The 72,089-nt window shown below is 41.9% G+C and overlaps 1 long non-coding RNA gene and 1 other non-coding gene across 3 annotated transcripts; one reads left to right on the top strand and one right to left on the bottom strand.

Annotated features, from left to right (window-relative positions):
* The first annotated feature begins 38,700 nt into the window (after nt 1-38,700).
* Nucleotides 38,701-67,271, top strand: LOC140483951 (uncharacterized). 2 transcript variants are annotated; one of them, XR_011962075.1, is made up of 4 exons: nt 38,701-39,328; nt 39,469-39,575; nt 59,684-59,753; nt 61,956-67,271. It is a non-coding gene; the product is annotated as an uncharacterized lncRNA (long non-coding RNA). The 2 variants fall into 2 exon arrangements; XR_011962074.1 differs by having other exon boundaries at nt 38,711-39,575.
* Nucleotides 67,272-68,917: 1,646 nt separating this feature from the next.
* On the bottom strand, nt 68,918-68,990 carry trnav-cac (transfer RNA valine (anticodon CAC)). The gene has a single exon. It is a non-coding gene; the product is annotated as a tRNA-Val (tRNA).
* Between the last annotated feature and the right edge of the window lie 3,099 nt (nt 68,991-72,089).

The following is a 72,089-nucleotide window of genomic DNA, read 5'->3' as shown; positions in this document are numbered from 1 at the left end:
CTGTGAGAAGACTTGTAGCTCGGGTGCTCATTGTTGTGGTTCTGTTCGCCGAGCTGGGAATTTGTGTTGCAGACGTTTCGACCCCTGTCTAGTTGACATCCTCAGTGCTTGGGAGCCTCCTGTGAAGCGCTTCTGTGATGTTTCTGCAGTGTGTTGTGGCCCTTTTGAATAGTGTCTTGATGCAACTTCTTTTGTGTGTGTTGGGGTGGTTGCTTTCGTAGTTCAGGATTTGGTCTGTGTGTGTGGCTTTCCTGTAAACCTTTGTGGTGAATTCTCCGTTCGGTGTTCTCTGTACCGTCACGTCGAGGAATGGAAGTTGGTTGTCCTTTTCTTCCTCTCTCGTGAATCGGATTCCTGTGAGTGTGGCGTTGATGATCCGGTGCAATTTCAACAACAGATGACTAAGGGAAAGACAACGGAACGAGGACATTCCGCAACCCAAAGGACTAGCCACACTACCATACATAAAAAACATTTCTGAACTGACAGCCAGACTACTGCGACCACGAGGACTCATAACAGCACACAAAGCAACAGGCACTCTCAGACAACTCACCAGGACGAAGGACCCGATACCCAGCATGAGCAAAACCAATGTAGTGTACAAAACCCCATGCAAGGACTGCACAAAACACTACATAGGACAAACAGGAAGACAGCTAAAGATCCGCATCCATGAACACCAACTCGCCACGAAACCACACGATCAGCTATCCTTAGTGGCCACACACGCAGATGACAAGCAACATGAATTCGACTGGGACAACACTACTATTATAGGACAAACCAAACAGAGAGCAGCCAGGGAATTCCTAGAGGAATGGCACTCATCCACAGATTCAAACAATAAGCACATCGACCTGGACCCAATATACCGACCACTGCAGCGGACAGTTGGAACTGACAACCGGAAGCGGCAGATTCAAATCACTATAAATGCCGGAGGATAAATCACAGAAGCGCTTCACAGGAGGCACCCAAGCACTGAGGATATCACCTAGACAGGGGACAAAACGTCTGCAACATAAATTCCCAGCTCGGCGAACAGAACCACAACAATATAATGTGTTTATTCAACACAAAATACTGGGACTAAAAAGAAGCGTTTCAGCACATACCAAAACATGAAAAATACAAAGAGACAAGTCTGTTAAAATTCACTTACGATGTGGAGCTATATGAATTGAAATGTGAATTACAAAACCACGGACGAGGTATTCAAGCTTTATTGGTCATTATCTGACCCACAGCTGAGGTACTGATTTCCCCCAGTCAGTGATCCCCCTCACTGAGACTCTCTCGCCCTGTCTCACACATTGTCTAGAGGGACTACAAGTTCCTGTTGGCCCAGAATATTTAAATTAATTCACCTTCTCCCTGGAACCAATCTATTGTTATTTTGGAAGTTGTTCAGCAGTCAGCAACCCGGTTCTGTGAAATTTTTGGCGATAAATGATCTGGCTGGGATGACAGCATAGTGCTCACAGGGTACGGCACCAGACAAAGGGCTTGCAGTCTGTGGGAATTTCTAAATAAAATTTCTGTATGTTTGTCCTCATGCTGTCTTCTGATCTAACTTCACACTCGTCTGACACCCCTTGATCTCACTCACTCTGTCGCTCCATTTTCCCTCCATTCCTTTTATCTCTCTTCACTTCCTTTTTCTCTGTTAATTTTTCACTCTCTCACGCACACACACACACACACACACACACACAGTTCTCTCTGTTTTCAAATTGTGATGTTGGAGAGCTCATCGTTGTACAATTGGCTAAACGGCTTCATTCAGTGCTCTACTAATTCTGAAGCTCTCTGAACCACGATGAAGACTTCAGCACAATAAAGACATCAGGTGCCTGGAGAGACAAGCTGGTTCTGCGAAGGACACAGTGCAGAATCATCCTTTATCTCTTCCTGTTGCCTGTTATGCAGTGGCCTTGAAATATCTGTTCAAACAAAATAGATTGAAATTCGTGCAGGCGGGAGGACTATCACCAGATGATTATGCTGTCAGGATTTAACAAGCAGTTCCCACATACAAAATGTGGTTTCCCTGGTAGAAGCTCCTCCCAATTGACACGGCCTAGCTCTGCCTGATGCTCACGTAATTTGCCTTCCGCCAATTCAGTAGCTTCACACAAGGTCCTGACTTATCCATGTTCGTAACTATCTTAAATCTGAAGGAGCTGTGACCACTGTTTCTAAAATTATGTCCCACTGAAAGGTCAGTGACCTGGCCAGGATCATTAGCCAATACGAGATCCAGTATGGCTCTTCCTCTGGTTGGACAATCCACATACTGCTGCAGTTAATAAATTCTGCCCCGTCGAAGCCTCTTGCTCCAAGGGACTCCTCGTCATTACTGGAGATATTAAAGTCACTCACTATGACCACTCTGTTTTTAATACACCTTTCCTTCATCGACGTACATATCTGTTCCTCAATCCCTCCGTGGCTGTTGCGGGGGATTATAGTAACGCAGTGCTTGCAGCCATCTTATTTTTGAGCTTTAACCATATTGCTGCAGTGGATAGTCCCTCCTGTATGTCCTCTTCAAGTACAGATGTGGCATTCTCCCGATTATTAAAACACCTAGTCCACCTCTTTTACCTTCCTCTCCATCTCGCATAAAACAATGAAACCCTGGAATGTTAAATGGCCAGTCCTTTCCCTCTCTCAACCAAGTCTCTGTAAAGCTGCAACATCATAGTCCCATGCACGGATTCAGGCTGTCAGTTCATCGGTCTTAACCATAATAATTCTTCCATTGAAATAAATACACTTCAGCCCAACTCCATCAGATCCTGACCTGATACTTGGTTTGAGTTTCCCTGATGTAAATTCTCCTCGTCTATTCTCTGGTAATAGGAGATTAGAAAAGACTGTCAGTAAAGCAGAAAATATTGCAAACAGACAATTTCTGTTTCCTCCATTGTCCCTTCTATCTGTACATTTCATCACACACTGTCCAATTCCAATAAACTGCTGGATAATTATTATGCTTCAAACAACAGTCTCCAGCCTCTCAATGCACATTCTTCAACTCTCTCTGGACCCATTGGATTGACAGTTTTCTGATCCCTCTCTCAAACAAATCTCTGTAATATTTATATCATAGTTATATCTACTCATTCAAACTCCAAGCTCATCTGTCTTGCCTGTCATACTGCTCACATTAAAATCAGCATACTCCGACTGCCAGTCCCATTGTGTTCACTCCCCTCTGCCAGTTTGTTGTTGGTCTGAGCTGTACTGGGATTAGTCTCGAACTACTCTTCAGTCATGTGCTTCTGGACGTACTGCTCTGGCTCCCCCCCTACACCCCACCCCCCCCCCCCCACCACCACACGAGTTTAAACCCTCCTGAGTGACAATAACAAACCTGCCTGCCAGGAGATTGCTGCCGGTTCATGTCCATCCCTTCCTTCTTGTGTATTTCATACTGACCCAGGAGTCCCAATGACCCACATATCGGAGATTGCTGCCAGTTCAGATGCATCCAGTCCTTCTTGTGTATATCCTACCGATCCGGGAATCCCAATGATCCACATATTGCAAGTGCTGCCTATCCTACCAGCTGTTTGGCCAGGTTTTTCACTATACTGCCTTCCTATTCCTAACTTCACTGGCACATGGCATAATCTCGTCTCTTCAACATTCAAAAATCCTTTCAGCATAACTCCGGCACGATCTTTACTTTGAAATGGATAGACTTGACAATAAAAACTTAGTGTGATCTCATTAACTATGAAAGTAGAGCCCAACGAATCAGTCGCAATGACCATAGGATCTAATATCTATCACCTTCACCAAACCTGTGTGACAAGTTATACATATGGAGTATATATTTGTAGATGGACGTGGATAAACAGAAATTAATCCAAAAGTCCTGAAAATGTCACAACAGATGGCTGTCATTCAGCCTGTTTACTCTGCTTTTCTGTTCAATTGGATTTTAGCTATTCTGTTCCTTTTAATGGCTGGGGCTTTAACCCGGATCCCCAGCGTGTCAGAAAGTGCCCAGTGTCTTTGTGCGCTCCTTGCGTAGGGAGCATCCAGTGCCAGGCGATGGGGTGTGGGGAACCCCGGAATGGCTCGGTGAAAGGATGCATGCAATAACGGATGGACTCAGGGCTCGAGAGAGACGGAGTAGGTAATCAGAGACATGCACTCACATCAGTAGCTGGGCAAGATTCCCATGTACTCGGGGAGCCCGAGCACCAGTGCCACTTTTACGATAAACCCGTCATATTTGCAGCAATTCTCCATCAAATACAAGTATAATATACTGCAGATGGTGGAAACCTGAAACAAACATAGAAACATACTGTGAAGAGAGAAACGAGTTAATTCTCCCAATGCAGACACGGGGAGATTGTAAAAAACTCTACAAAAACAGGGTCCAGAGATTGGAATTATTCTTATTTGAATGAAAATAGTCTTATCAGTGATAGGCAACATGGTTTTGTGCAGAGAAGGTCATGTCTTACCAAATCAATAGATTTCTTTGAGGAAGTGACAAAGTTGATTGATGAAGGAGGCAATGTAGATGTCATGTACGTGGACTTCAGGAAGGCGTTTGGTATATTTCCCCATGGTCGAGGTATGTCGAAAGTGAAGTCACATGATGCACGAGCTGGTGGATAAAGAACTGGCTGGGCAACAGGAGGCAGAGAGTAGTAAGGGGAGGGAGTTTCTCAAAATGGAGAACTGTGACCAGTGATTTATTTTAAGATGTTTCTGGAAAGATACATGAATGGGCTGGGAACAAAGGGATAGAGATCCTTAGAAAATAGGCGACAGGTTTAGATAGAGGATTTGGATCGGCGCAGGCTCGGACCACCGAATGGCCTGTTTCTGTGCTGGAATGTTCTTTGTTATAAGATTAGCAATGACCCATCAGACCCCAGTAATGGTCTCCTCCAACCTCTTCCCTCAGACTAAAAGGTACAAAAGCTTGAAAACACTGAGCAGCTGGTTCAGGAACAGCTTCTTCCTGACTGTTATTAGACTGATGAGTGGACTCCCTAATCTCAGATAATGCTGATCTTGTTCCTGCTGATCTCGCCTCGCACACGCCCTATGCATTGTAACCTGCATGGCTCTCAAACATATTTTATAGCCATTGTTCTGTACATCATTGTTTACTAAGCTTTGTCTGCATTTCTTGGTAAAGGTCAAAGTAAATCCTCACTTCCCTTCCCCCAGTTACTACAGTGCTCACTTCCACCTGTCTCTGGTCCACAGCCCAAGAACCTCCCATTCACCACCCCCAGCACACTGTGACCCCATCCCCACTCCCTGTGTGCTTTGTATCTCACTATTTCTCTCACACTGTCTGTTTCCTAGTATTTTCCTTTTATCTGTCTTCTGTTTCTTTCCCATAACTTACTATCTCCCCTTCTCCCTGTTCTTGTGAATGTTTGTTTCTTGTTTTGTTTCCTTTCTCTGTTTTACTGACTGCCCTTCTGTTTGCCTCGCTGTGTTCTCTCTCTCCTTCTACATGTCCATCTCTTTCTCTCTCGTTGTGATGGTGATGGCTTCTCTATTCTTTTGAAGCATGTGATGGCTCTTTGGTTGGATGTTGGCAATACAATAAATTCAATTATGTTTTGGTATCTTAAACATAATTTCAATTTATTGGTTAAATTTCAATTGTTGTCAAAACAGCAACCAGAATTTAGATATCCATTTAACAACCAATTGTTACATCTAAATATTTTGGAACTGCCTTCTCCCAATGCTCTGCACACTGGCAAATGAAAGCATTCTATTCACGTGTATAATAGTGTGACGGTAACTGCTCTTCCCAGGACCATAAGAAACTACAGACGGTTTTGTGCACAGCCCATACAATCATGGAGGACAACCTTCCATCCATTTATACTTCCCATTGTCAGCGAAAGTCTGGCAACATCAAATATCTCTCCCAAACTGGTAATGATCTCCCACAACCTCTTCCAAAAGGGAGGAGATACAGAGACTTGAAAACATGGACCAGCATGCTCAGGAACACCTTCTTCCCTACCGTAATTAGACTGACGAATTGAAATCTCTAACTTTTCAAATAATATTAATCTTGCTAAATTCGATCTTGAATCGCACTGCTCCTGTGTTGCTGTCACCTTGTGTGCCTCACTCTGTGTAAGTGCCCTGTGAGGCTCAAGGTCTTCTCAAGGGCGATCAAAACAGTGAACTAATACTGGCCCACCCAGCGATACCTATATCCCATTAATAAATATAAGAACATGACGACACTCAGGGAACACAGACAGGTGGGATCAAATTGCTTTAAACATGATCTTAGATAGAGATTTCCCTCGGTATCTGAAATTAGAGTGTTCCTACAAAGCCTTTCATAAGCTGATATGGCATAAAGTGAGGTATCATTAATTTATGTGGGGAAAATTTACTTTTCTTGTTAAAAGTGAAAATCCTCTTCGGATTTCTTTTGATTAGTGAAAACAGGACGTAATGGAGGTTTTTCGGAAAGGGAAATGGCAAAATGCGAATTTTTTAAAAGCGGGGGACACGTGTAGCAGCATGGGCGTGATATTCAGGAAGATGTGAAAAGTTAAAAATAAATGAGGTGATTCTCACATTTTATTTCCACCCCAGCTGATCATCATTCCCTTTGTTTGCTCTTTGTCTTCTATCTCTCTCTTTCTCTATCGATTCAACTCACTCCTCCTGCCCTTCAAAGCTGACTTCCCTGTCACCAGCATTGTTCACACTATTTTCCAGCTGCTTTCAGTTCAGAAAAGCTTCCCAGCACATTCTGATCTTTTCGTTGCATTATTTATGCGATTTCAGATCTCCAGCATCTTTCAAATTTGTTTAACCTTCAAATTTGTTATTCCATGGGAAGTCGGCATCTCTGCCCAGGGCAACATTTGTTAAGCATCACTAATTGTCCTGACTCTGACGACATTCCACAAGCCAATAGAAAGTCAAGCACATTGATATGGGTCTGAAGTCACACTTAACCCAGAACGGGTAGTAACATTAGATTTCTTTACCGAAGGTCATCAGTGAAACAGAAAAATGTTCAGACAAAATGTGGTTTTATAGTTGTTTTTCGTGAAATTCACTTTTATTCCAATTCTTATCATTTTTATTTAGTTCTGCCATCATACCCGGAATCTCTGCCCCTCCACAAAATAAAGAAACACAGTCAGGATGTTGTTACTGTGCTTATCTCTCCTTCAAGGGAACAAACCCCAGCTAACAGACTGTCACTGGGCACAATTGCCCTGAACTTAGACAGGAAGTGTGGACTTCTCTGAATGGTCCTCTCACTGCTCTAATAAAGAAACGTTGGACCTTCCATATAGAATATGCTTCAGTAATTAATTTATACAAATTGACAAACATCTTAATGCAGTTTTATTTGCTGTAAAGCAATCATTTTTCACCTTTTTTCCCCTCAGCCCAAAACCAAAAGTGAACTTATTAATTATGACTTATGAATTAATAAGTCAGATTTACCTAGTGGATAGGGCGGAATGGGGATAGTGGCTGTGGAGACTGCATGGGGAGTACAATGATATTCCCCAGTCATCATCACTCTTAACGTCAGATACAATTAAATATAGTTCACAACAAGGAACGAGCCAACGCTTGGGATATGTAATGCTCAATGACAATGTGAACTGAAACGGATAATTTTAAATGTGACAAAGTGAACTATATTTTATATACACACCATTTAATTATTGGGAATACAGATTGAGTAGGGTCACCGCATCTGAAGCATTAACATTGATTTCTCTTCACAGATACAGCCAGACCTGCTGAGCTTTCCCTCCAACGTCTGTTTTTGTTTGAGATTGATCATGTTGTTCATATCTGGCAGGATGCTTACAATTAAAAGCAGATGCTAATAACAAAATGTACAGGGGTGTGGTGACAATACAAGAGAATGACAGTGGAAATATCGCTCATTCCAAACTGGAAAAGACAATGGGCTGAGTTTTCACCACCTTTGCTGTAATAATTCTATGTTATGCATTGAAAGCTTTTGGAGATTGGGGAGACAAGCTTGTTCAATGAAGGACACAAGTGTTCCATCATCAAAAATCTATTGCTATTATTTCATGAAGTTCAGCTGCCTCTAAAATGTATTGTCAAACAAAATAGATTTCCTGAGATTTACAAGATGTTGAGATTTTCTTTTTACTTTCGATCTTAAAGAAGAGACAGATTTCGGCTGTAATTCAGGTATCACAGACACACCAACAGTAATAGAAACATGAAAGTACCACATTGTCCAAACATTACCAAGGTCAACATGTAGACCTGTCAAGAAACATGCAATAATGTGATAATGGAAACATGAAATGCAAACAGAAAATGCTGGATAAACAAAAAACGTGAGGATGTGTCTGCAGAGAGCAGCACAATTAACATATGTAATATGATGTGACACTGCTCTGAAAAGTCCTATTAGAATCAAAGCTTAATTTTTTGCATCTCTGTTCAGATGTTGCCAGATTTACTGAGTTTCCCTCCAGCTCTTTTGATTTCTTTCTTCTTTCTGAACTGTGACAAAGTGTCTGATCTGAATGATAGCAGCAAAGCTGTTATCTTAGTTGAATCTCGAGTAATTTGTTATTGATTTTAAGTGAGAAATTACAAAGTTCCTATGTTTGACAGGGCTCTAAATATCGATGACGTATTGCATTGTGAGACCTTGCGATGAAAATGTTGAAACAAAACTGAAGTTGCTGTAAACGCTCAGCAGGTCTGGCATCATCTGTGCAAAGAAATCAGAGTTAACGTTTCAGGTCCAGTGCCCCTTCCTCAGAACTGATAGTAACACGGAAAATGTTGGTTTATATGCAGAAGAGACTGGATAGCTCTTAATGGAGACTGTTAGTAGCTAACAATAGGGTGTGAGTAATGGAAGGCTATGTGACAACTCGGCCTGGTGTATGGATAGGGGGCTCGGACTTTGGGGATTTCAGGCCCAAAAATTATTGAACTTGATTTTGAGTCTAAAGGACTGCAGAGTCCGCACATGGAAAATGAGGTGTAGTTCTTTTAGCTTGCGTTGAATTTGCCTGGAACACTGCAGCAAGCCTGACACAGCGATATTGGTCAGGGAACAGGATGGGCTGTTAAACTGGCAGGCAACTGAAAGCTCAGAGTCATCTGCAGCGGTCCAACTTGGATGTTCTGTGAAGCGGTCACCCAGTCTACCCTTCATTTCCCCAATGTAGAGGAGACCACATTGTGAGCAGCGCATGAGGTAGACTGGATTGTGGGAAATGTTGGTAAGGTGCTGCTTCACCTCGAAGGTACAGTTGGGCCCTTTGATACTGATGAGGAGGGAGGTAAATGGGCGGCACGGTGGCACAGTGGCTAGCACTGCTGCCTCACAGCACCAGAGACCCGGGTTCAATTCCCACCTCAGGCGACTGACTGTGTGGAGTTTGCACGTTCTCCCCGTGTCTGCGTGGGTTTCCTCCGGGTGCTCCGGTTTCCTCCCACAGTCCAATGATGTGCAGGTCAGGTGAATTGGCCATGCTAAATTGCCCGTAGTGTTAGGGTAGATATAGATGTGGATGTAGATGTAGATGTAGATAGCTTCGGCGGGGTGGTGTGGACTTGATTGGCCGAAGGCCCTGTTTCCACACTGTAAGTAATCTAATCTAAATGAGAATGTGTCATACCTCCGGCAGGGGAAAGTGAGGTGGACCTGTGGTGGGAGTGAATAAAGAGTAGACCAGTGTATCCTGGAGGGAATAATCCCTCTAGAAGGTGGACAAGGAAGGAGAGGTGAATATGTGCAGGTGGGGCATCTCGCTGGAGGTGGGGGAAATGTGGGCTGATGATCCTCTGCATGTGAATGCGGCTGGGATAGTAGGCAAGTGCAAGGGAAACTCCGTTGCGAGAGGGTAGGGGAGGGGCAGGCTAGAAGTGCAGGAGATGGATCAGACTCAGTTGAGGACCCTGTTGACAACAGTGATGGGGAATCCCTTGATTGAGGAAGAAGGTGGACATTTGAAAGGCTTCCTTATTGAATTTAGTATCAGCAGAAGCAATGCGGTGGAGACGGAGGAACTGGGGGAATGGAATTGACTCTATGCAGGAAACCAGGTGTGAGGTTGAATACTCCAGGAACCTGTGGGAGTCAGTGGGTTAATACTGGATATCAGTTGCCTGGCTATCCCCAGAAATGGAAGCAAAAATGTTGAGGAAAGGAAGTAAGGAGCCAGAGATCGACCAGGTGAAAGTGATGGAGAGTTTCAAATTCCAAGTGAAATCGGTGAACTTTTCCAATTCCGGACAAGAGAGAGATGCAGCAGCGATGATATCATCTATGTATCGGACGAAGATTTGTGGATGGGTGCTGGAGTAGAACAGGAACAGGGAATGGTCGATGTCCCCCAAGAAGAAACAGGCATAACTGGGGCCCAAGTGTGTATCCGTACACTTCCGCCGTGTAGCAGGAGTAGGCTGAAGCAATGGGTCTGCCTGGGCTGTTCTGTTTGTGAACTTTTGAGAGGAGATAGAAGCGAGCTCTGCTATCAGAGGATTATCAACTCGGGGGCAGTTAGGGGCGTGGGGCGAGTGGGGCAGAAATCTCCAGATGAAATGTGGTCAGTTATCATAGTTGATACAATTGCCTGATGTGCCATGGTAGGGTCATGGTCTAGGGGGAGATTAGAGGCAGTACCTGAGAGTGGGCGTTCAACCTTTGCAATGTCGAGGTCAGTCCACCAGACTATAGCAGCACCACCCTTGTCAGCACAGGCTGAATAACACAGTCAGAGTTGGACCTAAGCACATGGAGTATAGGCTGTTCGGACATTGATAGTATGGATTTGGTGAGGCAAGTGCAGAGAAAGTACGACAACCAATGTCAAGTTGAGATTTCTCAACGAACTGATTTCGTTCAGGTAAAGGCCAGAGGGAGGAGTCCAGGTGGAGGGAGAGTGTTGGAGCTGGGTAACGGCGTATTTGGAACAGGGAGAGGAATATTGCTGAAAGAAATGGGCACTGAGGCGAACGCAGCGGAAGAGCTCAACTAAATGTCATGCCTAAAATTCCTTAAAGTGGGGGCACAGAGAGGTAATGTTCAGATATTTGCTGAGTACAGAACATTCAGCATCAGAGAGTGGAAGTTAAGGAGGGACGGTGAATAAACGATAGGAGGTGGAGCTGGGGGAGGGCATGGAGTCAGTGGGCAGGTATGAGAGGGGAGGAAGGTTCCAGAGGGTCAAGGGCATCTCTCCCTTGTTGCAAATTGTGTGCCCAGTGCATCTGTTTAGCATGACGAATGAGCCAGTGAATAAATTAGAATTGTAGAGTGGTGCAGTCTTTAGACAATATAATGCGATTCTGCTGGACAGAGAAAACGTTGATCTCAGTGGTACTGATAGCGCACGATCAGACCTCAGAAAGTAAATGATTGAATATAATTGGGAAGGTATACTTATTGTAACATCCTGATTTCAATGGAGTGACACTCAAGCAGCAAGGTCTTATTTTTTTCGGAGACTTTAGACCAAACTTTAAAATATAATAAGTCTTGATGTTATTAACAAGAAAAAATTATCAATGGTTTTGGAAGGCACTAGCAAGGGCAGAGTTTATTTGGCATTCCCAATAGCTCTGGGGAAGGTGTTATTGTTTAGTGAGGAAATTACCAGCGCAAAATTTCCTGCGATTCCCAGTGACCACAGTTTACTCAGGATCTCTGATGTCACAGGAGTCAAATACTACTTTAATGCAATGCAAGTTACTCTGATCTCACCTCAACTGATATTGGAAGATCAGTTAAATGAATAAAGAATAAAAGGCCAGTACACAGCCTGTTAGAACAATGTGCTCACTCTACTCACAATGTTTAAGGTAAAACTGATGCATGGATTTCTGACTGTGAGGAGAGGTTTGTCCTATTTGTGATGAGGCTGTTTGGTTAAGCGCTGTGACAGAGAGACAGAAAGACACTCAACTCTGTACCATGGGGAACAAAACCACCCTGTTTACGGTGCATCAGACAGTGACAGAAACAACTATTGTCAGTTCCTATTGGACATTGATCATCTCAATCTCATCATTCACTGATGCTCAATAGCAGCCCAGAAGCCAGCAGCTCCCATCATCCCAGTTGGAAAGCAAAATGGGGAAGGAATGGCCAGAGAAAGTGGGAGTAACTGGGGAATTGGTGTAACTTACAGTGGGAGTGGCAGAAGAAGAGTGTGAAGGGAGATCATCAGTGGAAGAGAATGTAGCAGCAGGAGGGGCAGTGCAAGGGAAGTAGGACTGTAAGAAAAGAGTAAGACAGAGGAGGAAGAAAGGCAGATGAAGTTTTAGGGACAGGGAAAAGCTTGCTTTTGAGGAAGTGAGTTTGGATGAGAAAACATCACTGTACAAGAAAATCGGGATCTGGTTTCCATTCAAAATTAAGAAAGGATTTCTTGTACTTTCTCTTCTATCACTTGATTCTTGTTCAGGTTGTACATGTACTATATATTTCTATATCTCCATCAAGTACAGACGACATGTTTCTTTCTCCCCTACGGTGGTGTTTCAATATTTTTGATTTTATTTTTACAGTATATATTTCCTTCCAATTCAAGGTGGATGTGAGAATATGATTTGATCTTCTGCAGTTTGCCCATAATATAGAATTTATTTGAATATTTATCCTCATCACACTCGCTGATTAAAACAAACAATGAATGAGTGCATGTCCATCCTGCAGATGAAAAATTTCTTCAGCTCTGGCTATTGCAGGGAATGTTACAAAGAACAGTGCCACGCAAAATGCTAATGTTCTAACGCAAAATGCCAAATCCTAGTTTATCCTAAATTATTTACAATGTTTATAAACAAAACATGCAGAGGGGCGGAGTGTAAAAGGTGAATTCAACTCTGTGTCGAAAATGTTAATAGTGGATCCCTCATAAAATGCGTTAACTACATCACTCATAAATTCACCAAAATAGGAAAAGCAAGAGACTGTAATTGTCCAATAATCATCTAAATAACATCTGGCGAACAGGAAGGAAATCACTGGTTGTTTGTGATATTCAGAAATGACGATTGTGAGAATGTGGAGGTGGGGAGCAGTGAAATGATGATCAATGTTGTGGATGACACAAAGATGGGCTGGGGGTGGGTCACAGTCAGGAGGGAAGGGTTAGGCTACAGAAGGATAGAAACAGATTATTCAGATAGCCAGAGCAATGGCCTGATGAAACTTAACACCGATAATTTGGGAAGATGCAAGTCAGAAGTAACAAGACAAGTGAGTACTGAAAAGTAAGTATGAAAGAGGAGGGCTAAATTTGCTCCTTTTTTCTTTGCAGCAGAGAAAGTTAAGGAGGGAATATGGTACAGGTGTACAAGAGCAAATGGGGTATGGAGGGGATGAACAGACAACAGCTGTTTTCCTTCGTCAAAGGATCAAAAACAAAGAGACACACTTTTAAAGTGAATGTCAGGGGATTGAGAGAGGATTTGTGGAATGTGTTTCGAACTGAGAGGATGGTATGAATCTGGAATGCTTTGTCTCGATGGGTGGTTGAGGCAGGTAACCTCACAAACGGTTAAAATGTCTTTGGATATGCACTTGCTGGCACAGACGTGATAGGCCTGTTTTTCATTGCATGACTCTTTGCAGTGGCAGCCATGAACACTCTGGTATATTCTGAAACAATTAACAATGGCAGTTGCTGCTTTGTTCCTTTGACTGTACTCAGTAAGTGGCTATATTAGAAACCAGCATCATCTCATGCATCTTCAGCACTCACTCAACCAAATGCAGCCGAGGCCATCTCTGGGACCATCCAGTGGAATTCATATTCTCAGTGGATGCTGTCCAACAACAACACTGACACTATTCTAGCTGTATGCAACCATTAGTAAAGCGACAGCCATAATATGAAGACAGCTTTTCCTCCATTATAATACAGACCTCTAGCAATAAGGGTGTTCTTTATCTGAAGCATAATAAATTCTTTCCCAGGTATTCACTTTTACAAGCAGCAAGTTTTCCTGTGTTTTGCTGCCAGTTGTTTATCATGGAATTTCCCAGCCCAACCTCTTTCCCATTTAACATTTTCTTGTGCACTGTCTCCCTGATCCCACACACCTCACTCCCTCACATCCCCCACACTCTCCATCCTTACTTGTTAATCTCTGAAAAACCTGCACCTCCTCTCTATAATTTATTCCAACTCCCAACTCACTATTTTGATTCCTTCTCTCGGCATGGTCATTAGACTGGCCGTGCCTGATGTCCTATTCACCTAACCTTCTATTCAGGTCCTGATCTTCTGCTTTGGTTCTCACTCTCCTGGTTTATTCAAATCCATCTGACTTGTACTAGAAAACATCCCCACAAGGATGATGGTGCTTGTACAGTTAAGATACAATCTGTCTTTTTTGTACAGGTCCCCACCTGTCCTGGAAGAGATCCCAATGATACAACAATCTGGAACTCTCACCCCTGAACTAGATTTTTAACAACATGTTAAGCTTTAGTGTCTTCCTCATCCTTCCCTCTTTTCCACATGGCACGGGGAGTAATCCAGGGATTACAGAGGAATATTCTTTCTCTTTCTCGCTCGCTGTCTCTCTCTCTCTATCATATACACACACACATTCAAACATACACAGAAAGACACTATGTTACTTTGCAAAAGAATGCAAATAACCTTAAAATAATCGGAATGACAAGTGGAATGAAGTATTTAGTTAAAGGGAGGATGAGAGAAATTGTGCTTCTTCTGGATATCAGTTTGCTCGCTGAGTTGGAGAGTTCATTTTCAGATGGTTCATCACTGTACTAGGGAACATTATCAGTGAGCCTTCGGTGAAGTGCTGGTATTATGTCCCATTTGCTATTTATGTGTTTAGGTTTCCTTGAGTCAGTGATGTAATTTCCAGTATTGGTGATTTTATGTCCAGTTCTTTTTGTCAGAGAGTGTTCGATGGAATCAAAATCGATATGTTTGTTGATAGAGTTCAGGTTGGAATGCTATTTTTCTAGGAATTCTTGTGCGTGTCTCTGTTTGCCTTGTCCTCGATGGATATGCAGACCCAGTCTAAATCATGTACTTCCTCATCTATAAGTAAGGATACTAGTGATAGTGGGTCATGTCTTTTTCTTCTGGCCAGTTGTTGTTCATGTATCCAGGTGGCTAGTTTTCTGACTGTTTTTCCGATGTAGTGCTTGTAACAGTTCTTGCAAGGATTATTTTTGCTTGAGCAGAACAGACAAATATGTGAACTTATTGCAGTGCTCAAAAGTATGAAAAAACGTTGTAGAGTAAAACAGGAATACTCTGTTTCCGTTAGTTGGCATTACAGCATCAAGGAGTTCTAATTTCAAGCTTGTCAGCAAAAGAGCCAGGAATGAGATAAGGAAACACTTCTTTATTGAGAGAGTTGTTAGGATTTGGAATGGAACTGCCTGGGAGAGTTGTGGATGAACATTAAAAAATAGAACTGGATATGCATTTGGAAATATGAATTTAACAGGCTGCAGAGATAGGGCTGGCAAATGGGAGGGGCTTGGGAGACATTCCTGGAGCTGATGCACACACAGTGGCCAATGGCCTCCTCCTGTACTTTAAGGTTTTGCACTCTATCATGTGTCTGATGTGAATAAAAGTCAGGATCCGATTATTTCCCATTGTAAATACTCACGAATATCTGATTATTTAGTGCAGCATAAGCATTTAAAATGCAACTACTGCAAGGTCAGCTTCATTAAATAATCTAATTATTACTCAGAATATGAATATTTGAAATGTTGAATTCCAATTACGAAAACAAATCTGTCATTGCTTTGGCACAAATCTCTTTGAAAAGGTTTGACTTTTCACTTACACGATAATATGCTCATCGTTTTTGTTCACTGTCTGCATTTCAAATTAAATGACATTCTTTCTAAAAGTTAAACGTTTTCAATTTGTCGTTCACTAAAATTTGATAGCACAAATCATTTAGTTAGTTTAATATTCACAGAGCATTTTGAACTATAGCCATTTCTAATTCGCTGACAAATAGCTGAAGCTTGTACATTTTAGTGAGAAATTGAACTGATTGATTATATATAAATATATAAGAATGCTAATTCTATTTGATTATTCAATCGTTTGCTCACCCTGAACATGTAATCACTCAGAAGCCAACCACTTTCAAAATGTTGGAGTGACAATGCATTGTTTTGAATCCTGACATTGTGTGTGTAATTCTGATCACCAAAAAAGTTACATCCATGTTGTTTGTTTGATACAAAATAAAATGTACATTCTTTATTTCTGTGTTAGAAAATCTTGACAGGAGTTTATAGTTTTGTTCCATAAATATAGAATCAGCCTAATTCTTTTCAGAGATTATAGTTCATTTGAATAATCATAGTTGACGTCTTATTTTTGCGCAATTCACGAAACATAGCAAATATCTGATTAATACATGGGTCACCCAACAGATTGTATCTGAAGAAAACGGCAGCAAATGACAAGTCAAGAATTACGTTAATAACTGAACTTGACGGAGCCTGTCTGGTGTAGGACACGTCACATATTGCACTGGCATTCAGGTGAATGGAACAATGAACAACATAACTGGAAGTGTTGGGCTAACGCCCCACCCCAGCTTCCTGATCTTCCACATATCACTCCCTCACACATTCAACAATTGAAAAGAATCCAGAGGCTGGGTGAAACATAATACACAGAACAGTAGAGCTTAGTGCAAACCCTTCAAGCCTTCTTGTCCTGCCGAACTTTTATCCTACTCGAAGTTCAGACTAACTGACATACCCTTCATTGTACTATCATTCATGTGTCTATCCAATAGTCACTTAAATATCCGTAATGCAGCTGACTCCACTAACGCTGCTGGCAGTGCATTCCAAGCACCCACCACTCTCTGTTTAAAGAACCTACCTCTGACATCTCCTCAAACCTTCTTCTAATCATACTAAACTTATGCCCGCTCGAGATAGCCATTTCCACCCTGCGAAAAAGTCTCTGGCTATGAACTCTGCCTATATCTCTCATCATCTTATACACGTCTATGAAGTCAACTCCCATTCTTTATTGCTCCAAGGAGGAAAGCCCTCGCTCCCTCAACGCTTCTTTGTAAGACATGCCATCTAGTCTCGTAAGCATCCTGGTAAATCTCCCCGGCACCCTCTCCGAAGTCTCAACATCTTTGCAGTAATGAGGCGACTAGAACTGAATGCAATATTCCAAGTGTAATCCCAAGAGAGATTCTTGGTGCTGCAGCGTAACCTTGAGGCTCTTAAACGCAATCCCTGGCTAATTTAAACACCAGACATCTTAACAACCTTATCAGCTTGGGTGACAACATTGAGCATCCTATGATATGGACCACACGATCCCTATGGTCCTCCAGTCTACCAATAATCCTGCCTTTAAACCTGTATGCTGCATTCGACCTTAAAAAATGAATCGCTTTACACTTATCCAAGTTGAACTCCATCTTCCATTTACCAGCCAATCTTGTCAATGTCCAATTACAACCTAAGACAGCCCTTAACAATATCCTTAACTCTAACATCTTTATTACATTGTAAAACTTACTAAAGCACCCTTTCACTTTATCATCCAAGTCATTTGTAAAAATCACAAAGAACAGCAGTCCCAGAACCGATTCCTGAAGAACGCTACTGGTCACCAACCTCCAGGATGAATCCTTTCCATGTTCTACCACCATCAGTCTTCTACAGGTCAGACAATTTGTATCCACACACACAGGTTTCCGTTTCCTTGTACCCCATGCCTCCTTACTTTCTGAATGAGCCGATCTTATGGTAACTTTATCAACCACCTTGCTAAAATCCATGTACATCACATCCACTGCTCTACCTTCATCAATGTGGTTGATCCCATCCTGAAAGAATTCAATAAGTTCCTTGAGGCATGATTGTCCCTCAAAACGCCATGCTGACTATCTCTAATCAAACTATCACTTTCCAAGTAATCATAAATTCTGTTTCTCAGAATCCTCTCCAATACTTTTCCCAATACAGAAGTAAGACTGACTGGCCAGTATTTCGCAGGATTATCCCTATTACCTTTCCTGAACAAGGGAATAACTTTTGCCACCCTCCAATCATCAGGCAATACTTCAGTGGACAGTGGGGACGCAAGGATCATCTCCAAAGGCGCAGCAATCTCTTCCCTCACTTCCTCTGGTAACCTCGGGTGCCTCCTGCCTGGTCCAGGGGACTTATGTATCCTTATGTTTGTACTTCAATCAGTCTGTACTCACCTTACTTTGTCTACCCCCTGTCCAAACAACTGATTGACTGCTTTCCATTTCAGGGCTATATACAGTGCTGCCCTCCTGAGCAAGTACAGTTCCAAATTTCCCATGGAATGGAAAAAATGTGAATGCACCAATGTCTTCCTGATGAAGGGACTCTGCTCAAAGTTTTCACTCTCCTGCTCCTCGGATGCTGCCTGACTCGCTGTGCTTTACCAGCACCATACTTTTCGACTCTGATCTCCAGCATCTGCAGTCCTCACTTTTTCCATTACTGAGGGCTGACCCCTCTACACACGAAGCAAAGTAAGGTATTTGGAGCTGACTGTTCAGTTCTGGAACATTGCATTTGATTAACACATAAATTAAAAAAGAAATTACAATTCAACAATTATTCATTCAGTCCCAGAGTTACAGTTTTAGTTCATGGAAAGGCAGTTTGATAACAAACAATAAATGACTGAAGAACTGCGAGGTACAGAGTATTCCGTGTGCTATATTCCAGGCTGGATGTCCTTTACCTTAATGTTGGGAATATTATCAGACTGATAAGCGAATGAGATGACATTTTTGCAGTGTGACATTTTTGCCATCACAGAGATGTGTTTGAGGGTGGTCAGGGCTGACAACTCAATATTCTATGGTACAAGAACTATGGACAGCACAGGAGAAGGGTAAAAGAGAAGGTGGCGTTGCCTTATTAATTATGGAGTCAATGACTGCATTTAGCTAGCATCATATCTTGGAAGGGTATTCAAATGACGCTTTGTGGGTTGAGGTTAGGATCAAAACGATGACAAATGCACTGCTGGGGATATATTACCGACTCTCAGATAAAAGAAAATACAGCAGCAGATATATAACCAATTCACTGAGGTGTGTAAAAACAATAATAGGATTTTTATATTTAGACATTTCAATTCCAAATATTCATTAGGACTGTGATTTTTTTTAAAGAGGGGAAGATGACTTGACATTTATTCCAGAGAGACTCTTATATCAACATGGAGCAGATACAACGATGGGCGGAGCAGTGCATAGGCGTGACTGTGGGGAGCGAAGCCAGTCAGGTGCCAGGCAGGTTTGGGAGAGCATTGCAGGACCAGTGACCGTGACTCAAGCATTTTTAGCTTGTTAAGGAAAAGACCAAAAGAAAAAGGTTTGAAAATTAAAAATAATTTGGATGATGGAGGCAGATCTTACCAAGAGAAAGACAGGATCTGGCCACAGTACAGTTACTTCTGGGTGAAACTGTAACAGAACAGCGTGTAGGTGGGGGCGGGGGGGGAATCACATGCTCACAATGGAATTGATGAGAGTGTCACCACAACATGTTACACCAAAGATGAAATGTAGGAAAACCAGCCCGGAGAGCCTGGGGTATCTACACATATTCAGAATGGAATTAACAATGAAAGAGAAGCTTAAAACAGGCATAAAGGGAGCAGGTCAATGGAGGTCCCAGAAGAGGAGAGAACGTGAAGGTCTAAACTCAAGAAAGTAAGTAAAAGAGCAAAAATAGGGTAGGGGTGCAGCGGTGATAAAAATATTAGTGGACAGTATTTTCAAGACTCCAAAGACATTTTATCGGTTTATTAAGGGTAAGAGGGATAACTAGAGAAAGAATAGGGAGCATTAGGATCCGAGGAGGCAACCTGTGCATCGAGCCAGAGAATATGTCAAAGACCTATTACATATTGGTCTTCAATTTGGAGGAGCAGTTACTGTATTCAATGTCTGTTCCTGACAGTGTGACCTTGAGCAAATTTACACAGAAGCTGAGGAAGAATTGGAAGTTGGTGTATGATAAAATGTGGCCAAATCCCTTCATCCGGATGAACTGTATCTTAGACTGATGTGGAAGATGAGGGAGGAGATTACAGGTTCTTAACCGTTGTGTTTCTTTTTTTTTTAGTTTTGCCTCTGGCCATAAAGTTGGTATTATCGAACATGATAACATCTAATGTAGGTTTAACTTCCACACAGAGTGCTAGAAAAAAAGCCATGGGATTAAAGACCACCAAGTCTCACATCAGTGGGAGGGAAACAATTGTAGAAAATTGAGATAGCTTTTGAGGAATGATCACTAAATATGTTCAAGGCTAAGATGGACAGAGTTTTAAACAAGGGTTGCAGGGAAAATGCTGGAAAATGGAATTGAAGGTTATCAGAATAAATGTACCCTAATTGAAAGGAAAAACAGAGTCAGCGAGCGGATGGGCATCATATCGCTCATATGTCTAATGGTGAACCTTTTCAAATAGGCTGTATTCACTGGAACACCAGCATCTCTCCCTCCAGAATGAGACACAGTTTGGAAAGCAATCAATAGATTCAAAGAATTCACAAATGCAGTACTAATAGACAGAAAAGATCAGAGGACTGCGACAACGTGGATTGGCTGTCAGGGTGAATATTTGCATCTGTGCAGTCACCACGACGAGAAAGAAAACCTCAGCAAGACACTCTCCAAGTCCAAGTATTTTGGTCTGGTGTCAAGGGGTGATTAAGTCCCAAACAATGCATCACTGTCGTGTTTCCCTCCTGCCTTAACCAAAACTAATTGTGGATGGTCTATTGACGTGCTGTTAGTGGCAGAATAGGTCGTAATGCTTTGGTTCCAGAGGCTTTGGTGAGCAGAGGCTCAGCCAAAGGTACAGGTTAGCTCACGTAAAGTCTTTTTAATGCTAGTTTGACAACAGTTGAGATGGCAGTTAGGGCAGTTGCACGTTTCACCTGCGGGATGTGGAGCTCAGGAAGATTTCCACTGTCCCTGATGACTACACGTGTGGGCAGTGCAACCAGCTGCAGCTCCTGGGAGACAGTGTTCAGGATCTGGAGTTGGCTGTTCTCCGGATCATCCAGATACAGAGCACTTCAGAGATAAGAGCTTTCGTGAGGTGGTCACACCCAAGTCCCTCCCTTCGCCGTGTTTCTTTAAAGACTGTCATATCCCAGTCCCATGTAAAGATCCACGCCCTGAGTTCATCAGCCTTACCTGTCAGCCGTGTTGCATTTAAATAAACGCAATTTAATCCAACAGGCGTTCCTTGCTTCCTGTCGTGTTCCAGGCAGAGAGTAGCTGGACGACAACCAGGAATGGGGAAGGGAGTAGGCAGAGAGTGCAGGAATCCCCTGTGGCATTCCTCTCGAAAACAAGTATACCATTTTTGATACTGACTTTGTGGTGTTGGGAAATGGGTATCAGGAAATGACCATTTAGGGGAAAGCAGCAGTAGCCAGCTTAGTTGCATTACGACTGGGTCTGGGGAGCAATGGGAAAGGATAAAGCTAAACAGGGTCTTCGATATAAGAGATACTGTGGCCTCAAACGGCAAACCAGGATGGTGTGTTGCCTCTCAGTTGTCAGTGTCCAGGATGTCTCTGAGTGTCTGCTGGAGTTGGCGGGGTGGAGGGTGGGGGGAGGTGTGAACTGTTAGAAGTCATTATGCACGTTGGCACAAATGACACAGGTAGACATAGGAATGTGGTCCTTCAGAGTGATTACTGAGAGCTCGAAGAAAAGTTAAAAGAACAGGACCTTGACAGTCACCTGATGACTTCCATTGTCATGAGCTAGTGTAGGTATGAACAGGAAGATATGGCGGATAAGTATGTGACTAAAGAATTGATGCAGGGGGTGGGATTCATATTTTTAGATCATTGGGAGCTTTTCTGTGACAGAGTTGACCTGTTCAAGAGGGACTGGTGGCACATGTACTGGACGGGGGACCAATAACTTCGCAGCCAGTTTTGATCGTGCTACAAGGGAGTGTTTAAACGAGATTGGCAGGAGGTGGTATCCTCAAGAGCAGGGAGGCAAATATGAGGCTGGAAGGAAATACAATATTCAGAAATAGTACGTTGAAGAGACAGACCAGGCTGGAACATGATAGGGAGCAAGGAATTTCCTGTTGATTAAATTGCATTTATTTCGATGTGAAAGGGCTGACAGGTAAGGCCAATGAATTCAGGGTGTGGATAGATAATCGGCACTGGATAGTCTCGCTATTACAGAAACATGGCTGAGGGTTGGGTAGGACTGACCTTGAATGTAAAAGGATAAATGCATTAGGAGGGACAGAGATGGTGGAAAGTGGGAGGGGAGTAGCATTTCTAATCAAGGGGTGTAGAAAGCACTGATCAGAGATAAAATAACTGATGAATCATCCAGTGAGGCTTTGTGGGTGGAACTAAGAAATAAGAAGCGGATGGTGACTTTATTGGGGTGGTACTATAGACCCCCTAACAGTCAACAGGAATTACAGTAACAAAAATATCTAGAGAGGTTGGGGAGACTTGCAGGGAACATTCGTGTTGTCATAATAGGGGTTTTAATTTTTATAACACAGACTGTAACTGCCAGAGCATTTAGGGATTTGATGGGATGGAATCAATTCAGTGCGTCAGGGAAGTTTCCTCCAGCAGTATATAGAGGGTCCTAATCAGGAAGGGGCAATATTTTACCTACTCTTACGAAATATATCAGGATAGGTGAGTGAGGTGACAGTAGATGTGCACTTTGGGACCAGTGACCATAGTTCTGTTAATTTGAAAATAGTTATGGAGAGGGAAGAAATTGGTCCACAGATTCAAGTTCTAAATTGGGGCAAGGTTAATTTTGATAAACTCAGACAGGCATTTGCAGGGGTTGATCGAAGTAGTCAGTTTGCAAGCAAATGGACCTCCAGCAACTGGGAACTTAAGATCTATATGTTCCTGTGAGGATGAAAGGAACGTTGACAGGAATGAGGAACACTGGATAACAAGAAATGTTTATGCTTTGACCATACAAAATGTGGAGGCGTGGCTCAGGTAGAGGCAGCTTGGATCACGGAAATCCCTGGAGGTGTACAGGGGATATCGGAGTTCACTGAAGAAGGAAATCAGGAGGGCGAAAAGGGGGTATGAGATAACCTTGACTGAGAAAATCATGGTGAATCCAAAGAGGCACTTTAAGTATATTAAAGGAAAATCATTAACTAAAGAGAGAATAACACCCCTCAAAGACCAAAGTGGACATGCATGTGTAGTACCAGAAGAGATAGGCGATGTCCTCAACAAATATCTCTCCTCTATATTTACAGTGGAAAAAGATATGAATATATGGGAATTTGGGGAAATTAGTGGTGATATCTTAGGGACAGTCTGTATCACAGTAGAGAAGGTAATTGATGTACTAGAATCTTTGAAGTTGGAGAAATCTCATGGTCCTTACCAGATATATCCAAGAACACTGAAAGGGGCAAGAGAAGAATTTGCGGGGGCCGTGGCTGATAATTTTGACCATCAGTTACCACAGGTGAGATCCCAGAAGACTGAAGGAGAGCAAATGTGCACTTAATCAAGAAGGACTGAAAAAATAAAGCCTGGGAAATACAGACCAGTCAGCTTAACATCTGTGGTAGGTAAATTACTTGAGAAGATTCTGAAGCATAAGTTTTACATGCATTCGGAAAACAGGGTTTGATTAGGAATAGTGAGCATGGCTTTTTGAGTGGAAGTTCATGCCTGAAGAATTTGTTAAATTTCTTTGATGATGTGACCAGGAAGGTTGACTAGGGCGGGCCAGTAGACGTCCAAATGTGTGGTGCTGGACAAGAACAGCAGGTCAGGCAGCATTGGAGGGGAAGGAAAATCGACGTTTTCGGCATATGTCTATCATCAGGAATGTCCAAGGTTTCGATACTCCTGCTTCTTGAATGCTGCCTGACCAGCTAGGCATTTCCAGTGCCACACTTTGCAACTCTGATCTCCAGCATCTGCAGTGTTCACTTTCTCCGAGGGTGGTAGATCTGGACTATATGGATTTCAGTTACACCAGAACAGGATGAGGCATTTCAGCCCCTGGAGTATGATATACAGTTACAGGAGGAGGCCAATCAGCCCTCAAGGCAACAGAACTAGACCCATTCTAGATCATGCAGCAACATGATCAGGCTATTCAGCTACTTGAAGTCAATAACACAGGAAATGGAAGAGGCAACAAAATGACTGGCCTATGGGGTACACTGGAATAACACCAGACTATATAGCCTGTAAAGCCTGCCCTTCCCTTCAATAAGGTCAGGGCTGATCGCTTCCGGCATTAATTTATCTTCTCTGCCCAATTCTTTGTAGCCCTCAACTCCCTGATGTGTCAAGATCCATTAACACCATTCTGCTCCCCCAAACAGTTCAGAGATGTAGCTGTCTGGGATAGAGAGGCCAGAATAGTCACTACCCTCTGAGAGAAGGAAACAGTCCCCACGGATTTACCTTGACCTTTGACATGAACAAAATATATGAGCATAGTATCAGAGTGACTGACCCTGACATCACGGCAGGGCGTGACTGAGGAATGTGTCAAGGAAACTGAATAACATTGAACCTAATGGGAATCAGTTGTAAACTCCCAAGTGGTTGGGCATTCAGGACACCATGTGGCTGGTGCAGATCAATCCTCTCAGTCCCTAGATATCTATGTTGGCGATCTTTAGGGTAGCTTCCTCGGCACAAACATCTTCAGCGTGTTCATTAACGTCTTACCCTCCGTCATTAGATCAGAAAGAGGAAAGAGAAAATATCGCATAAAGCATCAAAACCTGGTCAACATTCAAGCTCATGCTGTTAATATCTAGGTAACATTCATGTAACAGTACTACTAGACCCTGAACATTTCCAAAGAACTAAAAAAGAGTAGCTCATTCTGTATCCCAAGCTGGTGTCACAGAAATGTGAGAACGCCATTCAGCCCATTGAAGCTATTGGATAAGAAGAGGCACAGCCCATTACAAATGTTGGAATGCAGGAGACTGGAAGAACACAACAGGCCAGGCAGCATCAGGAGAAGAAGTCCACTCCTTAGGCATAAGCTTTCTTCATGACTGGGGGTGGGGTAACGGTGTGTACAGATAAAGAGTCGAGGTGCACGAGTCGGAGGAGGCGGTGTGGTGAGGTGGGGAACACAGGTAGAGGGTACCACCGGGTTGGTCAATGGGAGGAATGAATCCAGTTGACAGCTGGAAGATGGGTTGATCAGAGGAAAGGAAGGAGGAGAGGCTGGGAAGGGAGTCGGGGTATTGGAAGGGAGGTTACTAGAACTTGGAAAACTCAATGTTGAGTCTCCCGGGCTTTAGGCTGCACCGGTGGAATATTCAATGTTCCTCCAGATGTGCTTTGGTTCGTTGTGGCAATGGAGGAGGTCAAAGATGACCATGTCGGAAATGGAGTGGGAGGGGGAATTGAAATCGGAGGTGATTGGGAGGTCAAATCAGCCCTTTCAGGCCCAGCTGAGATGCTCAGCAAAGCATTCCATTTAGCTTACATTTGGTCTCCCTGACATAGAGAAGACCACATCAGTACCACCAGATACAGTTAACTAGGTTGGATCCCATCACCTGACACATCTTCCACAAGGACCAATCTCTTCGCCAATTTTGGTTCGTGCCACACTCCCCGCCAAACCCGCCAAGCCCCACTGGCAACTGACCCTGCAGATGAAAATAATGCATCACCTGCTGGCACACCACCTCCCTCATCTCATCCAAGGCCCCAGACAGTCCTTCCACGTGAAACAGAGGTCACATGCCTCTCCTTCAACCTAGATTACTGCATCAGGTGCACCTGGTGTGGTCTTCTCCACATCGGGGAGAGCAACGTAAACTAAGGGCTCATTTCGCCGAGCATCACGACAGGGCCCACAGCGGCCGACCTGAACTCCCAGGCACCACCCATTTCAATTCCCCTTCCCAATTCCTTTCCAACATGACCTCCTTGGCCTCCTCTGTTGCCACAGTGAGTCAGACCGCAAATCGGACGAACAACATCTTACCTTCTGCCTGGTTAGCCTACAACCTGAAGGACTCAACATTGGGTTCTCCAATTTGGAATAACCTTCCCAACCATGGCCCTACTCCCTTTCCAGTCCCGCCTTCTCCCTTCCATTGCACCAAATGACCCACCTTCTAGCTCCCAACCGGATTCATCCCTCCCATCCACCAACCAGGTTGCACCCACCACTTGTGTCCACCTATCTGCTACCTCACCATCCTGCTGCTCTTCCCACCCCAACAACTCCCTTCCCTCTTTATCTGCAGTTCCTCCTACCCCTACCCGCAGTCCTGAAGAACGGGTATACTTGAAGTGTTGACTTCTCCACCTCCTGATGCTGCCTAACTTGCTGTTTCTTCCAGCCTCCTGTTTGTCTAATGTTACACAGGAAGATAAGGAATCTAGTCAGCACAACAAGCAGGTAAGCAGCTACCACGGGTCACCCAATAATGAACCTCTTCCCTGGAACGAGGCAGAGGACATTCAGCCACCCGAGACATTGACAAATGAACAGAAGAGGCCATTCAGGCCGTCCAAACAGTTACACTGAAATTGGAGGATGTAATTGATGCTGCAACACTACAAACTAATGAAGCAGAGGCTGCACAGACAGATTGCTCCATGTTGTGCCTCCTGGCTCCTTTGCTAATGTTTCACGCGTGTTACATTAACATGGTTTGCTGATGGTAAGGACGCACACCGGATGGTATGTGGCACATCTCAAGGAGGCATCTTCCATCTCCGAGAAGACAGGGCTAGTGTTCTGTATGGATGTCAGAAGCTTTTGAGAATGACCAACCCTGTCAGAATGTGGCTACTGACAAGTTTGTGAACAACATGATGCTCAGTGCAGGGTCTCACTCCAACTGTGCGTTGAGACGGAGAGAGTTTGGTCAGAGCCTGGAGCTGTCTCTCAACCAACATGTGGGCTCCACAGGGACATGTAAACTATCACAGAGTCATAGAGTTCAACAGGCCCTTTAGCCCAAACTGGTCAATTCAGACTAAAATGTCCATCCATGCTAACTCCATTTTCCTGTACTTGGCCCATGTCCTTCTTAACATTCCCTATCATATAATTGTCCAAATGAGAAAACATAAATTGCGGGAAACACGGAATATTTAACGGTATCAATGCTTAGTTTTGAAAATAATGAATACTGGTCCATAACGCTCAAGTTTTATTGCAATCACTTTTTATTCTTTTTACGCATTACAGATTAATCACTCATTTCCTTCACACTCTCCTTGTGGTACCTTCAACGCAGGGATTACTCTGGCGCATTGCCTGTATTCTGTCTCATTGTGGCAAGGAGATCATTCCTCATAAAGGAGAGAAAATCTGTTCACAGCGTCCCAAGTACTGTTTCAATAACACTTTACCAATTCAGTAAGGTGTCTTCATACTTATACTTCCATCATTTTGCAATGAAGGACACTGTACATTTACTGGGCTGATTACCTACTGCTCCGTATGAATTCTATCAGTGGCTCATGACCAAGGACACCCACCTCCTTTTCACCAAGAACACTTCCCATCATCTCACCTTCGCATAAATACAAACTGGGAAGGATGGTATGTTTTGCCAAATCATTTTGTTACCTTGAAAAACGCTATGCTTTAAGCACAGCCACGCCAACAACAACACCACTATTGCCATTGGAGATGGTTGCAGATGCTGCGGAGGTGATGGCCAAGCTGTATTTTCTCTGGAATAATAACCCAGAGACTCAGGTGATAACCGAGACCCCGGTTTCGAATCCCACCACGGCAAATGTTGGAAATTGCATTCAATAAATTATCAGGAATTGAGAATCTAATGAAACCATTGTGTTTGTCCTACCTGGAACACTAATGCACTTCAGAGAAGGAAATCTACTGTCTTCACCTGGTCGGATTTACCTGTGACTCCAGACCACAGCACTGTGGTTAACATACAGTTGTAGTTTGAAATGGCCAAGCCAGCCGCTCCGTTATATCACTCACTAAAATTTTCAAATAAATGAAACCGGGCGGACCACAACACTGACTACTTACAGCCCACAGGCTGCAGTGGGTCAGGGAGGTGGCTCACCAACACCTTCTCAAGGACAATCAGGAAAGGAATTAATTACTGGCCCAACATCCCATTACTGAATAAAAGAAGATGATGACACTCAAGGAAGAGAGACAAAGGGACATAGCTGACTTCAAACTGGGACATGGAAAGTACACCTCACATGGGCATGCATTTCAGTAATATGGGAACAGGAGAAAAATAAATAAGATTAGTCTGGACTATTATTTCCATTCCAGCTAATCATCAACAGTCCCTCTGTTTGTCTCTTTCTCTCAACCTCTCTCTTTCTCTATCTATTCAACTCACTCCTTCTCCCTTTCACAACAGCCATCCCTGTCATCAACAACAAACACACTATATACCAACTGCATTCAGTTCTGATGTATGGTCATTGGACGCGAAATGTCACTTCTATTATTCTCTCGACCTGAGGCTACCATATCTGTTCAGTTTCTCTGGCACTTACTCGCTCCTTTTGTTTCTAATCTCTAGCAACATTCTTTTTTTTTGCCTCTACCTTTCATGGGATGTCTGCATCACTGACAGGGCAGCATTTGTGGACCTCACTAAATGCCTTTTACTGTGAGGCCATTCCTTAAGGTATTGGGTCTGACGTCAGTTTTAATTCAGACCAGACAATAATGTGAGATTTCTTCACCAAAGGGCAACAGTGAAATAGATAAACTTATTGACAAAGTGCTGGTGGAATTAAACTAGTAAAATTCACTTTTATTTCCAGTTCCTGTCATTTGAATTTAAGTTCTGTCATCATCTATGATAGGATTTGAAACAGTGTCCATAGTGTAGTTACCTGGGCCACTGAATTACGTGGCCATCGACATTACTACTCTGACACCGTGTCCCTGTCATGAATTTAATTTACAGACAAGAACAAGATTTTGATGGAAACATTTGTAACGGAAAGACTGATTAGAAGAGAACAGGAACCATAAAGTCTGACTTTTACAAAGGTATAGATAATGGGTTATTTAGCACTCGCACTGACGTCAAGACGGCGTCTGGCGATACCATGGAGCTGGGAGTGGGTAGCTTTGGTGATGGAAAGAATACCAAGACATAAATCAATTCGGGGAAAATAGGTACTTTGTGATTGTGAACAGTCTTGTTTTCAGATGTTTATGTGTGCGGGGGTGTGGGCGGTTCTGAAATTTGTGGGTAATGAATGCATTTGCATTTAAAACTGAAGATAACATTTTCAGCATTTACTAAATATAGATAACAGAAATAGCACTGAAGTTCACCATGGGATTAATAAATCGATAGTGATGGGAAGACTTACCAGGAACACCAACAATAGCGAGCATTGGATAGTAACCAGCCTGAATAATCAGCAGTACACCGTATATCCTCTCTGGTAATATGTGCCAATACCAGGAAAGATACAAAAGACCCCAAGATAAACTCCTGTCCATTGTTGCAGCATTCCAGTCTATTTTTCTTAGATTCTGAACCATTGATGCGTCATTCCTGTCGACTGTTCTCAGATTCTGATCCATTGTTGGCATATTCCAGTCTAATGCTGTCAGATTCTGATCCACTGTTGAAACATTCCAGTCTATGGTTCTCAGAATCTGATGTTCGCTGCAACTGCTGATCCTTGTCAGTGTTGCTGCTGATACATCTGCAGCAACAATGGGGTAAAGCATTGGAAGAAGCCCCGTACAAAGAGAAGAAGAAAACCATCCAGTGACATAATTAGAATCCATGGAGACTGACATCAATCACAGTCACTGAACAAACAGATCCAGATAACTCCTTTTGGAATGCGACCTTCAGTTCAAAATAACAACTGGATTGAACTGAATGTTGACATTGCTGGCTAATGGTCACATCTCCCATTTCCATTTGCTCTCGTGAAGTTAATTGTGAGGGAGAATTATTGACGTTTTCTTATCGCGGGTTAGATGATTCTGCTGTGTTATTCATTTGCAATGCTGTTACCACCTGAACGCTCCACCATGACCATCCACAAAAGAAAAATCACAATCTCGATGTGGTTTCCATGCTGGTCTCTCCTCGACTAGAACAGGCGCTAAGCAACAGATTCTCAGTGGATATATTTGCCCTGACCATACACAGGAAGTGTGGATATTTCTGGACATTCCACTCGTGACAATGCTGAATCTTCAACACACAATATGATTGAGCACTGTTTTATGTAAACTAACAAACACCTTAATACATTATATTGGCTTCAAAGCTGTAAGACTTACATTTTTGGAATTCAGTCCAACGCCAAATGTGCATGTTCTCACAAAGCCAGTCCTTTTACAGGGTTATGTTGTCCTTGGTTTTTTTGAAAGAAGGTCTAAAGGACCCAAGATTCCAATATGTCAGAATTTTGAAAGGTTCTTTGTGGTCCATTTGTTTATACCTAACAGATAATGCCTCATCCAGAAGCCTTTCAAATCTTTAGAAAGTAGCCTGTATAATCAGGAGGACCTGTCCAGCTCCCACAACTGGACAGGTTGGATCAGTTCGGGGTTAGTTTAGTCAGAGTCACTGGAAGCTCTCTGCCTCCTTCTGCACTTCCGACATTATAACCTGTAAGCAGTTGTGTCAGTTTTATTCTTGGTGCGAAGGCGTTTTGTTTATTGGAATTGTTGCAAGTATATTGGAACAGCATCCTTAAATCGGGATAGACTGTCAGGTTCGGATACGATACGTTATTCAGGTATTCTGTTTTTGGTTCCTTACGTTTAATGGGCGGCACGGTGGCACAGTGGTTAGCACTGCTGCCTCACAGCGCCGGAGACCTGGGTTCAATTCCCGCCTCAGGCGACTGACTGTGTGGAGTTTGCACGTTCTCCCTGTGTCTGCGTGGGTTTTCTCCGGGTGCTCCGATTTCCTCCCACAGTCCAAAGATGTGCAGGTCAGGTGAATTGGCCATGCTAAATTGCCCGTAGTGTTAGGTAAGGGGTAGATGTAGATGTAGGGGTATGGGTGGGTACGCTTCGGCGGGGCGGTGTGGACTTGTTGGGCCAAAGGGCCTGTTTCCACACTGTAAGTAATCTAATGTAATTTGGCAAATAAATGTCATTTGTTTAAAACTCGGCAGTCTGACCAGCTAATTCACTCTGGGAATATCAGCTATACACTAACCTTCAACAAGTAGCAAATTTACCGTCCGGCTACCTGCTTAAAATGTTTTGAGGGTTCGGGTTTGGTCCATAACAGATTAGGGGCCTTCGCGGGATTTAGACAGCGAGTGGCAGGTATTATGTCTCTTATTTCGTGTGTTGATTTGGTGAGTAAACAGACCTTCAGACAGCAATGGTTCTTGCTGGAACCAAGCTTGTTTTGGAGGTGGAGAAAGTGACCTTGGGGGTTTTACAAAATGCATATAAGTCCAAGCCGTGGGAATTAGAAGACAAAGGGAGTTAAAGCTACCGTCTGATGTGAGGAAAGATGAGATGATTACAGCAGTAGCTCAGCATTCCAATTTGCTGGAAACTCCATCAGGATCTGTGGAGATGACTAAACTTCAATCGCAAAAGAGGCAGCTTGAGTTGGAAGCAGAGGTGAAGCAGTTTGAGCTACGACTAAAATCAGAAGAGGAAGAAAGACAACGAATAGGTTTAACAGAGGAAAGAGAAAAAAATAGCTTCAGCAGGAGAGAAAGAAAAAGAGGGAGCATTTGAGCTTCCGAGGTGGACACTTAGAATGGAAAGTCAGCTGAAAAGGATAAGGATGAAGGTTGAAGGTAAGCTTCATGAGGAACAGACTGAAGATGGGTAAACCCATGGTCGCCCAAAGCCTGGTGAGAAATGTGTTTCAGTATATTCACACCTTGCCTAGATTAATGAGGAGGAAAGTGGCTGAAGAATTTCAGTGGGCAGTGACCATGTAGGTTTTGTTGACCCAAACAAAACAGGTAGGTAGAGCTAGTGAGGTATGCGCAACACTATCAGAGGAGGGATCCGGGGTGTATGAGAAGGGGAAAATGTACGTATGAGCATGTGCCAAAAGTCTACAGACAACGTGAGGAATTTAAGGAAGGATCCTGGTCGAACCCATATTGAGTTGGAAAGAATCAAACAAAGTAATTTTGATAGATGGATAAGAGCTTTAAAAAGAGAGCAAACCTACAATGCTCTGAGAGAGACAATTACTTTGGAGGAGTTTAAGCATTCACATAGTGCAAACTCATTTGGAAGATACTAGAGTAATAAAGGCAAGACTGGTAGCTGAAGTGGCTGATGATTATGACTAGTGATTATTGTTATAAAACTTGTTTTGGCTTCCAGAGTCAATTTCAGTCCATGATGGATAAAAATTGTGGCAAAGAGAAATCCCCACGTAGAAAGGGAGACGTAGATCTCGGTGAAGGCAATACTTGAAGGAGGCAGAGAAGATTTTTTAAAAAACTCCGGTGTTTTCATTGCAACAAATTAGGGCACATGAAATCACTGTTTTGGTGGATTCAGAAAAAAAACACAGACGTAGGAAAAAGGAATAAATCTGGGAGTTTTTATGGAGCGGTAACAGAATGCACAGTGGAAACTAGAAAGCTGCATCAGAGTGTATAATCTGATTGGAGGTTTGTTACGGAGGGAGTACCAGATCTGCTTATAAAATATACCTGCAAAGGGAAAGTTTATTCACATAGGGCAGTTAAAGAGGATGCAATATTAAGAGACACAGGATCCTCTGTGAATAGAAAAGGAGATATGTACTCCTGAAGGAATATTTCCAGACAAGGTACAGCGAAAGGCAATTCACCATGAGTTAAAAGGTTCAAAATCATGTAAAGTGAGCATAGCGTGTCCAGGAAAGTGTGGGGAAATTGCGGTAGAGGTATTGGACAAACTCTCAGCTCCAGGAATACAACTTGTCCTTGCGGAAAATATAGCTGATTCATTGGTAGGATTACTGCTACTCTCGTTGGAAAGCCAGTGGATATGCAGGCAACTGAATCAATGTAGGAGTCTTATCCTTGAAATTTTCCTGATTGTGGGTAACAAAGTCCCAATGTCACGAGTCGAAACAGAAAATACCAAAAATGGAAAGATAAGGAAGCTGAAGTGGCATGAACAGATACTTTGTTCCATCAGAAAGTTGAGACAAAACAGGAGCAAATAGGTGATCATGTAAATATTTTTTGCTCAGCTAAACTAACTGAGTCACAGCAGAAAGATAAAAGTTTAAAGCAGTTGTATCAAAAAGCACATATGTTAGGAATTTTGAATGTATCCCTGAGCTTTATTACCTTAAAAATGATGTCCAAATGAGGAAATGGAGACTATCATATATTCAAGGAGATGAGAAATGGGAAGAGATTCATCAAATCATATTGCCAATAGGTTACAGAAAGGAGGTGGTGCGAATGGTGCATCAGTTCGGAGTGATGAAAAAACAGACTGAATACAGAGACATTTTACTGGCCTGGACTGCAACAGGATGTAGTTGAATTTTTCCAGATGCATCATACATGTCAGGTAATTGGAAAAACACAAGCGATAATAAAACCTACACCTTTCTTAACTATTCTGGCATTTGAGGAACCTTTTACAAGAGTCTTAAATGATTGGCAAGGTCCCAGACCACAATCAAAAGATTGGGCATCAGTATTTTTTTAACAATAATGGATGCATCGACTAGATTTCCAGAGGCCATCCCAAGGTGCAGTATCACAGCTAAAAGAATTGTAAAGGAATTAGTCTTTTTTTAAAAATAGATACGGACTACCAATGAAGATACAGTGAGATCAAGGTTCAAAGTTCACATCTAATTAATCACGATAATGTCTTAGGAATGAAGCAATTCAAATCTACTTCAAACCATCCACAATTGCAGGGAGCACTAAAAAGGTGACATTGAGGCGGTTAACCACCACTTTCTCCAAGACAAGTAAAGGTGGCCAATAAATACTGGTCTGGGCAGCAAGGGCAACCCCCAGTGAATAAAACCAAGCAGTGACCTCTCTGAGCTGACTTGCTGTGAAGTTAAAAACCTCTCTGGAAATGGAGTGGGCAGAGAAGAGAAACAGTGACATTTCACAGCTGCCCTCAGAGAGACCTCACCCTTGGAAGTACTCAGAGCCGGGGATCAGCTCAGTGAGTTTCAGTCTCTTCAAATATCAATCTTAGTCGGTTTTATTTTATTAAATCTACAATCGTGAGTCAGGTGACTATTTCTTTTTAATGTCTTAGGGTCTCTTGATTAAATGTTTAAGATATAAAACGTAAGCATTAAGTTATTCTCGGGCAGTATTTTTCGAGCAGTAAGACTGTGCCTTTGTCTTGGTCTGTCGATTGTTAAGGCGGAGAGATGGCCTGTTGTAGAGTGGCGTGCTGTTCCTGTTGGATGTGAGAGATTAGGGAGAGTTTCAATGATCCTGATAATTGTCTGCAGGAAGTGTGATTGCAAATCCTATTGGAACGTATGGATTGGTGGAGGAGTGATTAAAGGCAGTGAAGAATTGACAGGAGCCGGGGGTGGGGTGGGCGGTGTGATAGGTGGCAGTCTCAGGAATGCAGGATACTGCAGATACAGTCAGGTAGATGGGTTACCTCCAGGAAAGCTAGGAGGGGTAGGTTGGTACTGCAGGAGTCTCCTGTGGCTATCCCCATCTCAGACAAGTATACGGTTTTGGAAAATGTAGGTGGTAATACACTTTCAGGGGAATGTAGCACTGACAGCCAAGTTACTGGTACTGAGACTGGCTTCTAACATAATGTGAAGTATATCCAGTTCCACACGATCGATGGTGAGAGGGGACTCTCTAGTCAGGGGCACAGTCTGCCGTTTCTGCAGCTGACAGTGAGACATCAGAATGGGGTGGTGCCGCCCTGGTGCCAGTGTCAAGGATGTCTCTGAGGGAGCAGAATATTCTCAAAAGGGAAAATAACCAGTGGGAGGTCATTGTACATTGGTACCAATGGCGTAGGAAGGTAAAAGCATGGGGTCCTGACGAGCAGGGAGATTTGCTAGTGCCACTCGGGAGGCATTAAACCAGTGAGGGAGTCGGGGTAATCCTAAAGGGATAGTGAGAAAAGAGGTGAGTCTGAGGCTGGTACTGTTCACAGGTCAGACTGTCAAGGCAGGCAAGAGCAAGTCACAGAATGAGGTGCGATGGACCAGTTACACTGCATTTATTTCAGTGCAAGAGACCTGACAGGTCAGGCAGATGGGCTCAGGGTATGGTTTTGAACAAGGCTGTCTATGGAACCACAGGGGGTGCAAAAGATATGCAAATATTTCACGTCATTTTTATTGGTGAAGTATATGAAGCTCGAGAGTTTGGAGAAATAAACACTGGTAACTTGAAAAGTGTCCATGTTACAGAGGTGGTGGTACTGGATGTCTTAAATCGCATCAAGGTGGAACCTGATCAGGTGTATCCTGGAACTTTCTGGAAATCTAGGGAAGTGATTGTTGGGCCTCTCCTGAGGTATTTGTATCGTTGATAGCGACAGGTGCGGTGCCATTATTTTTAAAAACGTGGTAAGGAGATGCCATGGAACAAGAGAACAGTGAGCCTGAAGTCAGTGGCAGGCAAGTTGTTGGAAGGGATTCTGAGGGACAGGATAACCATCTATTTGGAAAGGTAAGGAATGATCAGGGAGAGTCACTGTGGCTTTGTACATGCACAATTGGGTCTCACTAACTTGAGTGAGTGTTTTGAAGTGACAAAGAAAATTGATTAAGCCAGGTAGTGAATGTTGTTTATATGAACATTCAACAAGGTTCCACAAAGCAGACTGGTTCGCAGGGTTAGATAACATGGAATGCAGGGAGAGCAAGCCATTACAAAACTGCCTGGAAGGTAGGAGACAGAGGATGATGATGGAGGGTTGCTTTGCGGACTGGAGGCCTGTGAGCAGCAATGTGCTGCAAGGATGGATATTGGGCCCTTAAATAAATGACTTGAATGTGAATATATGAGGTATGGTCAGTAGGTTTACAGAAGACACCAAAATTGGATGTGTAGAATAAAGAAGGTTAGTTCAGAATACAACAGGATCTTGATCAGATGAGCCATTGGAGCAAGGAATGGCAGACGGAGTTCAATTTAGATAAATGTGAGCTGTTGTATTTTGGAAAGGCAAATCAGGGCAGGACTTATACACTTAATGGTAAAGTCCTGGGGAACATTGCTGAACAAAGAGATCTTTGAGTGCAGGTTCCTAGTTCCTTGAACGTAGAGTCACAGGTAGGTAAGGGAGTGAATGCAGCATTTGGTATGCTCCCCGTTATTGGTCAATGCATTGAATGCAGCTGTTGTAACGTCATATTGTGGCTGGACAGGGCACTGATTACAGCTCTTCTGGAATTCTGTTTTCAGTTCCAATCTCTCTGTTCTCGGAATAACGTTGAGAAACTTGATAGGGTTCAGAAAACATTTGCAAGGATTTTGCCAGGGTTGGATGGTTTGAACTTATTGGGCAAGGCTGAATAGGCTGTCTATTTTCCCTGGAGAGTTGGAGTCTGAGCGGTGATCTTATAAAATCATGAAGGGCATGGATAAGGTGAGCAGTCAGGGACTTTTTCCCAAGTTCGGTGGGTCCAGAACTAGAGGGTACAGGCTTAAGGTGAGAGGGAAAAGATTTAAAAGGGATCTAAGGGGCATCTTATTCATGTTGAGGGCATTGCAAGTATGGAGTGAACTGCCAGAGGAAGGGGTGGAGTCTAGTACAGCAGCATTTAAAAGGCATTTGATTGGGTACATGAAGAGGAACGATTTAGAGGGATAAGGGTGAACCGCTGGCAAATGGGACTCCATTAATGCTCTCCGTTATTGGTCAATGCATTGAATACAGAAGCTGGGATGTCATATTGTGGCTGGACAGGACATTGGTTAAGCCACTTCTGGAATTCTGTTTTCAGTTTGAATTTTCCTGTTCTGGGAAGGATGTTGTGAAACTTGAAAAGGTTTGGACAAGATTTACAAAAACGTTGCCAAGATTGGAGGATTTGGCCGACAGGGAGAGGCTGAATAGGCTGGGGCTATTTTCTCTGGAGAGTCAAAGACTGAGAGGTGACTTCATGGAGATATATAAAATCACGAGGGGTGTGAATAAGGTGAGCAGCCGGGGTCCTATTTCCTCAGGTTAGGTGGGTCCAAAACTAGAGCACCTGGGTTTAAATTGAGAGGGGAAACATTTAAAAGGGATCTAAAAGGCAACGTTTTCAAGCTGAGTGTGGTGTGTGTATGGGAGGGGTTACCAGATGAAGTCGTGAAGGCTGAAAAATCACAACATTTAAAAGGCTTCCAATTGGGTCCATGAATAGGAAGGGTTTTGATGGATACAGGCCAATAGCTGGTAAATGGGAATCCATTCGTTTAGGATTCCTCGTTGGCATGGACGAATTGGACCGAAGGTCTGTTTCTTTGATCCTAATAAATTAAGATGCATTCCTCTATTTTGTGGCGAGCTAGCTGAAGCAAACATAAATATCCTTGGAGCTGAGAAGGTGAAGCAGTGATTTCGACCTGGTGCAGATTTGGTTCCAAGGTCTTGAATTTGCAGAGAGAGAGAGGAATTGTTAGCACTGTCACAATTTTTAGTAACTACTTTCAAGTAATTGGCAAATAATACAAGGTGAAAATGTGAATACTATTTTCCTCAGTAAGTTCTGAGCATCTGGAACAGTCTGAACGACACAGATTCAGCAGGTATTCTGAAACAGACTTGGAATTTTACTTTTTAAGGTAAGATTTGGGGGGCCGTGGGCACATGGGAGGGGACTTGGGACCGACTTGCAGCATCTCCAGAGGGAGAGAATACAGCCCCAATGGGCTGAATAGCCCCCAGCCCCTGTGCTCTGTGATACAGCCCCATTCACTGTGAATGATGGAGCTCATCCCAGGGCAGAGACAGGGAGGAACCAACCACTCTCAATCGGCGCCAGCTTAATTAACGACAGCTCCAGACCAATAGGAGAGGTTGTGTGGTCCTGCAGCCAATGGGAGTGAATGAGGGGTGTGGCCAGCAAGACAGCGCCTGTCCATGAGCTGTGCAGATGCCGTGTCACTGTTTGGGGTTGGGAGAGACAGCAGAGACTGGGACAGAGGCTGTGGGACCTGAATTACAAACTCCCGGTAAATTAAAACCAAAAGAACTGCAGAAGATGTAAATCAGAAACAACAACCAGGAGGTTCTGGAAAAGCTCAGCAGGTCTGGCAGCATCTGTGATGAGAAATCAGATAAAGTTTCAGACCCAGTGTCCCTTCCTCAGGACAGATATTACTGAGAAAACAAGTCAGTTTTAGTGCAGAAGTTAGTGTGGGGGGAGGATAAAAGGAGTAAACGATAGGTGGGGATAGAGTGAGAAGAACGGTTGGGTAAAGGAGTGGATAACAATCTGTCTGGGGGAGGATGATTAGCTGTTAATGGAGACCTTTAGTGGCTAACTATAGGTAGTGTGTAATGGCAGACTGTGAGAACTGGTGTGTGGGGTAGGGGGCTACGACATGAGGTTGTTAACTTATGGTTAGCATCAATGAAGTAAACACAATGACTGCAGATGCTGGAAAGCAAATAGTGGATTAGTGGTGCTGGAAGAGCACAGCAGTTCAGGCAGCATCCAACGAGCAGCGAAATCGACGTTCGCTGCTCGTTGGATGCTGCCTGTTCTGCTGTGCTCTTCCAGCACCACTAATCCAACTCATGGTTAGCCACTAGCTGTCTCCATTGTGAGCTGTTCCCCACCTATATCACTCCACGATTGGAGCTGCCGAGGACACGAACCTTTGGAATATCCTCCCTAACTCCCTCTCTCCGCCTTAAAGATGTATCTAAAAATCGTTCTCTTTAATCAACGTTTCCATCATTCGTGAAGCATTTGAGGAGATTTGTCAATGTGAAAGGCTCCATACAATGCAGGTAGTTGTTGTTATTGTCTGACCTCAGGAGAAACAGGGATGAGCCCTCTCTCTCTCATACCTGATGAACAGCAGTAAAAGCAGGAAGCACTGAGCATGCTCCAGCCCACAGTGGGCTTCGGATTATTGATATCAGCGCAGGACCAATAAGAGTGGGGGAACTGTGGCTAGAGGTGCTCGTTGGTCCTTCAACCAATCAGAATGAATGAGGGGCGGGGCAATACTCAACCACGTGATAAACTTCACTGACAGCACAGTGTTGTTGTGACCAAGGCATTGGAAATGTGTGAAGGTGCAGGGCAGGGGGAAGGAAAAACATATTGACCAGGAAGAGGAGGAAATTTTCATGGTATGGGATGAGAGGTTTTACAGAACTTGGTGCACGTAGTAAAACACAAATTTAAAAATCCCAAATTCTGCACCATTTTCCCTCCCGATAATGCATTTTGCACTCCCTGAAATATCAACTATGTGTTTCTCCGTCCACAGATACCAGTGATCAGTGCTAAAGCCCGATTGCCTGTGGAGAAGGTGATGTTTGACTTCCTTGTACAGCTACAGTTCGTGTGGTGAAGGTGCTCCTACAATGTGTTTGGGTAAGAGCTGTTATAGATTATTCACTCAGCGACAGTGAAGAATTGACAAAATGTGTGCAAATCAACAACAGTTGTTTTTTTTTATCATGTTTATAATTCCACAGACATATGATTGAGAACTTGTGACATAAGGCCACAGCTGGAGATATTAGGTCAGGTGATCAAAAGAATTGCCAAATAAGCAGGTTTTCAGGAATACCTTAAAGGAGGAAAGCAAGTCTGAGGGGGTGAGGGTGGGAATTCCATACCGTGTTGCCTTGGCAACGGTAGAAACAGCTAGACAGGTGAAGCATTGATTAAACATATCGTTGGGAGTCTGAAAGAAAATGAGTTGTCGGGGTCTCGCAGGTTGTGTGGTTCAGGGAGACAGGGATGTTCACAGCCAGGAATTACATCAAGGGTGAGAATTTTAAATTGTTGCTTGTTAATAGGAGCCTTTTGATGAATCAACAAGTTTTGGTACAAGTGAGCGCTTGGGCAGGAGGGTTTTAGATACTCTTGAGATTACATGTAAGTTGAATGTGGGAGGCTGGCCAGGAGTGTGTTTGGATAATGAAGTCTGGAGATAACACAAGGATGGACGAGTATTTCAGTAAATGAGCTGAGACTAGGGTGGAGTTGGGTGATGTCACTAATGTAGGAATAGTGCTTTTGGAGTTGGGCTGCTCCTCCTCCTCATCACTCCCCCTCCCCAGTTCACAGATATTGTTCCTTGTTCTACCTGTCTGTCTTTTCTGGTTATGTCCTTCTCTCCCATTCTGCTACAAACTAATATTTGACCCCACCGTTGTTGCAAAAACCTACTCCATCTTGACTCTCCCTTTCCTTTCTGAATTCCTTGTATTTGGTGTCCTTGGTCCCTCCTGTTTCCCACCTACATACTGCCAGGAGGTGACATTGTCCAAGAGCACCGTGTTAGGTTTCCCATGTACACTGACAATGCCCAGCTCTCCCTCCCCATCATCCCTCTCCATTACTCAGTTATCAAACTGCTCATCACGCTCCCACTGCGGGATTGGCTGCAATTTCCTGCAACCGAATGTTGCAATGGTTAAACCCATTGCCTTCAGTTGCTATTCCAAATTCATTTCCCTTACTGCTGAGCCCCTCCCTCTCCCTGGGAACTGTCTGAGGCAGAACCACACTCTTGACAATATTGCTCTCATATCTGACCCTAAGGTGACCTTCTGATCAGACATCTACACAATCACAAACACCAGGAATTACAATCTCTTAAAATGTTGCTTGTCTCCACCTCACCCCAGCTCCATTGCTTATGAAACCCCTGACCTGTGTCGGTGTTGCCTTAAACTTGACGAATCCAAAACAGAATCCGTGATTCTGTGACTGACCCAGAATCTGGTTCCAGACTCCCTCATGATGAGAAACATCCTCTCAGTATTTACCCTGTCAAACTCCTTAAGAATCCTACATGTTACAATGAGATCCCCTCTCATTCTTCCCAAATCCAGTGAGTAGAGTCCCAACTTCTTCAGCCTTTTCTTAAAAAATAATCCCTGCAAACCAGGGTTCATCCCAGTCAATCTTCTGTGAAATGCCTCTGATGAAATGATGTATTTCCTTAAATAAAGGGACCAAACCTTCTGTCATTACTCCAGATGTGGTCTGACTCGCACTTTATAAAGTTCCTCTCAGGTATATACTCCAAACAACTCCCTTTAAACTTGCACAGATGTTGTTGGAAATGCGCAGAAGATCATGCAGCATCTGTGAAGAAAAATCAGTTAAAGTTTCGGGTCTGGTCACCCTTCCTCAGATACGTTAACTCTAATTTCTTTTCACAGATGTTGCTAGACCTGCTGACCTTTTCCAGAAACTTCTGTTTCTCTTCCTGGTTTACAGCATCTTCAGTTGTTTCGGTTTTCATATCCTTGAAACTTGCCATCTCTCTTATAGAATTTGTCATTTCCACCTTGGAAAAAAGATTCACATTTGTTTGGTCTCCCCTACCCTGAGGAAAAAAGAAACCATGACTAGTCACCCTATCATTGCTCCTCATAACTTTATAAAGTTCAATAAAGCCACCTAAAGTGTCCAGTGCTGCAGGGAAATAGCCTCAGCCGATTCAGCCTCTCCCTATGGTTCACGTGTTCCAATACTTGCAACACCCTAGTAAAAGCATTCTGAACTCTTGCAAGTTTCCCAACATCTTTCCTATAACAGGGAGACTGGAATTGAAAGCAGTCTGGGGATTCCAAAAGTGGCCGAGCCAATAAACCGTACAACCGAACCATGATCTCCCAACTCCTATACTCAATGCACTGCCCAATACCAGCTAGCATACCGCACACCACCTTCACTGACCTGTCTACCTTCAACCACACTTTCAAGGAACTGTCAACCCACACTGCATGGTCTTTTTGTCTGTCAACACTTCCCAGGAACTTGTCATTCAGAGGTTGAGTCCTATTCTGGTAACATCTTTCTGAAATCAGGGAGACCACAATTGAATGTAATATTCTAAAACTGGCCTCCCCAATGCCCGACTCAGCCACAACGTGCCCTCCTAACCCCTATACTCAGTGACAGAATCCCTACAGTGTGGAAGCAGGCCTTTCGGCCCATGGGACCATACCAACCATCGGAACAGCATTCCACCCTAACTCTGTACCCTACCATTACCCAAAGCTCATCCAGCTAACCTGCGTGTCTTTGGATTGTGGGAGGAAATTAAGAGCACCCAGAGGAAGCCCACGCAGACACACAGGGAGAATGTGCAAACACCGCACAGACAGTGGAATCGAACCAGAGTCCATTTATTGGTCAGCGCATTCCATTCAATGTTAGTGTCCCAAATGCCATGTTCAGCACCTGATCTCTCTGAAACTCTACTTTCCAAGAACTAAGCAGTTGTTCTGAGCTCTTCGGAGGGAATTAAGGTCAGGATGAGAAAACAGGAACTGGGTTGAGTTTTAGATCTACAAAATGACTCTCCATCTTTCCACTCTGTTTCTCCCCCTCCCCCCACTCTGTCTGTTCCCCACGCTCTGTCTCCCCACCCCCCAACAGTCTGTTCTCTTTCTCCCCCCTGTCTGTCTGTCTCTTCCCCCTACCTCTGTTGGTCTCTGCCCCCCCCCCTTCCCCCTGTCTGTTCCCCTCCTCTCTAAACCCACTTTCTGTCCCCATCTATCTCTGTGCCACCCCTTTCTATCCCCCCCCTCTCTTTCCCCACCCATTTCTGACCCACCCTTCTCGATCCAACCACCCTCTGTCTGCCGACCCTCCTTCCCAGTCCCCTAGTTCTGTACTCCCCCACTGCAGGGCAAATATCTTGTCTATTTACCCTATCCATGCCCAGCCTGATTTTAAAAATCTCTTTAGGTCACCACTCAGCCTCTGCCGCTCCAGGGAAAACAGCCTATCCAACCCTGGCAACATGCTATAATTCTTTTCTGACCTCTTTAAAGTTTAAGAACATCCACCTGATAGGAAGGAGAACAGAATTAAATCGAATATTGATTCGGCAACTTTTGCAATGTCCTCTACAGTCACAATATGTCATCCTAACCCCTATACTCAATGCTCTGACTGATAAAGACAGGCAGACCAACTGCTGCCTTCACTATCCTATCGACTTGCTACTCTACTGTCAAGGAACTATGAACCTGCACTCCAAGGACTCTTTGTTTAGCAGCACTCACCAGGAACTTACTATTAACTGTATAAGTCCTGCTAAAGTTTGCTCTTCCAAAATGCAGCAGCTCGCATTTTTCTAAACTGAACTCCTCAGCCCATTCACCCATCTGATCCAGATCCTCTTGTACTCTGAGGTAATCTTTTTCCCTGCTACTACATCTCCCATTTTGGTGTCATCTGCAAACTTACTTACAATACCTCTTATGTTCACATCCAAATCATGGATATAAATGATGAAAAGTAGTGGATCCAGCCCCGATCCTTGTGAGACTCCACTGGTCACAGGCCTCCAGCCTGAAAAGCCCCCTCTGCCTTCTACCTTCGGGCCAGTTCTGTACTCCATGCGATCTAACCTTGCTGACCAGTCTCCCATGAGGAACCTTGTCAAACACGTTACTGAAGTCCATGTAGATCATGTCCATGCTCTGACCTCAGCAATCCTCTTTGTTACTTCTTCAAAAAAACTGAGTCAAATTCATGAGATATGATTTCCCATGCACAAGGCTGTTATTGGTATCCAGGATTTAACTCTGTACATTGGGGTCTGCGTTGCCCAGTTATAGGTGTTAATATTCTGGATGAAGTTCAAGGACGCCAGCATTTTCTCAGTGAGTCTGTATTGAGTCTTGTTCATGTCACCAACACAGGGGAGTTCCTTTTGAAAGGCAGTCCTTGTATCCCTTGCCCACCAGGAAATAGTGTACGTGTCCTTACCTCTGGATCAGGAGGATCAGGCTCAGAGTTGAGTAACAGCATCTTTGAAGAGGCTGATTAGTAAACCTGCCCAAGCCACCAGGCCATACTGTCTCCCAGCTGTCCCTGCCTGAGCCTCCAAACAGACCCTTCCTGTAGTTTCTCTCCTGTCAGACTCTCCCATTGCTCAGTTTGTCCAGGATCCCCTCCTGCTGCTGCACTGCTCCTGTCCCTCACTGACCTGTCCATCCCCCAGTGTTCACCACATTCATTCATTGTTTACAATCTCGTTGTCCCAGTTCTCCAGCCCCGCCCCCTCCACCCTATAGAGACAGCTCAGTGGTTGGCACTGCTGCCTCACAGCACCAGGTACCCGGGTTCGATTCCGGCCACGGGCGACTGTCTGTGTGGGGTTTGTGCATCCTCCCACAATCTAAAGATGTGCAGGGCAGGTGAATTGGCCATTCGAAATTGCCCATAGTATTGATTAAATTAGTTAGGGGGCATAGGTCTGTGTAAGTTACTGTTTGCAGGGTCGGTATAGACTTGTTTGGCCGAAGGGCCTGTTTCCATACTGTAGGGATTCTGATATATTGGGCAGCAGCTGCTGTCAATCACCTGGACTCCTGTATGATCGGGAGCTCGTGCTGTAGGAGGGGAGACAAGTGCATGGGTGCAGTGCTGGCAATTGTGGGATTATGCACAGTATAGGTCAGTGCCTGGGAAGGAGGCTGTGGGTGTGAGGGATTAATCTATCATTAGCAGCTTCATCCCTCTGGGAGCAGGACCCAGAGGAATGGCCCTTCTCTTGCTACCCTGATATGTGATCAGACTATCAGTGGTGCAGCGTTTTGCAGAAAGTTATTAGAACTCTTTTGTGAAGATTCAGGGTTGTTATGGAAAGGGACAAGGATGGGCCTGCAATTAGAATTCTAATTTGGCTCATTTTAGTAAGATGGGTCTTGGCCAGAGTGTGCAGGAAGCTGTGTATGCAGGATGGTTCTCATCAGGAGCTAGGAAACTGGATTCGAAGAGAGAGTGTGTGAGAACTGGATGTGGAGGAAAGGAGTGGGGGGATTGGTTTGGATTTCAGTTCACAGAAGAGAGAAACTGTGAGACTGAGGTTTAAAGCTTTGGGGGAACAAGGAAACTACAGTTTAATACTACAATTGTCTTATGAATTTCCATCCTGTATTAACAGTGGTAACTTGTGTGCTCTGTTGTATGGTACTGAAAGGGTGGATTTGCGGATGAGAAATACAAATTGAACTTCATGGTCAAATCTGATAGTTACTTGATCCGTGCCGATCTGAATATCATTGGCCTTTTCATCTGGATGGAAAGGTGTGCATTCTGTCCGTGGGCAAATATTTCAAATCTCAATGTGACTGGAAAAGTACTGAGACACAGCCAAGTCCATGTCAGCGTGGTGAGTGTGGAGAGAGAGTTCATTTGTTTTTGAAAGTCTGAAAAATCATGGCACATTTCCCAGGAACAATGAAGCCACAACTTTGCTTTGTAGAAGGACAAGTCTTTAATTAACCATGCAACCAGAAAGACACAAGGATACCTGCACCATGAGGAACACTATGAAAACGGGATTGTTGTAAAGGGGTTCATTCTCGATCATGGATTGTAATCCATTGGCATTGTCCCGTCGGTTCCAGCCCCGCAGGGAAACACTGGAAATATGATGGATGTAATGGAGGTTTCAGTTATTAAACTGTAAAAAGTGCAGAACAATTTACAAGGATGTTACCAGGGCTCAGGGGTCTGAGTTATAGGGAGATGTTGGACAAGGGAGGATTTTATGTTTGGAGCAGAGGAAACTGAGGGGATTCTTTTCTAGAAGTGTATAAGACCATGAGAGGCATGGATAAGGTGAATGCACTCAGTCTTTTTCCCAGGAACTCAAGGATTGGACGGCTTGATTGGATCAGTTGAAGGTTAGAGGAGAAAGAATAAAAGGGAAGCTGAGGGGCAACTGTTTTACACAGAGGGTGGTATGTATATGGAATGAGCTGCCAGTGGAAATGGTTCAGGCAGGAACACTCACAACAGGTAAAAGACATTTGGACAAATACATGGATAGGAAAGGGTCAGAAGCAAATGGGCCAAGTGCAGGGAAATGGAGTTAGCGTGGATGGACTTTCTGGTCGGCATGGGCCAAAGGGCCTGTCTCTGCTGTCAGACTCTATGACTCTAAGTGCATTTGCTATTTCTCCCACTAACTCTGTTGGTATCCTGGGATGTATCCCATCAGGGCAATGAGACTTGTCTACCTTTAGCTACATTAGCATATCCAGTTCTAACTCTTTCACGATAATGGTTATTATCTAGGTCCTCACCTTCCTCAGTCTCCTTATCAATTACTGGCATGTTCTTCGTATCCTCCACTGTGAAGACTGACTGCTGTGTGCTCATATTCCTGAACCCTGCTGGATAGGAATAACTAGGCACAGAACTCTGAGAGGTCTTCTTTGAGACTTTATTGATGAAACATGGCAGTTACCTGGATAGTGTACAAGCAAAACACCTTCAGGCAGCATCAAGTAACTCCCCACCTGTCCAATGTACAGCTCCCACTCTTATACCTTTGTGGTTTGGGACTTTGAATAGAGACTGTCTCTCAGTATTATCTCCATGGCAACGGCAGTTAGAAAGTCTAGTTCAGTTCAGCACTTTGTGGTTAAACCACACACCCCTCCCCCACGCCCCTGTGGCTCCCTCAAGTATGTGATAGGCGCTTCAGTTTCAGTGGGGCTGTCTATCAGGATTCTGATGTGGAGGAGCCGGTGGACAAAGTTTAAAAACCACACAACACCAGGTTATAGTCCAACAGGTTTATTTGGAAGTACAAGCTTTTGGAGTGTGCTGTGATTTTTAACTTGCTTAGGATTATCTCTATGGTAACAGTTAAGTGCTTCAACAATTAGAGGCCATATGTTCCCCAAACATCATGTTCCCCTCTAGCAGTATAAACTGTTATTCCAGCCCTGGGGATAGCTATTAATCACTTTTCTCCCCCAATCCCATCTCGCTTTCTGTTGATCTTTAAAGTTTTTCTAATCTCCATGGTCATTGCCAATCTGTATGCATTCTATTTCAGTTTGATAGACTCCCTTATTTCCTGAGCCACCCATGGCAGATTATTCCTTTTTTCCTAAAGTCCTTCCTTTTCCCTGATATATACTTTTGCTGAGCACTTCAAAAAATTTCTTTGATATTCCCGCACTGTCCGTCAACTTTCCCACCATAAAGTCTTTGTTTCCAGTCTACATTAGCCAACTCCTGCCTCATCCTATTGTCGTCTCCTTTTGTTTAAGCACTGGATCTTGGGATTGGATTTAATCTTCCAACTTTTCATCTTTGTTCTAAATTCAACCAGACTTATCAGAATTCTTTTATCAGATTACGTGGTGAGGCGATGTTTCCTGGGTGTTTTGGTTTTCATTGTCAGTGACCTTGGCTTTGTAATAAAGTACAGGATGGATATTCACACTGCGAATGTACGACGCAATCTAAAACCATAAATCACTGTCTCCCCTCAGTTTAAAATTGCAAAATCATTATCTCCTACACGCTTCCTCACTATCTAAGATTGGAATGCTAATCCACCTGACTATCTGTCATTTTCCGAAAATCTCCTTTGGTGAAGGTGGTGATTTTTGGATTCAGCTTTCCAGTTATTACCGCCTCTCCAAGAACACCCTGCTTTATCCTCAATCATAGAATAGCCTTTATCCACAATCATAGAATAGAATCTCAACAGTGTGGCAGGAGAGCATTGGCCCATCAAACCCCACCAACCATCCAAAGAGCATCCCACCTGGAGCACTCCATCCTTTTAACACTGCATTTCCCATGGCTGATCCACTGAATCTGCACAATCATGGAGACTGTGGACAAGTCCACACGACCCGCCGAAGCGCAACCCACCCATACCCCTACATTTACCCCTTACCTAACACTACGGGCACACACAGAAACACAAAAGGCAGCATGTGTACCTGAGTTGAATGAACCTGGACTTAGGAAAATGTGACAACAATCACAACTAGTTAGAATTACAGAATCCCTTAGGCGCACAAAGAGACTATTCGGTCCATCGAGTCTGCAATGACCTGCTGTCCCACCCTACCTCCATAACCCCACATTTAGCATGGCTAACACAACCCACCTTACCTACACACTACAGGCCATGTTAGCACAGCCAATCCATCAAACCTGCACATCTGTGGGAGGGTCACATATTATGTCTAAGTGCTCAGGATTGTGGATGAAGGCTCACAAATACTTGACTCTGACGCAAATCCTCTTTTATTTACAAAATAAAATCTGGGGAAATTGCAGCCAGACAGATTTCCAATTATCTCATGAGGAAGAGAATTCACAACTTGTGCCCCTGACCCAGGATGCGCAGTGAAGTCACAGAGGTCTGGGAACCATCAGAAATGTAACAAGTTGTGTGCAAGGTGGGGGTGAGACAAGGACAAAAAGACAGTCTGTCACACGGGGGAAGGCAGGAGAAATTAAATTGCAGAAATGGTAGTCCCTCAAGGCCATGGGGAATGGATTTAGGGCTGGGAAAGAAACCAGGAAACAAGGTGAGCAGCTCTGAAAGAAATACATTGAAAAAACAGATTATAACAACATAGAGGGCAGAGTACACAGTCTGAAATTGCTGCTCTCATTGGTGAGTACATAACGCTGTAAAGCCTGGGTCATTCTATTACAGCCAACACATGCAGGATAGGCCAAGTGTCCTCGATCTGTGCTGAACTTTCTGATAAATTTATTCTGACATTTGGAATTCAGGTCGGATGATGTTCATAAATTCTCAAATTGGACTTGACTTTAATATTCTGGAGAAATGTTAAATCAATCACAATGATCCCATTCTGCAGACTTTAGTCCGCAGCCCTGCATGTTCCAGCATCTCAGTTACATCCATGTCCTTTTATTCTAATGTGATGCTGGTTACTGCCTCTGCCAGTCCATCAATGAGTTCCTGCTCCCCACCATCTCTGAGTGAAATGAATTCTCCTCTCCCCTTCTTTCTGGGAATTAGTTTCAATCTAAATCCTCCAGTTTCTGACCTCTCAGTTAATGAATAGCTCCTTCCTATCCACTCGATCTGGATTCCTCAGCATTTTATCACTTCAATTAAATCTCAGCTCATCCTCCTCAGAAATCATCCCCAGACTATCCAATCTCTCCGCAGAGCAGATATTTTCCAATTGTAGAAACATTCTGATCAATCTCCTCTGTACCCTCTCTGGTGTGATCACATCAACCCTGGAATAAGGGGATCAGAAATGTGGGCAGTACTTTAACCGCAGTCAATTTCAGGGTTACCCTTAATTCTGTTTGCTAAAAACTGCTCGTGTCCTCCCTTTGCTTTTCTTAACTCTCTCTTTAAATCCTTCCTAGCTGATCTGTAACTCTCTATTGCTTCATCTGTACCATTTTGCCTCATCAACACATAAGCCTCTTTCTTCTTTTTAACAAGAGATACAATTTCTGTAGTAAACCATGGTTTACAAACTCTGTGCCAGTTGGGTCACCCCACAGACATTGACTTTCCAAAGAGAACAATCCAAGATTTTCTAACCTCTCCCAATCCAGGCAACATCCTGGTAAACCTGTTTCCACCTTCCCAAAAGCCTTCACCTTCTTCCTATAATGTGGTGATCAAAACGGCACACAATCCCCGAAAGGTGGCCTGATCATAGTTTTATTATCACTCCCCTGACTAAAGAAGGCAAGCCTGCCATTCACCTCCTTCACCACTTTCAGGGATCTTTCAGCTTGCAACTGAAGATCCCTCTGTATATCAGTGTTGCTCAGGACCCTTCCGTTTATTGTACAAATTCCTCTTGCTTTGTGTCTTCCAAAATGCATCACCTCACACTTGTCTGAATTAAAATATATCTGCAATTTCCCCACAAAACTTTCTGACTCATCTCTTTCTTGCTGTATCCTTTGACATCATTCTTCACGATTCACAACTTCAACAGTTTGTGCCATCTACAAACTTGCTAATTAAAACGTTTACATTTTCAAACTTTTCATTTATATATATTACAAGCAACAGATGTCCCAGCTCTGACCCTTGTGGAACAGAGGCACTGGTCACAGACCTCCAGCCAGCAACATACCCCTACACAACTGTTACTGGAAGAAATATCAAAGAGGAGCCTTGAGTTCTGTGCTGAGCACCACGACCAATGTTTATTCAGAGCTCCTTACTAATACAGGATGGGAAAGGTCCCTCTCTGGCTCCCCCAGATAAGTCCAGCATTTTGATGTGTTTACTTCATACGATCCCCCTGACCTGAACTCCAGAGTTTGGAATGTCAGCTCGGATATTTCCATGTTTCCTTTCCCAGTCTCTGATTCTCTCAGCTCATGCGGCTGCTTTGCCAGTTCTTTTACAAATGGTTTAACCCTATCCTTGTCATTGCACATCTCCAACCCTCCCACTACCACACATCTCCGGCCCTCCCACTACCATACCCTGTGGTATCTGCATAGTCCATCCAGTCACTAATTCAAAGGGGGACTGTCCCGTCCCCTTTGCTGGGGTTGTCCTCAGTTTTATTAGGCTGCTAAATAGTACTCTAACCCATCACTGTCCTGTCTCTGAGAGAGCCTTAGTCAGACTAGCTTTCAGTGTCTGCGGCATTCCTTCTACTGTCCCAGAGCTCTGGGGGTGGTATGGGGGATGGGATTTCTGTTCAGTACCAAACAGGGCACATAGCTAAAGAGCTATGTTCCCTGTAAGATTTGTCCCTTGGTCAGAATCTGCAGGGGAATGCTTCCACCCATTGAGTAAACCTATTTACTAAAACCCAGCAGGACTTCCTTCCCTGGGATTGGGTGTGTGTGTAAAATCCATCTGTAATTGTTCCCATGGGCCCCTGGGTCCCTGCTGCTGCCTCCATTTTATTGCTTTCCCTGGCTCACACTGTGAACAGACTACACACCTTCGACAAAACCTTGCTGTATTTCTCCCTGTTCCAGGCAAGGATTGTAGTGGATCATCTGATATTGCATTTTATCCTCCCCAATATGGGCCAGCCCATGATATGTTTTTAATAATGTTTGTCTTATACAGTGTAGTGGCACTGCTGGATCATCCAGACTCTGACGTGTCCTATTACTGCCCCACCCTTTTCCCATTCCTGTTTCTGCTGTTGTGGGACTGTTTCTGGGAATATCTTTAAACCTTCCTCTCTCACTTCTGTAGCTACGGCCATTGCCATCTCCTCAAATGTCTGCACTATTTCAGTCAGTATTTCACATATAAGATTCTTAAAGGATTGGACACTCTGGAGGCAGGAAGCAAGTTTCTGCTGATGGGTGAGTCCTGAACCAGAGGACAAATTTTAAAAATAAGGGGTAGGCCACTTAGAACAGAGTTTTGGAGAAACTTCTTCACCCAGAAATGGTGGGTATATGGAATGCTCTGCCCCAGAAGGCTGTGGAGGCCAAGTCTCTGGGTACTTTCAAGAAAGAATTGGATAGAGTGATTAAGGATAGTGGAATCAAGGGTTATGGGGATAAGGCAGGAGCAGGATACTAATTGAGGATGATCAGCCATCATCATAATGAATGGTGGTGCTGTCTCGAAGGGCAGAAGGGCCTACTCCTGCACCTATTGTTTATTGTCTATTCACCTGCCTTATCCACAAACTTACTGCCCCATTGGTGTGGGGTTTTGACTACCTTGTGAGCTCTAATTCTCATTATTGCTGCTTCACTGGGAAAGTTAGCTGCTTCCACTAACTCTCTGACCTGTCCTTCATGCTCTACGTGCCCACAGACAGGGTGATTTACCCTCACCGAGCCCAGGCTATCACTTGGTCATGAACTATACCAAAGGCATGCTGTCTCTCTGTGTATATGCTGACTGCCTGACACCTGGCTAATGTCCGCGCTTCTGTCAGGGCTCGTGATGGTTCTGCCATTTCTGGGTAATTCTCCAAAAAAGTCCTCCAATAATTAAACAATCCTAAAGTTTGCCTTATCCCCTTCACAGTGTGCGGGTGGATAGTTTTGAAATCATGGTCTTTCGTTTCACTGGGATTGTCCCCCTCCGTTCCTGATTTGATCTTCCTGATGTGATGTCCCAGGTACATCTCTCCCTACCTTCCCACGCTCTGTGGGTTAATTTTAAGCCCGGCCTGCCTGACCTGACCCAATACTCTATGTAATATCCGGATATGTTCTTTCTTCACCAACTGAGGCAATGAGGTGTTGGTAAGATTAAATCGATGCACTCCATCAGCCATATATCGGTGGGATATACTGGAATATTATGAGGTCCCTGAGGTAACTGGATCCAGGTCTACTGCTTTCCTCAGACAGTAAATACTAGCTTATTCTGACCGTTCTAGGTCCACAGTAACCCATTCACAATATCAAGGGCTGAGACTGTATCCTGTTGCAATTTTAATCCATTAAATAAAGTGGTGTGGTTCACTACTGTAGGATACTCTTTAGTGGCAGATTTACTGAGGGAGGTCTAATCAATAGTGAGGTGGGATGAGCTGTCCGGCTTCTGTGAGTTAGTCTGGGATACTGTTGGTCTGACTATTCCCTGCTTCTCTCAATCTGTTACTGTCACAATTATTGCCTTCTCAGCCCCAGCTTTAATGGGATCCAGTTTGGGTGGGGAGTGAGAGGGCCCTCGATCTTTACAGGATCTACAGATAATAACCCACATTCCTGTTTGAGTTATCCGCCCTGCTGTTTGGGTCCTAGCTATAACTCCCCAGATTCTGAGACTGTTCCAGTCTCCCTGCAAGGTAACTACTCTGGAGATGTCGCCTCTCCTTTGCTTCCTGTCCTGGGCCTGGCCAGATTGTACCCATATTAGAGTTTGTGCCTCTACATCAATAGTTGCTCTGAACTGTTCTAAAATGGCAACTTCCAGAATGGTCCCTTCCTCAGTTTCACACTCCCATATCTGAATATATTTTGCCATATCGATGATCTGCATTGGGACAGATTTATTTCATCCAGCTTCCTTGATTCCCTCTCCAACTGCTCTCATTTTAGTAATTGAGGGGTGAGGGGCAAATCCGTTTCAGTAACTGATATAGATGCTCCTTTTATTAATATTTGTTCTGCTGGTTCCCAAACACAGCGTCAATGAATATTCATGTGCCTACGTGAACACAGGCACACACACAATGTGAACATCTATCTCCCTCTCTCTGCCTACGTTCCTTGTCTATGTGCCCTTTCCTGCTTCCCTTGTAACATTGTGGGTCTGGTTACCCTCCCTGTACTGCAGTACCCTCCCTGTACTGTACTACCCTCCCTGTGTTTCTGAGTTTGTCTCAGCTCTCATGGCCCAATTCAGAATGTGATCAGAATGATCTCCCACTGGGAGTCCCACGTTTATAATTACAGTTAAATAGGGTCCCATGTCATCTGTTAAATACATCAAACCTATTTCATCATCACAGGTTGGGGTTTGGTAATCCCCCGTGGTCCTTACACACCTCAGGCTTCCTCTCTGTATGAGCCTCGATAATACCCTTGGTTCCCTGAGACACCAAGGTTATTTTAGCCCATTCAGTCTGTCCCCTCCCCAGTGTATCCCTGTAATATCTGTGAATGCCTGGAGGCACTCATCGGCTGTGCACTGGGGGGGGCTCAAACCCTCACCCACTCATTGCAGAGACAGGTTCTGCTGTACACGTCTGGGCATCTTGGCATCAAGGATTTTGGCCTAACACCATCATCGGTGAGACTGTACCTCAACTAATTCATCCATATTGTCCCAATAAGGCCCGTTATTACCATTTCTCTATCAGGCTGGGTGTTAACACACCAACATCTGTTATTCAGCAGGTGAACGGTTCATGTTTGGTTTCTGTCAGTTCCCTTTGTTGCTCCCTACTGTCTGTCCAAGTTGACCTTTGATGCCCAGTGGTGCCACAGACACGGCCTTCTGGACCTTATAGGGCGATGGGTCATCCCACCCATTGTCGTCCCTCTGTCCATACGTGGATGCTTTGTCATCTAACCCGTTCCAGTCAGTGTCACCATCCTCACTGCCTTCTGAGGACAGCGGGGCACTCGGTACCTCCCCCACTGTAACTACCACCTGGCCCTTTGGCTTTAAGGCCTCACGTCAGAGAGCCACCACCTTCACTTGTTCCTGTTTCCCATAATAATTCAACACATCCTGTCATTCCTGGAATAACACAGAGCAAAATGTGAATTTGGTTTTACTTGAAATATTAATAATTTGACATTCACTTTACATATCTTTAAAGGTGAAAATTCTACTCTTATTATTTAAGTGAATTTAACATGATCATACAGTGAAAATAACCCTCATAATCAACGATAATGAATGAACTGAATAATATGTGATTATTTGTACAAGTTCTTGCATTGAAAATTCAATTTTATTTAATGTTTGTCACCCATTACACCATGGGCATTGTTATTAGGGAATAAAGTAATGGAAGGATATCAGAGAAAATAAATAGACTTGAATTTTAGCTTCACTGGAATAATGAACCAAAACAATATTTGGAAATATGGGTAAACTACATAACAAAGTTTCCAGTGTCATTATTGACGTGAAAACTATTTTAGTTTGCTAGTTGTTTTGCACTAAGAATAATTGGAACTGAATTGTGATTATGAATTGACCATTTAAAATATATTTTAAAGAGAATAGTCATATATATTTTTTGGAGGAAATTAGGAAAGTAAATAAATATGTATACATTGGTATTAATAGTTTTAAAATGTTTAGAAGTTGACTGGGATTATTTGATTGAGAGAGGCTGCATGATTATTAAGACTAATTCACCTTTTTCATTGCATTGTTGGTTTCACTAGAATCTGTTGTGGTCTAAGCTCTTGTTGTGTGCAATGGACTGTCACTCATAGCTTAATTAACCTGCGAGTCCCTGATCAGGTTTCCTTTGTCTGTAAGACAGTCTGTAAGTTTGGGGCACACCTGCTTTTCTGAGGGGAAACAGAGATTCTTTTCAAAGGAAATAAGTGGCAGTTCTCACTGAGAATGTTTTCTACCACACACCATAAACAGGGAAGGGTTTTTCTGAAGAATTTCATTGTCTATCTATAAACTGATGGTACCTGTGTTTGTCAGTTTGTGGAGGATTCAGCACATTTGTTCTGAGCTGTTTTTATACAAGCAGTTGGCTCATTCTGTCTTTGCCAAAAATGTTGTTTACTTTCCCCTTTTACTGTGATTCTGCAGGTTAGAATATTCTGAGAGTCAATAATGTCCAATAACTGAACATTGAATGATTTTGACTCTAACAGAGCAGTGGCCTTGTTTTCAGCTCATTATTCACTTTCCATTTCCTGCTTGTGTTGAATGTTACAGAAACAGGCTCTGAGCAATGTTTCCATTCACTTGTGTTGGAGTCACTGTCAGCCACGTGGTCAGTCAGTTTCAGGCTGATGGATCAGTTTCTCTGTCCTATTAGATGGTGGTCACTTGCTCAGTTTCCGATGGCTCACCTGAGCGTCAGTCCATCAGCTGCTGAAACCCTGCATCCAGCATTTGTTCCCTCTCACAGTGACGACTCCAATACAGTCCCAGCTTGTCTCCCACATTCACCTCCACATCCTCAGGATCACCTCAGATTCTACTGTCTGTGTCCTTTCAGCAAGTTGTGTAAGACACCGACTTCAGTTTTAACCTGATCTATATTATGTTCAGAAAGATCATTTCAAAATGTGGTTCACTGCTTCTTCAGGACCTTCCTGAAGAAGGGCTTATGCCCGAAACGTCAATTCACCTGGTCCTTTGATACTGCCTGACCTGTGCTTTTCCAGCAACACATTTTCAGTTGTAATTGTAGTAACCAGTTAATTACAAGTTACTGACAAAATATTTTAAGAGAAGCTGCTATTGGTGGTGGAAATGCTGCTGGGTGGTATAAAAGAGGGCTTGGGTGAATACTGTACTCGGTTTTGATGAGAAAGTTGAGTAATGTAAGATTCTTTTATCTTTGTTAATAAGAAGAGGCAGAGATTGTAGCTAGGACATCCACAAACATCTACCCTCACCACCACTGATGTTCAGTAGCAGCAGTGCCAATCAAGCGGGCTGCTTTATTCCGATGGTATCAAGTTTCTTGAGTGTTGTTAGGGCTGCACTCATCCAGGCAAGTGGGAGTATTCCATCACACTCCTGACTTGTGCCTAGTAGCGTTTGGACAGGATTTCAGGAGCCAGGAGTTGAATTACTCTTGTAGCCACTGTGTTTATGTGGTGAGACCAATTCCGTTCCTGATCAATGATTATTCACAGGATAATGTTGATAGTGGGTGTTCAGTCATGGTAACACCATCGAATGTCAAGGGATGGTGGTTAGGTTATGTCTTATATGTGATAGCCTGCATTTGTGTGGCATGTATGTTACTTGCCTCCTGTAAGCCCAAGCCTGGATATTGTCCAGATCTTGTTGTACTTGGACTTGGACTGCTTCAGTACCTGAGAAGTAAATTATTTATTAACACTAAATAGTCACGAGATTATGCAAATTCCTTTTTCTATCAAATGTCACGGACTGTATCTTATGGTCACTCTCCTATTCACTTTCATTATCTTTTTATTTTCTTCTTAATTCAGACACAAATGTTTGAACATCGATCAGTATAAAATTACATAAATTAAAATCACATAGCATGTTTCGACAAGTAAACTAATTGAATGAAATACATTACTTCTGTATTGTCTGCATTTTGACAAAAAATAATTCTCTTCAATAACTATTGAATGGCTCATTTATTGTCCTCAATCCATCAATCTAAGTATTATATTTCAGTCTTCAGTTTACCGATCTTAATGTACATCTAATCAACATCAGAGCAAAGTGATTTTAAAATATTGAGTCAATTTATTTGTTCAGAATACAACATTTATTAGGAATTCACTATCCTTATAATAATTGCAGAATAATTTGTTTGTCTTTCTAATGTGTTTCGTCAGATCCATATATTATTTTAATCCATATTTTAATTTAATCCATTGAAACAATGCGATTGTTTTCAGGTTAACTATCCCACAATGGAACCAATCATTTTGCATGCAAAACGCTTTGTAAACTGACTTTTGCTGTTTTGAATAATCACAGTAATCTCAGCCTTATGAATTCAGAAAACTGGAACGACTTTTCACTGCAATAATTCCTGTTCATGTCTGCACATTGCACAGTCATGTAGCAAAATTAAATTTCTCCTTCTTACAAGTGTACTGATAGATTTTCGAAAATCTAAGTGTTGCTCTATCTAATTATTGTTCAGTTCAGTAGGGGGTATAAATGTGTAATAATGGCTCAGTACATGAAGTAATGTGAAGATATTGCAATGTACAAACTCACAATGATTGTGAATATCAATTTTTATTTTAACCATGGAAACACAGTTGAATTGATTAAATTATATTTCACTTCAATGCTCACATTCATTGTATTTCTAATCACAATAAGAGCAAACTATTTCATGTGACAAAATTATTTAAAATTCATCTCACTTTTTTATGGATACAAAATAGAATTAACACCCGTTTGTTCTTTCCTTGACCAATCACAGTGAAGTTTGAATTGTAGAATGCTAGACTGATACAGCACGGAAACAGGCCATTCAGCCTAACTTGGCATTCCGGCCAAGTTTCCTAAACTAAACTAGTCCCATTTCCCTGTGTTTCTCCCATACCCCTTTGGACGTTTTCTATCCAATAAACTGTCCAAAAGTCTTTTAGATGTTGTAATTGTACCAGCCACTGCCCTTCCTCTCACAGCTCATCCCAATATGTGAAAAACAGTGTGGAAAAGTTGCCCCTCAGACCCCTTTTAAATCTTTCCTCCTCACCTTAAAAATTATTTACACCGTAGAATCTTTAAGACTGCAAAGTTATTAAAAGTTGAGAGGTATTTAGAAGCAGCATAATACTTTATTCATACTTTATCGGTGTTCAAACATTTGTGTCTGAATTAAGAAGAAAATAAAAAGATAATGAAAGTGAATATGAGAGTGACCACAAGATACAGTCCATGACATTTGATAGAAAAAGGAATTGGCATAATCTCGTGACTATTTAGTGTTAATAAATAATTTACTTCTCAGGTACTAAAGCAGTCCAAGCCCAATTCATACTTTAATCAGTGATGTGAAGCAAATAAATTCAAGATGTTGTGATCATTATAATGAACAACAGTTACAAGTTGAGACAATGTTGGTTGAAAAGCAATTCAGTCGACACTTAGATATTTTCTAATCAACTCTGAGGTGTTTTGACACATCTCTGTTGAAGGTGGGAATTGAACCCATGGCTCCTGGTCTCCTAGTACACACATTACCATAATATTCCCATGCAGGAAGGGCAGGACTATAATCACATACTTACTGTGTTTATTCACAGGGAAAACTGCTCAGATATTTATTGTTATAATTGGACTAGGATTGTATTAGACAGTTCCATTGTGTAATGGATAAAAAGAATTAGTAATTTCTAATAATGATGGAACGAAGCAACAATGGTCTTAAATAAACATAAATCTCATGATAATCAAGTAAGTCAATTTGTTTGAAGCAGTTATTCATGTGCATAAGTTAAAATTAACCTGCTTTTTAATGCACATGAATTGGAAATAAAGCATTAGTCATTCAATGTGACTACTCAGCGAAAGACAACTTCCCTCATTTTCAAAAAAATGTGATTTCTAAGAATTCAAGATTTATTGTAAAAGCATAGAACAAACATTTGTTAATTCTGGTTTATTTACACAAGGAACACGTGTAATTTAAATAATGCTTAACATGAAAAATACTTAGCTCTTATTGTAATAATCAGAACTCTAACAATGTTAGAATTGAAGTGAAATACAATCAATACAAGATTGTAAACAAAACTGTGGATGCTGGAAATCACAAACAAACTCAGTAATTGCTGGAAAATAACTCAGCAGGTCTGGCAGCATCTGTGGAGAGAGTTGGGCCCAGTGACCTTTCTTCAGACTGCACTTTTTCTTACAACCAATTCAATCCAGCTAAGATTCCACACTTAAAATTATTTTTGCTAAGATTAAGAGATTGTAGAGTGCAATATTGTTTGTATCAGTTGATGTACTGAGACATAGTTCCACATATACAGCTGGAGATATTGGATTTCAACAATGATTACCGGTTAGATTTTGGTAATAATTAGTTTTAAAATGGCTGATAACAAATTTAAGAATGATGAGAAAACCCCTATTGCAATGTAATTGTGCAATATGTTGGAAAAAAATTAAATATTTATGTGAAAAATAGTTAGCAATTTCTTAATTGATAAGACTGATTAATGATCCTTCCATTAATACGAGAATTCAAATAAAAGAGAAAAAGAGAGTTAAAATGAGTGTTGGGTGAGAGAACTTTGGTTGATTGCAGGTGTGTTGACCTGAAAAGAATGTCAATGTTTCATTATGATACTGGCCTTAATAAATAATGGATTGAACGAAAATGTAAATCTCATGATGGTGTGATAATTGAAATGACAATTAAATAATATTTAATGTGAGAATGCAACACTTAAGATGATACAATATTTTCAAAGCAGTTTGTACTGGATAATGAATTAAAATATTGGGTTAATTTTTTAAAAAATCTCACTTTAGAAGATTATTCATCAGAATTATTCTGTCATTGAAAAAACCTCATTTCTTCAAGAATTCTGCATTTACCTCATTTTCTGTCTTTTATCCACAGGGATCTGTACTGGAACCCTTCTGTTTGCGATGCAATTATATAGAAGTGACATGGATTAAAATCTAATTGGGTGAGTTAATAAGTTTGCAGATGATATAACGTTCAGTGCAGTTGGGGACAGTGTAGAGTGTTGTCAAATAATGCAGCAGGAAAAAGAGAAATTGCAGATATGGGCAGAGTAATTAAAGGTGAAGTTTAATCCATACAAGTGTGAGGTGTTTCACTTTGGAAGCTCAAATGTTAAAAAAAAGTAGATAGTTAATGGCAGGACCCTAACAGCTTTATTATTCAAAGGGATCTTGACGTTCAAGACCATGGCTCCCTGAAAGTGACCATGCAAGTAATTAGGTGGTTAGGAAGGCAAAGGCATGCTTGCCTTTATTGGTCAGGGAACTGGTTACAAGAGTCAGGAAGTCATGTTGTAACATTTTAACACTTTGGTTAAGGCATACTTAAAGTATTGTATTCACTTTTGTTCGCCATGTTCCAGGAAGGGTATGGATGCTTTGGAGAGGGTACAGAGGGCATTTACCAGGATGCTGCCTGGATTTGGAGAGGCGAGAAAAATTCAGATTGCTTTTTTGTGAAGTGGCGGAGACTGGGGGAAGACTTGATGGAAGTCTGTACAATCATTAGATACGTAGATAGGGTTGACGGTCAGAAAGTTTTTCCCAGAGTTGAAGCGTCAAAAACTACGTGACATGTGTTTAAGGTTAGGAGGGAAAGTTCAAGGGGCATGTAAGGGGCAATTTGTTTTGTACACAGGGAGTGATTGCTGTCTGGAATGGACTTCCAGGGTTGGTGGTGGAAGCAGATACATTAAGGCTCTTTAATGTTCATTTCGATAATTTGGAAGGATATGAACCAAGGGTAGGCAGAAGGGATGAGTTTCTTTTGCATTATGTTCAGCACAACATTATGGGCCAAATGGCCCATTCCTGTGCTGTACAGATCTTTGAGAGAAAGCTAATGTCTATCTCATATGACATTTAATCTAATCAATATTTAGCCACTGGTGTCAGAAATAGGAAGGAAATAAGTAGATAACGAACTTGACTATAATCTAAAAATATAGTCAATTAAATTTACAGAGGTAATTTTTTTATATTTGTTCTGAATTATCAGATTAGCAACTTTGATGGAGATGTGTTTAAATTGTTTGCAGTTATTGATGTTCTGACCCAAAATTACCCTTGTTAAACTGAAGATTGGACCAGAAACCTGTTAGAAAACTTGAAAATATTCAGTAAGGTGCGATGCACATCATAATTTCTTACTGCCTATACTACAATAACAAAATCTTTCAGGTCTACACCAAAAAGCATTGATTTGCAGCCAATGCTCATTATAAATATCTGAATGCTACTCGTTTCAACAATCAAAGTAATCTCAGCCTCATTTATAAAGAGATATCTTAGACATTTCACTAATAATTACTGTTTATGTTGACACATTGCTCGTTCAAACATTAATGAGATTTCTCATTAATATTCAGTTCAATGATAGCATATTAATAATTTAGTTATTAATATCTAATAATTGATCAATCCAGTAAGGGATATAACAGTGGAATTATGGCTCAGTACATTAACTGATGGAAAGATATTGTTGTGTTCACTCTCCCAATTATTGTGAATATCGATGTGTATTTTGATTTGATTTGATTTTTCTTCAACATGAAGTTTTATTGTATTTCTGATCACAGTAATAGTTAAATTTTTTAAAGCTAAAAAAATTCAAATTTGTGACTTTTTTGTCAACAAGAAAAAAGAATTTACATGCGTATGTTCTTTTCTTTATCAGAGTAAATTTTGAATTGTTGGAAGTTGTACATATGTGTAAGGAAGGGGAGCTGCCTGCAGCTGAATAGTCACATTGAATGATTTTTTATTGCGATTACATCCTGCTGCTAATCATTCTAGTTATCTTTTCATTTCAGGAAAAACTGCTTTAAACATATTCCACAGTTGTATTTTGCATGAATTTACAATAAGCGCATGGTATGTGTATTTATCTTTCTTTCATTTCCATGATTTTAATTTTTAAGTAAGAGCATATGTGCTTAGTACCATATCACAGCAAACCCGTTTGGAAATATTGAATCACTTAATGTGTCAGTGTTCTAAAATAGATTACCAATTCATTGTTAGTCCAACAATCTCACAGTAATTTAATTTAGGTTTTGTAACAAATATCGTGAGATTCACATTTCAATTTAAATCATTATTTCATAGTGCTAATTTTACTAAGAAAAAATTATCTTTTATTCCAGGTCAACACAACCACAAACCAAGCAATGATCCCTCATCCAACACTGACAGGAAATATCTGATATCTTCTCATTTGAATGTTCACAGAAATCATTGGATTCATATTCAGCCTTACAAATGAAGATACATCTGATTGTTTTCGACTCCAATTCTACATGTTGCGGATTGTAATATGACATTTCTAATCATTTTAAGTTTACAGTGACTAGTTTTAACACTAATTGTTACTTATATCTAATATGTAATCATTGATCAAATCAGTATAGTCGGCTTTAAGTGTGGAATTAAGTCTCAGTGACGTAAGCATATTGCATGGTACAGTTTCCTAATGGTAGCGAATGTTGATTTTTATTTTAATGCTGAAATCCTTATTGATTTGCTGCTGTAGGGAAGCCCTGAGCAGCCTGCCTTGGAATTAAAACACAAAATGGTGGAGGGGAGATAAATAAGACCAACAGTGTGTTTCAGTCTTAAGTTAAAAAAAGAACATTTTGTACAATCCTACTCCAAGTCCATAAGCATGCAATTCCAGACAGTCATATTCCAGATAGTGATAAGAGAATGCAGGCACACAGAAAAATGACCAACCCTGACTTTCATTAATGAAAGAATAATTGCCCCAGTGAATGAATAAACACCAACTGCAGGATAGAGCCCAGCTAACTTCCACAGCGGCTGTCAGGGAAACCGGCAGGGTTTGATTGTCAGAAATAGTTACTATTTTAAAATTGCTCAGAACATTTAAGACTTTTCTAATTACATATTCTTGAGAATTGTAAATAAGGCATAGTGAGAGGCCCAAAGGACTGCAGAAATTAATTTTGTAATGTGAGGAAATAAAATGCACAGAGATCCCAAGGCCTGGAGATTATAGCACCTGTAAAACACCATGAACCAATAGGAAATTCGGGCTATCCATATTGATGTTCATCCAAGATTAGGTGTTCTACAGGATTGGGTGTCTGTATCATGATGGAACGACTGTAACCACATTGCATGTGGACATTGTAATACAGAAGGTGTGTAAAAATACTGCTTTTTACTGTACACATTAGTGTGTCATGGACCTCCCTTCCTAGATTGGCCTCGGGGGGATGATCCCTGCATTAACTGATTGCAGCATGAGTAAACATCTTCCACTTGCCTGAGTTCGGCCTATCTCCTCAGTCTTCATTCCCTGTCAGGGGAAATCACTCCTACAGCTATGGTGACATTTAAATTCAATACAAACACTTATTATCTGTGAAATTATTCCTTGCAGAGCGATATCATTTTCATGTTAATTTTTTAAATTTTTGTTTTCAAGAAAACAATGGAGGAACATCCATTTGTTATTTAGTTCAACTTATACTAAATTTTAAATTATTGACAGGACTACACATGGGGGTGGCAGGGGGAAGAACGATTCTTCAGCTCAAATGTCACATTAAGTGACAATTTCCATTTTTCAAATCATGTGACCTCCAAAATGATATTTATTTTAATTTCATTTTGAGGTAGTTTTATTTTCTTCCAACATTAGTTGTCAATGAACAATAATCACACAATTATTAGTTTTTTTTGCTACAAAATGACTCCCTGTACCAAATGTCATTGACTCTATGTTTAGTGCATAATAATACCCACTTTCCCATCCTCATTATTTTCTTCCTCGTTCTGACATTTATCTAAACATTTATCATGATAAAAGTTACATTAATAAAATAGACATGAACCAACCAAAAAAAAGTTGAACGATGTTCAATTGTTGCTGAGATTTTTTAATTATTAAAGCCACGTTTTATATTTTAATTTTCAGTTTATTTATCTTAATGAATAGACAATCGACATCAGAGCAAAGTGCATTCAAAATATTAAGTCAATTTATCTATCAGGATTTTAGAAACAATTATCAATTACAATAATTACGCAATACTTTAACTTAGGCTTTATAACAAGTACAATGTGCTTTTAATACCTTCCATATTTCTTAGTGTGAGTGCTACAACATTAAAACTTGTTTGATAAGGCCAATACGCCCACAAAAGACCAATAATTGCCATTGCAACATCATTTGTAAGTATCTGACTTTTGCTCATTTGAAAGATCACAGTCTTCTCAGCCATTGAAATTCAGAGAACACCAGTTAATTTACACTGCAATATTTCTCTTCATTTCTGAACATTACTCGGTGGAATAGTAAGAGGAGATACCTCATTATTCTTAAATTCATTAATAAAATATTTCAAATCGATTTGTTGCCAAAACCTAATAATTGTTCAATTCGGTAAGGGGTGTACATGTGGAACTATGTTTTCATATAATAACTAATGCAAGGACATTGCAATGCACAATCACTCAATCATTCTAAATATTGCTTTTCATTTTAAACTTGGAAACACTTTTGAATTGATTTGATTAGAAATCACTTCAATGTTAACATTTATTGTGTTTTTAATCACAATAACAATTGAATATTTTTCACGTGCAAAATCATTGAAATCCCCATGAATTTTTTGAAGCACACAAAAAAGGGTTGGCATCTCTCTTCTTTCATTAAACAACCACAGGAAATGGTGACTTAGAAATCGTGTATTTTAGAAAGAATGAAAGTTGTCTTCAGCTGAATAGGCACATTGATTGACCAATTCATCATTTTGTTCCAATTTACGTGTAGATCAAAAGCATTGTAATTTGCATTTCTGAAAATGTGGAACTTATGAACATATAGAATAATTATATTCATTTTTATTTATAATGCACAGTAATCACACAATTCTGTCAAGTTGTCGTTCCACAAGTGATCATAAAAATCATGTTAAATTAAGACATTTGTTAACTCCCATCATTATTGTAAATTACTACTGAATTTTCAGAAGATTGTACACAGTATCCAACCATTTAATTCCAATCCAATTATCGCAATAAACATCTGATTAGTTTTCAGCCCTGCCCAGCCTGGTTGGGAATGTTATGAAGGAATCTAGTGCAACTCTGGTCGTGTATCTGTTACCAGACCAGAGTTGTCTGGTCGTGTCTCTGTTACCAGACCAATTTCAATTCCCACCTTGCACAGAGCTGTGCCAGAGCAGCTCTGAATGTTGAGAAGAAAATATCTAAGAATCGAATGAATTGCCTTTCAATTCAACATGAGATATGTTTTCATTTGTTGTTCATTCCAATAATCACAGTATCTGCTATATATATTCTTCAGTCCGCTAATAACAGAATGTATCTAATTACACTCAATCAATATTCTTTGCAAAATATTTGATAATGTTGCATTCACAAAGATGAAATATGCAAAGTAAAGATAGAACTTGATGCTTCAAAGGTATAAATATTAGAAAAAAATTAAGTTATTCTTCAGTTAAATAAACAAATGCCACTTCCTACTATATATCAATTTTTAGTTATTGATCTGTTTATGAGTTGTCTGAAATTTGTTTTTAGTTTTCCATTCATCTATTTATATTGAATGTACGATTGAAATGTTCTGAAAATATCCGAGTGCATTCATTTGAAAATTGAATTTGCATATTTCTCTCTAATCCAGTTTATTGCATGATGACTTAACAGTGTTTTGTTCAGCAAACCTCCTGAATTCCGAAAAATTGTCTAATCTTAAATAAGATCTTTCACACCCAGTTATCAGTCTGTTCCTAATTCATGTAAATATCTAAATTTATTGAAATCAATGTTCACACAAAACAGTGCACATAAAGCGACACAAAGATATTCATCATCAGCTGATTACTATTCAGTGGAATAACCTGAGTAAGTATCTTATTGTTCCTAGGACAAATGACAACAATAAACATTTATTTACTATTCTATGCAGTTAATGCAATTGAGGTGCTATATTTCAGCTCAGTCGTTAATGTTGATTTATATTGTTTAAACCAATAATTCTACTTTATCACAGATATTGACTATACTACAATAATGTTGTAAAGCAAATCTTTGTCAATCTAACAATCTTTAAGCTCCTTTTTTGTTGTGTGTGTACAAGAGACAATTCAAATTATAACCATTTTTATTACAAATTGAACAAATACTGCATTTTAAATTTGTGAACTTCCCACATTTTTGCAAAAGGGTTAGCCTTCACTGTATATGTCACATTTAAAAACCTGCTATTTCAAATAATGAGTGCTACAAAATGATTATTGTTTTCATTTCATTGTGAGAAAAGAACTGCTTTGACCATGTTGATTTTTTTGGCATTTCTATTCCAACATTATTCATCATTGTACAAAAATGACAATATTATTAAAATCACATATACGCTACATGTCATTGACTACATTGTTCAGTTTCAAGCTCACTTTCATGACTTACGAATTCTCTTCCTAATTCTGACACAAATCTTTCAACATTGATCATAATATTGATCATTTAATTGATGTAACATATCTCTACAAGGAATCCGTCTAATGGAAATTCACAATTCTTGTATTACGTACATTTTTTACTTAAAAAAAGAATTTTGCTCAATAATCACTGAATGGCTCATTTTTCTTCAATCCATAAAGCTAGGTAGAATGTTTTATGCCTCAATTTACTGATCTTAATAAATATCCAATCAACATCACAGCAAAATGCTTTTGAAATATTGATTCATTTTAATTCTTCAAAATACAGCATTCATTATCAAGTCATTGCCATTACAATAATGGCACAATTATTTTTAAATAAGTCTTTTGAACACATACAATGAGATTCACATTTAGATTTAATCCATTATTTCTGAGTACTAATAGTACAGTATGAAAATGCCTTTATTTTTCAGGTCACCTACCCCACAAAGGAACCAATGACTTCCCATCCAACGTCATTGCAAGTATCTGATGTTAGCTCATTTGAATGATCACGGTCATCTCAGTCTTAAAATTCAGGAAAATGTAATTACTTTTAACTGAATTAATTCCAGTTCATTTCCAGACATTGCTCAATCACTTGCAAAAAGAGATTATTCATTATTCTTTAATGCATTGACAGACTTTGATAATTCAATTGTTGCTGATTTAGAATAAAAATAATAATTATTCAATCTAGTAGGTCGCGCAAATGTGGATTTACGGCACAGTATATGAACCACTGCAAATGTATTGCAGTGCACAATCTCTCAATCATTGTAAATATCAATTTTTATTTTATCTGTTGAAACATAGTTGAATTCAATTGATTATATTTGACTTCAATGCTCACATTTATTGTGTTTGTAATCATAATACAGCTTACGGATGTTTCATGCAACAAAATCAAATGAAAAAGAATTAACATCTCTATTCTTTCATTCAACAATGGCAATAAATTTTCATTTTTTAAATTTTGAACATTTTGGAAAGAAGGGATGTTGTCTTCAGTTGAATTCTTGCAATGACTCAACTAATTCACAGTGTCCGCTACTTATTCTCTTTGGGTTCCTATGAAAAGAAGTTAACTAGTTATTCTGGTTGTAATTTCCTGGAAAATATTTGACAAATGTTGTGGTTTTAAAGCTGACAAGACTAAGTGCTCGTAAGTCATCAGTTATTTTGTTAGAAACAGCTTGATTCAAACATTTCGAACACAGACACACACATACACACACACACACACACGCACACACACATTGTTATTCTGCTGTGTAACAAGAGGGAAAACAAGTCGCTTTCTTCGGCATTAAGTAAATATATGCCACTTCCAATTATTCATTAGTCAGCTAATTACCTACATTTGTCATTAAAAATTGCAATTCGTCGAAACATTGTTATGAACTTTGATCAAATTAAACTTTTAATTATTGTTTATTCATGAATTGGCGGGATTTTGTATTTTTTATTTTCATTACACCTATTCGTATTGAATGCAAGATTGACATTCTTTGACAATGCCGGAGAGTGTTCATTTGAAACTTGTTTTTGACGTATCTTTCACTGATTTTACTTATTGCAAAAGATTGCATGGTACCTCAGTGGTTAGCAATACTGGCTCACAGCGCCAGGGACATTGGTTTGATTCTCTCCTCGGGGGACTGTGGGGACTTTGCACGTTCTCCCCAAGTCTATGTGACTTTGCTGTGGTGTCCTCCCACAATCCAAACATGTGCAGGTTAGGTGAGCTGGCCATGCTAAAATGCACATTGTGTTCAGGGATATGTGTATTAGTCAGCAGTAAATATGAAGAAATATGATTGGAAAAAGTGTTTGGGTGGGTTACTCTTTGGAGGGTCATTTTATTCAAACAAATGGCCTGTTATCGCACTGAGGTAACAGGGATGCTTTCGTGGCATCGCTAGTATTAAGGTGCAGCCCGAGATATAAGCCATGTTGGAACTGAAACGGAGGAATCTCCAGAGAGGCTGCAGAATGACATCGCATCCATTTGAGTTTCTTTAAATCACTGACGAGCAGGAAAATGTAAACGGCGAGGGCGAGTGGGGAAGTGAGGAAGTTGCAGCTGTGGTGAAAGTCCAACGGTCCTTCTGAGAGTGTAATTTCTTTCATTGCTGTTGCTGATTGAATGAGCCACTAACGTGCGAACTGCTCCAAAATATGATTCAGAACCTCTGGTGCCAATTCTCGCAAGTTGAATAACGACAGACACCTTCCAAATGAGGTCTTTCACAGACGACTTTGGGGTACATTTGACAGACAGACAAGTTCAGGAATCCGTGGTGCGCTGTGACACCAGCACATCAGCTTCTTCCCTGTCTTTGAACCGGGCCGCCTGCGCAAGGAATGCAAATGCGGTACTGCTTTTCGTGGAAGGATCAGAAGGCGGTAACTACACTCTCAAACAGAATGGCATATGATCAGAACCAGGTTGGAGAAAAACTTTACAATGCTTTGCACTGTTAGTAAATGGAAAATGGAATTGCATTGCATTGCACTACGAGAGAAGATTTATTCAAGCAAACTCGAAGGCAGGTTTGCACATGGGAAAGCAAGCAAGAAAGCTCCGTTCTTGTCTGTCAAAGGCTGCAGTTGAAGAGCAAAGCAGTTTCTGCCCAGTTTCGGACTGGGGACCTTTCGCGTGTGAGGCGAACGTGATGACCACTACACTACAGAAACAAGCCTCGGTCGCCCCCCGCCCTGCGGCTCAGTGGCATCCAGCACTGAAAGTTGAAGCCATTCTACCTTTCACCTTTCTGTTTCCATGAGCTCGTTGTTTAATGGGACTTGTTTAATTTTGGCTATGTGGTGAGCATGGACGAGATACACCGAAGTATCTGTTTCCACGCGGTGTACCCCAATAACGTTGTGTTGCTCACACCTGCTTTAAAGAATTTCGTGTTTGCGGAGCTTACCGTCGCAGCCTGTGGCAAAATCATTTAGTCTGTTCGACTGCTCACGGGAAAGGTAGTATTGTGAAACACTGCAGAAACGAATGACACCCTTAATTTTGCTCCGACTGACCATACTCCGTGAAAGTTTCCCAGATTCTCAGTTAAGGATTTTTGCAGCTGGAAGTTACCTCAGAAACCCTGTTAATTCGTAATGGATTGAGCGAATCGCAAAACAGAAAGCATTTAACACGGAACACAAACAAAACTGGAAAACCAAATGCATTTTCAGACACAGCGAGCATGAATGCTAAATGTGAGACAGTCCGGGGGCATGAGCCATAAAGTAATCACACAACTAACAACAGGGCAATTCCAAACTACTCTTTCAAACATACTGGAGCCTGAGTGCACCACCACTTCCCAGACAATGCTGCAAAGAGACAAAGAAAGAACATAATAAGAATGGGCCATAAAAAGTGAATTTCACCAATCACAGTCTCGATTAGATTACCTTTCCCTTCCGATGACTCCAGGACGGAAATGAAGGAAGTGGGAGAAATTCAATAACATATGACATCGAAATAGATTGGAACGATTTTCTCATTGGCCAGAAAACCAAATAACGACGAGTCGACTCACCGTAGGACTCTGTTTCGCAACAGCGATGAAATAACAGTCTCCATTCGGTTCCAGTAAAAGCTCAACTTGCCTGGAACTGAAAGCAACAGTAGAGCCGCTGGCGATTTTCCGCGCGGGAGGCGAACACGATCATGACAGCACAGACACTTTGGAAAATTCGGCACTTTCCCACACCGCAGTCAATTCCCCGGGAAGCAAATCCATTTTTCTTCTGTTTTCAACAGAAATGCAGCAGGGATTGAAACAGCATTTTAACAAGCTGTGCCGGCGGAGCTGTTCAGCAGAAACAGCAGCGGTGGGATTCGAACCCACGCCTCTGTCGAGGCGGGAGCCTTAATCCAGCGCCAATGTTTTGCACTGTAAGTAAATGGAATTGCATTACATTTCACAACGAGAGCAGATTTGTTCAAGCAAATTCGAAGGGAAGGTTTGCACATGGGAAAGCAAGTAAGAAAGCTCCGTTCTTGTCCATGTAAAAGGCTGCCGTTGAAGAACAAAGCAGTTTCTGCCCAAATTCGAACTGGGGACTTTTCGCGTGTGAGGCGAACGTGATGACCACTGCACTACAGAAACAAGCCTCGGTCGTCCCCTTATTAGCCATGTGATTGCATAAAGGGTCTGTACTGAGTTGTAATGGTCCATTTTCTATGATTCTTACTCCCTGTATTATCCGAGCAGTTCCATATTGGGCCTGTACTGCGGTGTAATGTTCTATGTTCTCTGAGACTAACTTCCTTTTTTAGCCGAGCGTTTCCACGAAGGGCCTGTATTGCGCTGTAACGCTACATGTTCTATGAATCTAACTCCCTGTATCAGCCGAGCAGTTCCATATTGGGCCTGTACTGCACTGCAATCTTGTATGTTGTATTTGTCAAACATCCTTTATTAGCCGAGCAGTTCCACGAAGGGCCTGTACTTCGTGATAATGCTCCATGTTCTTTGAATCTAACTTCCTGTATTAGCTGAGCGGTTCCATATAGGGCATGTACTGCGCTGTAATGTTCTATGTTGTATTCGTCTAATGTCTGGTGTTAGGCAAGGGGTAGCATAAAGGCCTGTACTGCACTGCAATGCTCCATATTCTGTGAGTGTAACTTCCTGTATTAGCCGAGCAGTTCCATAAAGGGCATGTGCTGTAATGCTCCATGTTCTATCTTCTGGTTATCCTAGACCAGTATGGGCCGAAGGTGCTGTCTTGATGCTGTCAGACTCGATGACTCTATGATTCTATGACATTTCCTTTCCCAGATAATGACCTGATAAGGCACTGCAAAGTGTCAAAGTGGTGGAGACAGGCCTTTCCATGAGATTTTATGATGTACAATGAGTGATGGTTTCATCTGGGAATCTGTTATTACAAGAACCAGTTTTGATCGGCTCTATCTCAGTATCAAGTCCACACAGTGAGAGGATGGTGAGGACTATATTCATGACGGTCCCCACAAGTTGATCTTGGGGCCTGTAGGAATCCTAACAAGTATGCTGACCAGTGAATGTTGGCTTTCAGTTATTGGAGTTTAAAAACAATTTGGCTGATTTCGCAATGAATGTATCAAGGAAAGGGTACTCCATTTCAGTGGTGAATTTTAGCATCAGGTGGCGATCATCGAGCTTTATAAAGAAACTCTTTAATGCAGATTCAAATGTCGCAAACATGTCATCTACATGTTGAAGATATGCAAATGGATAGAGGCTAGGTATCATGCCATCAGAGATGTGTTTTGCATGGTTACCAATAAAGATGTTAGGAAGAGTTTTCCCTCGAGAATATCCCATGGCAACACTATCTATTTGGTCAGACACGTTGTTATTGGAACTGAAGTCAACTGCACAAGGTGCTCAGTTCATGTGTATCATAGACTCCCAACAACGTGGAAACAGGCCCATAGGCTTAAGAAGTCCACACCGATCCTCCAGACAGTAAGCCACCCAGACCCATTCTCCTATTAGTCTACATTTATCCCAGACTAATGCACCTAACCTTGAACACTATGGGCAATTTAGCACAGCCAATTCACCTAACCAGCACATCTTTGGATTGTAGGAGGAAACCCATGCAGACCTGGGGAGAGTATCCAAAGAGACACGGGGGACAATATTCACACAGACATTTACCCAAGGCTGGAATTGAACCCAGAACCCTGGTGCTGTGTTAACCAGGAAGCCATGATGCCACCAGAAAGGAAAAAAGAGATGATGTTTGGTGAACACTGAATCAGACACAAGTGGTATGTCTGAATTTCAA

The sequence above is a fragment of the Chiloscyllium punctatum genome, chromosome 12 (assembly GCF_047496795.1).
Source record: "Chiloscyllium punctatum isolate Juve2018m chromosome 12, sChiPun1.3, whole genome shotgun sequence".
In the NCBI taxonomy this organism is placed as follows: Eukaryota; Metazoa; Chordata; class Chondrichthyes; order Orectolobiformes; family Hemiscylliidae; genus Chiloscyllium; species Chiloscyllium punctatum.
The sequence above is the reverse complement of the archived record's forward strand: the minus strand, read 5'-3'. Positions and strand labels throughout refer to the sequence as shown.